This window comes from Dipteris shenzhenensis, chromosome 7, assembly GCF_047967505.1.
Source record: "Dipteris shenzhenensis isolate YYH24624 ecotype China chromosome 7, Dip_SZ_1.0, whole genome shotgun sequence".
Taxonomy (NCBI): domain Eukaryota; kingdom Viridiplantae; phylum Streptophyta; class Polypodiopsida; order Gleicheniales; family Dipteridaceae; genus Dipteris; species Dipteris shenzhenensis.
The window spans coordinates 17700894-17772982 of record NC_141602.1 but is presented as its reverse complement, the minus strand read 5'-3'; the positions used below and the strand labels follow the sequence as shown (position 1 = coordinate 17772982).

General features: G+C 42.6%; 1 protein-coding gene across 4 annotated transcripts; it reads right to left on the bottom strand.

The window, feature by feature from the left end:
- Positions 1 to 31015: 31015 nt before the first annotated feature.
- On the bottom strand, positions 31016 to 71765 carry LOC147900028 (uncharacterized). Of its 4 annotated transcripts, none has more exons than XM_087377290.1 (9): positions 71595 to 71765; positions 71139 to 71233; positions 61365 to 61509; positions 55760 to 55997; positions 37222 to 37350; positions 36951 to 37000; positions 36751 to 36848; positions 36341 to 36625; positions 31016 to 32258 (listed from the first exon to the last, which is right to left on the bottom strand). In XM_087377290.1, the coding sequence occupies exons 1-9, from the start codon at positions 71617 to 71619 to the stop codon at positions 31689 to 31691; spliced, it is 1635 nt and encodes a 544-aa protein (XP_087233416.1). In that variant the 5' UTR covers positions 71620 to 71765; the 3' UTR covers positions 31016 to 31688. The 4 variants fall into 4 exon arrangements, with proteins under 4 accessions (XP_087233416.1, XP_087233417.1, XP_087233418.1 ...); XM_087377291.1 differs by having other exon boundaries at positions 55760 to 55994; XM_087377292.1 differs by having other exon boundaries at positions 55760 to 55991.
- Between the last annotated feature and the right edge of the window lie 324 nt (positions 71766 to 72089).

Sequence of the window (72089 nt, the reverse complement as noted above, 5' to 3'; positions counted from 1 at the left end):
ATGTGTGTTCATTGCCCTAGCATGAGTCCCTCCAACTCCCAAACCTTTGGATGCCATATGAGTGGTTGCCTCTCAAACTCCTTAAGGAACATCAAACTGGCCTAAATGAGTCCTCTTGACAAATGAACTAGGAACAAAGCTACAAATGCTTTCTCTTGGTCTTGCAAGTTGCAACAAGCACAATAGTTAGCAAGATCTTTAGGCATTGGCATTTGGCATTGGCTCATCACCCTCAAACTTCTTTGAATCGTCTGGTGAAATATGGGCCTCTAAGAAATCCATATTGATGGCTCTCTCTCTCTCTCTCAGTAATCACGAAGAGGCTGATTGAGAGCAGCTTGAGCGGAGGGATTCAAATTGGAGCAGAGAAGTAGAAATAGCTAGAGAACAGAGATTTAAGATGGAGTGGAAAGACTTGAGCGAATAGGCTTAAGCTAGAGGATGTGTGCTATCCTTGATGGTTTGGCTACAAGCATGGCCATAGCCTTGTGCTCCTTTTCCCCACCCCCCCTTCTTGGCTGCCCCCCGCCCCCTCTCTCTCTCTCTCTTCAGTTTCATCTGAAGGTCTTGCATTGGGAGTGGCCTAAAGGTTAGGATAATCTCGTTTGGTTGGCATTTCTTAAGTGGAGTATGATTGAATTGTAATGGGTCTTATCAGAAGGAGCTTGTGGTCATTAGTAGATTTGAGGTCATCAGATTGACAGTGAAGCATGAGTTGTACCTGAGTGCTTGGAGTGCGAGCTTTTATCATGTTTGAGCCTTTTGGGACAAGTGGAAAACGAAATCCAGTTGATGCTAAAGCATGAAAGGATCAGTGATATAGAAACAAAGTGTGAAGGAACCACGAATGGAGGTGATGCTAATTGTGAGGTGGGCGATTGAAATTCTTACTCTAAGGGGACGAATTGCACAAAGTGCATAGGTTTTGAAGGCGAATGGTGATTCTTGTGAATTTCCAAGATATTTATTATTTGGGTTATGTTTAGACAAAAGGAAAAGGGCCAAAGGCCAAATCTTGTTGATGCTTCCCTAGAACTCTTGCCATGGATGCAAGCAACGTCTACCTTTCTATTGCCATGCCCATCTCCTTGATTGCTCTAGTAATTCTTAGCCTTTGCGTCCTCCATAACAAGCTCCAACGTCGCTTCTCCAACCCTTCACCCACCTTCACTCCCCCCCCCCCTTTGGGTCTCGATGACTCCATTAAAGCCATGATCCCTTTAGTCACCTATCGCTCCCCTTCTCGACCTGCTTTTGAGAATACCGACTGCCCCATCTGCTTGACCTCCTTCCAGGAGAATGACTCTACCAGATTTCTGCCTCGCTGTAGACACTCATTCCACACGGTTTGCATCGACAGGTGGCTCGACTCTCATTCGAATTGTCCGGTTTGCCGGAAGGAGATAGTTATTTTGGACGCCTTGCTGTTTATGGGCGAGCCCAGGACACTACCTGATCAGTTGCGATTCGGGGATGACTCAGAGGCCTCTGCCAGCGGGGGTGATGGTGCCATGATGCCTCTAGATCGCGAACCGAGTTTGAACGGACGAGAGCAATGGCGAGATGAGCGACATGCGTATATTAATAGTCGGTTGTCCCGAATATTAATATGAAGGTATACTCGATGTGAACAGACATTTTGTGGTACTAGATGGTGCCAGGCATGAGGAAGCACAGGGGCAAGCGCCTTTGCATTGGAAGGGACGACAGATTGGAAACTAGGCAGGTTACAGTCGTTTAGAATGAAGAATAACGGAAGAGTGCTTCAGATTAGAGTCGTCTGAGAATGCATGCATTCTTGAACGAGGAAAGAGATCTTGCTAAATGCTCCATACTCTTTTCTTTCTGGTATCTAGGCAATAAGTTTTTTCCTTGAAGAGTGTCTTAAGCTTTCGAGGTCTGGGCAACATTTTGCAAATCCTCTCTCCAAGCATATAGCACCCTCAAGTGAATAGCTCAATTGGTTCAAGGTTGTTTGTAAAGTTACTCTCCTTATGCCTCTTGATTCGCCATGAGGTGAATCTTTTCTCTCACTCCTCAAGTGGATATACCTTGATGTACATATTTTCTACCCAGCACAAAGACATGCAAGATTTAAGAGTGTTGCTTCTTCAACTCTATACGAACATATCATGATCTACTATATTCATGTGGTAGATTTGTGTTACTTGGTGGAATTCTCTCCATCTAGTCAATGCACTCTCAAGATGAGATCAAATTTGGAGCAATCCATCAAACTATAAGGAATAGTAGTATCCTTGCACATGGTACCTATGTACATCAAGTTTCTGATCAAGGGCCAGCTTGGATCTCTTTAATGGCACACTTTGTCATTGCTCCAGAGGAAAGCTCATCATTCACCTACCACTATATGGTACCTATGTACATCAAGGTTCAGATCAAGGGCAACCTTGCATCTCTTTAATGGCACACTTTATAATTGCTCCAGAGGACAGCTAATCATTCACCTAATACTATGTCCTTGCACATAGTACCTACGTATATTAAGTTTTGGATCAAGGGCGAGCTTGCATCTCTATAATGGCACACTTTGTAATTGCTCCAGAGGAAAGCTAATCATTCACCTACTACTATATATAGGCTTGAAGTGAAAATTTTACGACAGTAAAGGGAAAAGTTGCCTGCTTTCAAAAAATTCATGCAATTATGTTGTGTAGGGTATAATTTATATGGAGGGGATATTTTTAAAGATCTAAGGCCTCTTTTATTAAGATATAAATGCATACTTGACTTGGATGATAAGAAATGCCAGACCTTCAATGTTGACAAGTGGATCTTTCTAGAATATTCCACGGGTTAGGTAAAGAATAATAATATTATATTTAAGGAAAAACAAATACATTCACAATGTGCATGCGTCCTCCGGTCATAATTTGAAGAGAGGTTGTGTGAAGTGTGAATGAGCGAAGTTCAACAAGGGGACTAATCACAAAAAGGGGTAAAAAATAACCATTCCACTAGGTGTTAGGGATAGAAGGAAGTCATAGAGTTTAGAAATGGCTTGAAGGTTTAGGAAAGGGTGGAGTTAAAAAAGGATTAGAATGGGAAGTGCTTCTTCATTCACTACTTGATGGGGGTTAAAGGGTTTAGAAATGCTAATCTATGAGTTTGGGCAGCTGATACTTCACTTGTCATGCATGGATTCACTGATAGTGATTGGGTTGGTTCTGATACTCATGTGTCACATAGTGGCAACTGTTTTATGCTTGGTACTTCATGTGTTTCTTGGTTCAGCAAAGAAGTGGAGTACAATTGCTACTTCTAGCTGTGAAGCTGAGTACATAGTAGCTTTTACAGCTATAGTGGAGGACCAAGGGTACAGAGCACCATCATTTAAGGGCTCAACAAAGAGTTGAGGATTGAGTTTGAGAGAAGAGGAATAAGGGTATGAAGACATGGAGGTGCTTGGATTGGAGTGGAGATGTGTAATATGGGTAGAAAGAGATGGGAGTTCTTGGATTAGAGTGGGAAAATGGAAGGAAGAGAGGGAGAGATTGCAAGGTTAAGGATAGGAGGAGGAGGTCTGCAACTCGTTGCAAGAGGAGGAGGGACATTGCAAGGTTGAGGGCAAGAGGAGGAGGTTTACAAGGTTGAGGGTAGGAGTAGGAGGATTGCAACTACTTATTCATATAACATCGAAAACAATTATCAAACTTGGCATAATTTTCTATCTTAATGCATGAGGTAGGTAGTGGGTCACACACACACTTGGGTTTAATTTTCTATCTCAATGCATGAGGTAGGTAGTGGGTCACACACACACACGCCGTGCGCACACACACACACATGCATGCATGCACACACATTATCCCTTGTGCACAAACTCTTATGTTCTAATCCCCCCCTTATTTTTTTTCCTTCCTATGGAATCTTTGTGCCGATGGGTCCCTTTGATGGATTTACCATTTCAATAAAGACTCTAATTTTGGTACATTTTTTGTGTCCTATTGGCCCTATGAATTCTTAAGTTAATTCCTTATATCATTGGAATTTTTTTGATTATTATTGGATGAGCCTCTGACTTAGATTATAGGAATTTTCTATGAGAATTATCAGAGATGCATAGGGTTTTTTCCCCCTATTAAGGGACTTTTGAATACAAAATATTAGGCTATATGCCCCCAAGGATATATAGTTACCCCTATAACAAGTATCACCTAAAGGAGGACGAGCTAAGGCAACAGCTTTTTAAGGGACATATAGTGTATTTAGGGTAATTATGAGACACCACGATATGCACTGCACCTGGCACATAAGGAGCTTCACATGTACAGTGGTCCCCAACACTAACTGGACATGGGAGTACCATTGGACAGCGTACAAATAGGGAAGTAATGGGGACTAATGCCAATGATTAATATGGAAGGCATGCACATAGTTAGAGATACGTTGGTGCCAAGAACGAAGGAGAGGAAGGATTCGGTGCTCCAAATCCCATTTTTAAATTATACTCTATAAACTCTGAAGCACGAGACCTGATGGAGCATGGGATACCTTGTGAGAGCTCACACATTGATTATGAGGCATTTGGAATGTAGTGCCAGAGAAGATCTGAGTTGTGGCGGCCAATACGTTGTTAGCCGCGGGCCTAATGTCTTGGGAAGGAGATCCTTGACAAGGGAGGAGGAAGGTGGATGAAACGACAACCTGTGAAGATCCAATCCACCCTGCTAGTCATGGATGAGACCCAAGTGAGTCTCTCACATTAAAGGGCTTCCCCTTACACCCGAAAGATGGGTTGCGAGTAGGAGCAAGCCCAGATATCAGTTACCTCCTACCATGGCAAAAGCTGAGTCTCCAAATGCCTAGAAGGAGAGGTAGGGAGCATATCGCACTCCCAGCAGAGTGCATGCACAGCAAGCACGAGGACGCGATGATCAATTCCCTTAGAGCCGCTCTTGGTGCCCAGCCTTTGACTGAAAGCACGTTCAAGGAGGAATCCCCTTAGATAAGAATTCTTACGGGATGAACTTGTCTGGTAGTAAATGTAGACCACGCGAGTAATATCTTTCGTTTACGTTTACAAGAGGTCTCTCCCAACGTTTTGTTTTTAGTAAACACTCGAAATGCGATGCATGGCCTCCCTACACTCACATGCACACGCCTAGGAGTCATAAAACTGTTTCGCATGTTGAAATCTAGCCTGGCGCATCATGCTTGGACGTTTATCTGATAGAGTTGACATCTCTATGCATCTCTGATAATTCTCATAGAAAATTCCTATCCCTTTTCCTTCAATCTAAGTCAAAGGCTCACATTTAATTGTCAATGTGATCATATTAACCATCAGTCTCTTGGTCCAAGCTGGAGGGTCCTCGAACCACCGGAGGGCTAAAGGTTAATTAATTCTCCTATGCCAATAGGTGGGGGATAACTCTTTCCCTCCCATAACTATATTAATCCCATATTTCCCCAATCCATGAGGTAAGTCTCATCATATGGGTTGGCAATTTTAACACTCCCATTGTCGGGAGGTATTATCCCAAATCCCTCATCATTATCATCCTATCAAGGGAAGGGGAAGTGTGTGTGTGTGCGTGTATGTGTGTGTGTGTCCCCTCCAACCACAAACCCGTAGGTCCAACACACATTCCTTAGTGGGGGCAGTAGTCCGCCCCTCACTTAGGAGTGGGTCGGACAACTGCCCATGAATGCTTAGTTTATGTAAGGAGTAATTCCTTATTATCAATGAGTGTTATGCATACTGATCCAGGTTTTGATGTTATCGAGGTTGAGGTCACATCTCGAGAAAGTCTAGTCCAAGAATCTACTCACTATTGTGCGGCTCCTTTTCATGTCAAATCCCTTCTTATTGAAGATGTGAATCAGATGTTTGAGTTGTATAAAAGCATTGAAGTCTTCTTTCTCTGATATTAAGGAAGTTTACTCTTACCTGATCATTTGGCCCTGAGGTCATGGGGTTTTGAGATCCGTTGTTTCTTTAATTTCCAGGAATTGTAGAGGGTATATCCACCAAGGGTCATGTTTCCCTTCCTGTATTGGGTTAAAGAACAACAAAGGTGTCTCAACATTTACCATCAGTATGTCGTCCATATACCGATATATGTTTTGGAGGTTTAGGAGTGTCTCCCATTGGTCCAATTTCCAGATTCTGAGTACCACTTTATATTCAAACCAAAACAAATACAAATTGCACCATAGTGGAGAGCACACGAAACCCATTGGAATACCAGTTACTTGTTCTCTAAGAGCCAATTATTGATCTCAATGCATTTCTTATTTGTAAGATAAGTGCTTTGTCCATTCTTCTTGTCCTTCCAAATACACCTCTTTTTATTTAAGTGTAAGCAAATGTATTTAGCATCCATCTTCCCAAATGCCCTATTAAAAATTTCTGTCATAATTGCCTTAAGTCCCCATTCTCTGGCCAAGGGGATACTTTCATAGCATTTTCAAGATTGAGCTTTACTTTGTATGATGAGTTTACAATCCAATATGCACTTAGTGCTATCCCTGTACTATTCCAAATCTCATCCTGGAGATCTTTTGCTGTCCTCATTATAGGGTCTAGGCAAGCTTGCAATATCATTGTCATTATTTCTACTAATTCTGAGAAAACACAAGAATGAGCATTTGTAATCCATCTAAATGATTCTTTATGGGTCTTGTTGTTGAGATATCAAGCTCTACCCCCGATATATCTCCTGGTGGATGACTATCATTTATGTCACCGCCTATGTTAGTTGTACTCGTGGTGTAGTTAGACTACCACGTATGTTTTTGGTTTGGGTTCACATATGAACCACGTATTCTAGGTTTCGACATATAGGGTATTTCCCTCTTCTATTGTATTGTTGTTGTGTGCAAAAGTGAAGAAAGGCTTCACCCTCCAACCTTGTGTCCTCTCTCTTTTGTGTGTTGTGAAGAAAGCTGAACTTGAGTCTCCTATCTCTCTCCCTTATTCTTTACATGGTATCAGAGCCTTGTTCGTGGTAAGGAGCTCAAGAAAGCAAGCCAAATTTGTGGTGTCCTGGTAAGAGGACCAGTGTTGCTTTCCTATTTCGAGTTTGGGAGCAAATCTTTGCAGGTAGCACAGCCAGAAGTGCAGGAGTGCACTGTTTCAAATTGAGAGGCCCTTCGCAGTGTGGCGAGAGCGCAGTATATGCTGCGGGAAAGGGCGAAGCCCTTGGTGACTTTATTTTTTTGATTTCAGGCCGTTTCGGGGAAGGCGCAAGTTCTTCGCAGGCACTCAGAAAAAGGCCCTGTTTTTCGCTGTGCAACCACTGCGCGGCTAGTCGGTGGAAAGGTGCCACAGAAATTGCTTCGTATGCCTGTGTGCAGAGATATTGGGAGTTGCAGATTCATGCCTGTTGCCTGTTGATGCAAAATCGTCACTAGGAAGTGACTGTGTGGTGAAATACCACTTTCGTCAGTGTTGCAGATCTGCCCCTGTGAGGTTTTTTGCAGAAGTTTTGCTATTTGCCCTTGTGAGGCATTTGCTGTGTTTACAGGTTGCTGTTGCAATTCGTGATTTGTAAAATGTCTGAGAATCTGTCTACCATTGTCAGTGAGAAGCTTGACAAGAACAACTTCCAAGCATGGAAGTTCAGGATGACAAACTTCCTTATGGGAAAGGGAGTTTGGGATTACATCAGTGGTGAAACTGCAGAACCAGTTTTGGGTACTGCTCCCACTCCTGCTGAATTGAAGGCCTTTAAAGAATGGCATGAAAAAGCTAGAAAATGCCTGTATTGGCTGTCTGTTAGCATTTCAGATTCTATGATTGTGCATATACAGGATGTAGAGACGCCTAAGGAGGCATGGGATACATTGGTGAAGCTGTATAGCACAAATACCAAAGCACGAAAGATGCAGCTAAAGCAGGAGTTGCACAATGTGCAAAGGAAAAATCTGAATATAAATGAGTATTCCTTGAAGGTGAAAGGCCTTGTAGATTCTCTTGCCTCCATTGGAGCACCTGTTGATGATGAGGACTTAGTGTCCGTGACCTTGAATGGTCTTGGGAAAGATTATGCACAGTTTCGGACATCCATTGGAGTCCGTGAAACATTTCCTGATTTTCAGGAACTTATTGCTCTCTTGCTGAGTGAAGAGCAAAGGAATGGTGGTTCAGCCACCTCAACTTCTCAAGAGACTGCTTTCTACTCGAATACAGGTAGAGGCAGGGGTAGAGGAAGAGGCCGTTTTGGTGGCCGTGCAGGAAATCAGAACCAACAGCAACAACAGGAAAACCAGTCCTATGGAGGAGGACGTGGTAGTTCTAGAGGCAAGGGGAGCCAAAGAGGCCGTGGTTCATGGCAAAGGAACCAGCAAGTAAATAGCAGCACAGAATGCTATTATTGTGGAAAGCCTGGACACAAGGAGAATACATGCTATAAAAAACAAAATGACATCAAAAGTGGGAAGTTGCAGCAAAGCAACTATGCATCATCAAGTGGGCATGGTGACGACAGAAATGAGCACCTTTTTGTGATGCAGCATATGGTTAACTCCATGTCAGGAGATGCTGCAGCTTGCAATGATGTTTGGTATGTTGATTCAGGTGCCTCTAACCACATGACCAGTCATGGTGAGTGGTTTCATGATGTTAGAAATTTGGATAAGCCAGGTTATGTTGAAACAGGTGATGATACTGCGCACCCAATTACACAGGTTGGTAAAGTGCCATTGGCTATGCAGGATGGCAAAACGAAGTACTTGGCAGATGTACTTCATGTTCCAAAAATCACTAAGAACCTGGTTTCAGTTGGCCAGATGGTTGAGCAAGGTCTGCAGGTTAGATTTAATCCTGATGGATGCTTTGTTGAGGACTTGAAAAATAAGTGCCGCTTGGTTGCGAAAGGCAACAAAAATGGCAGAATGTTCACCTTGGATGTTGATATGCCTGAGGTGAAAGCTGCTATGTTTGCGCATGGGAGAGGTGTCATTGCAGATATTGAGATATGGCACAAGCGCATTGGGCACGTGAATATACAAAGGCTGAAATCTATGCAAATGAAAAACATTGTTGCAGGTTTGCCTAAATTCAGAGTTGAGGGAATGCAAAAGGTATGTGAAGCATGCCAAATGGGTAAGCAGGCCAGACATGCATTTCCCAAAAATGCTAAGGTGAGCAGAAGACCTTTGGAAGTGATCCATTCAGATGTTTGGACAACCAAAGCTGCTTCTATTGGTGGATGCCATTATTATGTGACGTTTATTGATGACTACACTAGGGAGGTTTGGATTTATTTTATGAAGCACAAAAGTGAAGTGTTCAGCCATTTCAAGGCTTTTAAGGCCATGGTTGAAAAAGAGAAAGGTGTGCATATTAAAGTGCTAAGATCTGATGGAGGGGGAGAGTACTTTTTAGAAGAATTTTGTGAATATCTGAAAGAACAGGGAATTCAAAGGAAGTACTCATGCAGGTCTACCCCTTAGCAGAATGGGGTTGCAGAAAGGAAGAACAGGCATATTGCAGAAGTAGGACGGGCGATCCTAAATGAGAAAAACATGCCTGATTATTTTTGGGCTGAAGCAGTAGCAACTGCCGTTTATATTATGAACAGAACCCCCACTGCAGCTGTCCATGGCATGACGCCTGAAGAAATGTATACAGGCCAAAAACCAGATATTTCTCACTTGAAGGTATTTGGTTGCATAGCTTATGTTCATGTTCCTGATGAGAAGAGAACAAAGCTGGATCCAAAGGCAGAAAAATGCATCTTTATTGGATATGCTCTGCACCAGAAAGGGTATCGCTGTTATAACCCTTCCACCCGCAAAATGCAAGTGAGCAGAGATGTTTTTGATGAAATGAGCAGCTGGTATGCACCAACTGTTATGGTAGGAGATGCAGATGCAGGAAATGGGAATGCTGCAATAAATGCAGAGCAGCAATCTCAAGCCTTGAGTGGACCCAGAGAGTCCTCTACTAATGGATAATGCATGGACAGGGAGATTGAGATCTAGTGAATCGTCACATGGCAGCCCTGATAGTGTTGTGTAGGTATCACATAAGGGAAAAGAAAAAGTAGACCATGCTCCAGTGTTTGATGTGTCTGCTGGTAGCTCTCATGTTGATGGAGAGTCAAGCGGCTCTGAAATGAGCCTTGATGAGGAACTTGGGATTCCTTCTGTTGTTACACCTGGTGCAAGGAAAAGCAGGCATGATTTAAAGACTCCTGCAACTGATCCAGTTGTACGGAGGTCCACTCGTATTAAGTATCCAGTTGACAGGCTGAGATATGATGGGTATACAGCACATCACTATGCTTATATGGTCAAGGTTCTAGAGGAGCCAGAGCCCACATGTTTTGAGGAGGTAGCAGGGCATAAAAATTGGGAAGCAGCTATGGATGAAGAGATGGCTGCCTTGGATGCAAACCACACTTGGGATTTGATGCCTTTGCCTCATGATAAGAAGGCTATTGGCTGCAAGTGGGTTTACAAAGTAAAGCACAATGCTGATGGGTCTGTTAGCAGGTACAAGGCAAGATTGGTTGCCAAAGGTTTTGCGCAGACATATGGAATTGACTATGAGGAAACTTTCAGCCCAGTTGCAAGGATGGCAACCGTGAGAGCAGTAATTGCTATGGCTGCTGCAAAGGGATGGTCTTTGCATCAGATGGATGTGAAAAATGCCTTCTTGCATGGTGATTTGCAGGAAGAGGTTTATATGATGCAGCTAGAAGGTTATGAGGATAATTCACACCCCGATTTTGTATGCAGGTTGCGCAAAGCCTTGTATGGCTTAAAACAGGCGCCGAGGGCATGGTCAGACAAGATAGGGCAATATCTTGTCACTATTGGATTTCAGATTTCCAATTCAGATTTTTCACTTTATGTGAAAAGGACAAACAGAGGGATTGTGCTTATAGTCATCTATGTTGATGACTTGATTATTACAGGTGATAGTGATGCAGACATTAATGAAGTGAAGCTGCTGTTGAAGCAGAAATTTGAGATGAAGGATTTGGGAGAGCTGCGTTACTTCTTGGGCATTGAGGTTATTAGATCCCCGAGTGGGATATGGCTGTTGCAAAGGCAATACGGTTTGGACATGCTGTCCAAATATGGGATGACAGGCTGTAAGCCTATTTCTGTTCCATTGGAGCAGAATGTGAAGCTCAATGCAGAGACAGGTGAGCTTCTTGAAGATATTACTATGTACAGGCGCATAGTAGGTAGCTTGATTTACATGACTATAACCAGACCAAATTTGAGCTATGCTGTGGGGCTGGTGAGTCAGTTTATGCAGGCACCGAGGAAGCCACATTTGGATGCAGCTAGGTGCATACTGCGGTATGTGAAGTCCACATTGCATTATGGACTGTTTTATGAAGCTGGGTGTGCATTACAGGTACATGGATACACAGATGCTGACTGGGCTGGTAGTGTCTCAGACAGGAGATCTACTAGTGGTTTTATGTTTTCCCTTGGGAGTGGTGCCATCAGTTGGAGCAGCAAGAAGTAGCCAAGAGTTGCCTTGTCAAGCACAGAGGCTGAGTACAGGGGTGCAGCAATGGCTGCATGTGAGGTAGCTTGGTTACGGAAGCTACTTGCAGATATGGGACAGTCAGTTCATGCAGCAGTTGTCATTCATTGTGACAACATTAGCAGCATCATGCTTGCTAATAACCCAGTTTATCATGCTAGAACGAAGCACATTGAGGTGCATTATCACTTTGTGAGAGAGAAGGTTCTAGCTGGTGAGATTGATCTTGTCTATGTCAGCACTGAGGAGCAGGTGGCTGATATTTTTACGAAGGCATTGGGTACCGAGAAGCTTCGCAGATTTAGGAGCTTGCTTGGTGTACGTGAGATGGATTTGAGCTTGAGGGGGAGTGTTGAGATATCAAGCTCTACCCCCGATATATCTCCTGGATGACTATCATTTATGTCACCGCCTATGTTAGTTGTACTCGTGGTGTAGTTAGACTACCATGTATGTTTTTGGTTTGGGTTCACATATGAACCACGTATTCTAGGTTTCGACATATAGGGTATTTCCCTCTTCTATTGTATTGTTGTTGTGTGCAAAAGTGAAGAAAGGCTTCACCCTCCAACCTTGTGTCCTCTCTCTTTTGTGTATTGTGAAGAAAGCTGAACTTGAGTCTCCTATCTCTCTCCCTTATTCTTTACACTTGTATGTGGCCATCAAGTATGGGAGTGACATTGAATGTAGTGACAAGTGTAGATCAAAGTGTTTGATCTCTTCAACTATTTGGTCGAGGATCGAAGGATTCGTAACCTTAATAAAGTCTTTGCTTCCCAATCTCTCCTTTGCTTTATAGAAAATAAATGCTTTGCATATAAAGGTAGGTGTGTTAGATGACTTGTCCGTAGATGTTATTAGAAAATAATTCATTAAGCGCTCAATTTCTATTTTCATCTCTGTTTACTCCATACGGTAGGGTGTTTCCTTGAATTTTATTCTTTTTCTTGTCATGTTTCTTAGCTTGTCTCCACAAATTTCCAAAAAGAAACGTTCCATTATGTGAAAAGTTGTGCCTATGTCACATCCCAATGCTTCTATTCTTGTCCATGTTTGATGTAGTAATAGTATGGTACCACTAATGCTGTAGTTTTCCTTCACTATATGTCCTAAACCTTTTTGTAATTCAATTTTCAGTGTTTCATTTTCCACAATATTTAAATCAAGAGTTACCACGTCCCCACTCCTTATGTATAAACATGGAGTCCTCTAACCTTCTGCATTTACAGACAATATAAAACAATCCCTAAAGGTATCCTTGGGTCTACAAAGAATTGCAACCAAGGGTTTCTTGGACTACCCAAATGATAACCCATCGATTAATTCACAGCCAAGTTCACAATTCCGCTGAAGAGAGCACATTATCACGAGAGTGACACATGATATTGATAATATTTTCTTTGTTTGTGGAGAAACAGAGCAAGAAGAGAGCATACTCTTAAACTAAGTATTTCAAAATAATTTGATGTTGTTTGTGTGAGGGTACCTTGGAAGACAGACTGAGAGAGAGAGAGAAGTATTCTATGTTTTTTGAAATTATTTTTTGTTTGTTTTTGTGAGAGGTTTAGTTAAAGGAGGGTGGGACATAAATTTTGAGGGTCTATGGAAGTAATAAAGAGGTAAAAAGAGCTAATTTTAATCATATGGTACAAGGGCAGAAACTATGGAAGTAGAAAATCATATAGAAGTAGTTTATAGTCTATTGTATTGAAAAATGTTAAAGATGAGCATGGGGAATGGATTCCTCAGCTCTACAAGAAATATTCTTAGATCACAATGAAACCCACTAATCGTGGGTGCTACAAAGTGGGTATGAAGGATGCAATGGACATCTCCAAACATTGGAAGGGAAGGATCTTAGATTTTGAAATTTCTCCTAGCAGCAACATAGTGATACAGATATACCTCCAGCATGTATTTACCCATGCAAACATATACGTGCATCCGAATGCAGGACTTCCATATTGTAGGCCCAATTGTAAGTTTTTAAAAGTGGTACTTCATTTGCACTTTAGAGTATTTGCATTTATTTGGGGACTTTGACACAACTTCCTTATGCCTTGCAAGCTTCCACAACAAACATCGATTACCTCCAACAGCTCACAAGCCAACTTTAAAGCTCTGCCTGCCTAGCAAAACTTTGCGTGACCAACTCTCCTTAGCGGCTGTACCATCCCATCGGCCCTATAGTAAGGCTCCATCAACCAAGATTTAGTGCCCATGGTGCTCCAAAGCATCCCGACAACCTACGAAGATACTCAATTAATGAGCCAGTGAGCCATGCCAATGACCTTCTATAGTCGTCGCACCTTCATCAATCTTGAGCTCACGACCTAGAGCTCAAAGCTACTCTACCAACTGACCTTTAATAGCGCAACGTCAAACGCCTTCTCCAATAGGCTTCCCCTACATCAAACGCCTTCTCCAATGATAGCCCTAGCCTACTACCTGCATGGTGACTCCACGTCTGCAGACCTCCAGCAAGTGATGAGATGCAATGCTTGCTCCATCGAATAGAGCTCTATAGCCAATAGACCTCCAAGCTCCAAATGAACGCTGCTCCAAATGTGCACTCCACAACGGCCGCTTAGATGCCCACAACTCCATTTCCCTAGATAGCCCAATCATGCCACCGAACGGGGCTCCAACCGCATCAAGAGGCTCATTTATAGCTCCACCGGCCATGGGCAGGGCAGCTCCATGGGCAACCCTCTGACCAGCTTCCATAGCCTTACCGCCAAGCTCGTCCTCCTTCAACATCCTTGCCTCAAAGCCCCAGCCGCAGGCTGCTCATGATGGCTGTCTCAAGCCTTCACCAACAAAAGTGCCACCTCCTTCAATAAATCCACACAATGGATCTACAACACCATAGCTCGTGACTCTCTCCTGAGAGCCATTTGAGGGAGATGATGCCATGTGGCAGATAAGGCCACGTGGCTACCATAGACTATGGTTAGTAACTGCTTGGTTAGCCACACCCAGGGGTCAGCATTGGACACATGGCATATTAATTTCAACCATAGTCAGGTTAACAAACGATTGGTCATGCATGTGACACATGGTACCACTATAGATTGACACGTGGAACCGCTTGGAGAGATAAGCCACCTCACACCATGCCACATCAGCATTATCTTAACACATGTTAGCCTCTTAGCACTCTTATCCTACCACATCAACACTATGCTGCGACATCACCATTGACACATCATCTACCAATTGTGAGTGCCACATCACCCATGCCACATCATCAGTTGACTCATCACTACCATGTTAACTTTGACCAAGTCAAAGGTCCACATCATCAGTGCCACCTTAGCTGTATAGTCAACACTGCCCCCTACAAGCACACTATACCCTTGCTAGGCACACTGCATGTGCACCTACCTGCCACATCATCACATAGTTCCCCATAGGCACTATTTTTGCATGTGACCCCCTAATTGCCACATCATCATTGAGCACATTTGCACTCCTTTTGCCCCTCCACCTTCAAGTCGTATCTCTTGATCCAGGAAGAATTTGAGGGCGCTCCAGAAAGGAAAGTCACTTGATTTTTCATGCTCTATGTGCACATTTAGGTGCAAGTTACAATCACTTTTAAGCTTCGTTGGACAAATCCACTTCTTACATGCACATCAGCCTCTACATCGATGCATCTAACCCAACACTTAAAAAGAACAAAAGAAAAGAAATTGTTTGTTGTTCTTTCATCGATCAATGGTTGGTATGGATCTAGATCAGAGTAGACTAGATCACCATAGAGGGGACACTTTGAATCTCCCCAAGTTACCAATCTAAGCCATGCCTGAAATTCTTGACTAGTACCTACTCAGAGTCAGTCCATACACTCACATATGGTTTCACATCATCACATTACCTGAAACCTGAGGTTCATCAGTTCAATGAATAGACTTCAGAGTGTTCAGAGGCATTTTCGATTATTCAATGGTGTGCAGATAGCACAAGATTTGATTTCGCACGCACATGCCACCATTGTAAAGCCTATTTGGCTCTTTCACAGCATTGTGCACATCATTTCGGACTTGTAAAGCCTCTTGACTATTTCGACATCATTTGCCACAAGCCTTGTTATTCAGATTGGATTTTATCTATTGCAGTTCTATCTTCACCGATAGTTCAAATTTCACTTGCATTAGTCGGTGTTTTGCAGTTGATTCAGAGATTATCACAGCACTTTGAGTACATTTCTTGCACCATGTCTATGACTAGCAACCTCAATCTAGAGGCATCTGCTAAGCTAGATAACTCCAATTATGACACATGGAAAGACTGAATGGAGACCATTCTTGTACTTCAGGACAAATGGGAGTATGCCGATGGATCTACACCTAGACCATTGGACGATCCAACCACTAGTAGTAGCTCTACTCCACCTATTGTCATAGCACCAGTAGCGGGATCTACAGCTACACAAACAATTTTTGCACCTGTAGCAGATCCTACCATTGCTTGAGCTCAGGCAGAATGGGATAAGAAAGACAAGTACACATATCATCTGATCAAGTAGAATGTGCAAGATGTCATGCTAGGATAGCTCAACATAGTCAATACATCGAAAGAAGCATGGGATATGTTCGCAGCTCTCTATGAGTCCAAGAACACATCCAAGATTCTCACATTGAGAAACCAAATCAACCAAAGTTTTCACAACAGCAGTGAAACCGGTCATTCTTACGTACTCTGGATAAAAGACTACACCAATCAACTTGTAGCAGTAGGAGAGACCATGAATCTAGTAGATATGGTTCAAGTCATCCTAAATGGACTAGGAGAGGGATACAAGAATCTAGTCCAAAGTATTGCCATCCAACGGCAAATACCGACACTGGAAGAACTTCAGTTAGTCTTACTTGGTGAAGAACTTAGATGCAAGCCATTCAAGCACGCAAAGGTCATTCTAATGATTAGGCATTCACATCTTTAGACAGAAGCAGAGGCAGACGCAGAGGCAGAGGTAGATCATTCCAGAGAAGTGGTAATCATAAGCAAAGTCAGCATCAGCATCAGCATCATCCTTAGCAACATCAGAATCAACAAAGAGGAAATCATTCCAACCGAGGAAGATTCCAAGGACGAGGGAATGCATCCACCAACGTGTTAAACATCCAGTGCAACTACTATCACAAGTTTGGACACTATAAAAGAGATTGTTGCAAGAAGCAATACAACCAAGGCGGTCAATCGAGTAGTAATTGAAGGAATTTCCACGGAAGAGGAAATCATCATGGTGGACATTCTAGTCACAGTCATTTTGCAAATGAACATGGGAATATGTTTCTTGCAAACGAGGAAATGCAACAAACTGATATAGTGTACCTAGACAAAGATTGCAATCCCAAAGAGGATTTCAGCTATCAAGTCAACCAAGTAGATCAAGATCTTTGGTATATCAATAGCAGTGCATCATCTCACATGACAAATCATCAGGAATGGTTCACAAAGATGAAACCATTAGAAGGTCAAAAGAAGGGATAGGTGTTATCCCTATGAATAATTTCATTGGTACGAGTGGATTGATGAAAGATGTACTCTATGTTCCAAAGCTCAGCAAGAACCTTTTGTCAATAGGTCAAATGACAGAACACAACTACAGAGTCATCTTCGACGGAGATAAATGCACTATCATAGATAAATCCAGAAGATGTCAACTAGTAGTAAAAGGTGTCGAGGAAGGACGCTTGTACAGAATGCTAGCTATAGTACCAGATAAGCATGCCATGTCAGCTCAACCACAACAGATGTCACTATCTACAAAATGGCACAAGAGATATGGTCATGTTAATTTCAAGTACTTGTTAGATCTCAGGAATCAGAATATGGCAATCAGGATTCCAAAGCTACGGTTTCTTGGAAAAGTTTGCGAAGCATGCTGCTTCGGCAAACAAAAGCAAACCAACTTCGATAGAAGTACCTCTCGAGCACAAGGTGAGAGTGCTCTCAACAGAAGCAAGAATGGAAGAGGGAGAGAGAGAGACATAGAGAGCCACACAAGTTTTGGTGGGTGCAGAACCACCCTAATCTTCTTTTTCATTCATTTATATATGTGTTTGAGTATTGTACATAACCGGGGTTAAGGCACAGTGACCTTTAGCCCCCACAACCTCCCACTTAAAGGACAATGTGCCTTTAAGGGAGAACAACCAGTGAGCATACTATCCAATGCCCATCAATACACGACAATACTCAAACCGCTGACTAGGTAGACTCTTCGTCAGCATATCTACAGGGTTATCATCTGTATGAACCTTGACAAGCTCTATGTGCTTGTCCTCAAGTACCTCCCTGATGAAATGGTACCTGACCTCAATGTGTTTGGTCTTTGCATGAAAGACCGGATTCCGTGCTAGCTGAATAGCACTCATGGAATCACTATGCAATGTCGGTACACCTGTATGAATCCCCAAATCTCCCACTAGCCGATCAAGCCATATAGCCTCCTTGCAACCCTCTGTGGCTGCAACATACTCAGCCTCTGTGGTAGACAAAGCAATGCACTTCTGTGCGCGAGACATCCACGACACTGCACCACTTGCAAAGGTGAACACATAACCAGAAGTGGATCTCCTACTATCCACATGCCCTACATAGTCTGAATCTGTGTACCCAAGTACACGCATGTCTCCTTTACCAAAGTAGATGCACATCTCCTTGGTACCCTTCATGTCCCTCATGATGCACTTAACTGCCTCCCAATGCATCTTTCCTGGATTAGCCATATACTGGCTAACAACTCCCACTGCAAATGCAATGTCTGGTCTAGTAGCTATCATAGCATACATAAGACTCCCAACTGCTGATGCATAAGGAACCTTGGCCATCATGGCCCTCTCCTCTTCTGATTTGGGACTATCTGTATGACTCAGTTTCACATATGGAGGCAATGGAGTACTCATTGCCTTCCCCCCCTCCATATTGAAACGCTGCAATACCTTTGTAACATACTCTTTTTGTGAAAGCCAAAGGAGTTTCCTACTCCGATCACGTGTGATGCGCATACCAAGAATATGACCTGCAAGTCCCAAATCCTTCATATCAAAGGCCTCATGCAACTTGGCCTTTAATGCATCTAGCTCATAAGTATTCTTGCTAGCCAATAGCATATCATCCACATATAGTGCCAGGATTATCAGGCTATTATCCTTAGCCCTTTTAGTGTAGAGGCAATGATCAATTTCACTCCTAAAACCCTGGGACCGAATGAAGGCGTCAAACTTCTGATACCATTCTCTAGGTGCTTGCTTAAGACCGTAGAGACTCTTCTTCAGCTTGCAAACTAAATGCTCTTTGCCCTTTTCTTCAAAGCCTTCTGGCTGAACCATGTAAATTTCCTCATGCAAATCCCCATGCAAGAAAGCTGTCTTGACATCCATCTGCATAAGCTCCATATCCTCTATTGCCACTAGTCCAAGCATGCATCTAAGTGTGGTCATCTTCACAACCGGAGAGAATATCTCATCAAAGTCCACACCCTTCTCTTGCTTGAACCCTTTAGCAACCAAACGGGCCTTGTACCTAGGCACATCATCACCTGTGACCTTCATTTTGTAGACCCATTTACATGGCAATGCTTTCTTTCCATGTAGCAAAGAAACCAAGTCCCAAGTCTTATTCTTCATAAGTGAACTCATCTCTGATTGCATAGCATACTCCCACTTGCGTTGATCCTCACGCATCATAGCCTCTCTATAGCAAGAAGGCTCCCCGCAATCAGTAAGCATCACATAGTCTACCCCTGGAACAAACCTATCAAGTGGTCTAGACACTCTAGATGATCTTCTCAAGGGCATTTCAGCTTGCTGTCCCATTTGCATATCAGCCACATTTGGCTCATCATTTCCACCAATAGATGATCCATCATCTACCCTTGATTGTATACCTGTGGGAGTACTTGGTGGTACCATTTCTTGCACATTTGGTGCATGGACAGCTTGCTGTCTATCAACATATGCAGGTGGATTCACATCCTGGAAAGTGATTCTCCTCATTTCCACATCCCTCATGGGTGCCTTATGCATCTTCTTCTCATTGAAGACCACATCATGGCTGCGTATGATCTTCTTTGCTTCTGGATCCCAGAGACGATAGCCCATCTCTCCACTTTCACCATAACCTAGAAAGATGCATTTCCTAGACTTAGGATCTAGCTTCTTTCGAAGCTCTTTTGGCACATGTGCATATGCCTCACACCCAAATATACGCAAATGAGAGTAAGAGGGATTCTTGCCACTCCATGCCTCTTCAAGAATACCACCATCCAAACTCTTACTAGGTGATCTATTGATCACATGCACTGCAGTCTTCATTGCCTCAGCCCAAAAACCACCAGAAAGACTTGCATTGGAAAGCATGCATTACAACCTTTCTTGAATGGTATGGTTCATCTTTTCTGCAATTGGATTTTGCTCTGGAGTACGAGGGGATGTGAGCTCCCTCTTAATCCCACGTGTATCACAGAAATGCTGAAAGTCATGAGAGAGATACTCTCCACCATTGTCAGTCCGTAGGCATTTAAGCGTTCTACCTGACTGATTCTCAACCAAGGCCAGCCATTTCTGAAATACCTGGAACACATCACTCTTTCAAGCTATAGCATAAGCCCACACTTTCCTAGTTGCATCATCAATGAATGTCACATAGTATTCAGCCCCGCCTAATGACCGTGTAGGCATGGGACCACATACATCTGAATGCACCAAATTAAGCTTTTCAAACTCTTTCTTTCCCCTTCTTTTATGGGCTGATTTAGTCTGCTTCCCATAGAGACAATGCTCACAAAATTCAAAATCAGAGAAACTCAAATGCGGTACATAACCCAAACGGCATAAGAGTTTCATTCCATTCTGGCTCATGTGCCCCAACCTGCAATGCCACAAAGAAGTGCTTGGCTGCTCGGTTATTGCAACAACATGATCAAATACCCCTGATACATGTAAGGGATACAAAGTCCCACACTTAGCACCCCTGGCCAAAAGCATAGAGCCCTTTTGAATTTTCCAACTTTGAAAGCCAAAAGTGGTGTGAAAACCAGCATCATCTAGCTGACCCACTGAAATAAGACTCTTGGTCAACTTAGGCACATGTCTCACATGTTTCAAAACAAATGCAGACCCATTTGCAAAAGAAAACTTTATGTCACCTGCTCCCACTATGTCACATGCATAGTCATTTCCAAGATGCACACAACCTGTCTTTCCACTATCATAAGTGGAGAACCATTCCCTATGGGGAGTAACATGGAATGAAGCACCAGAATCCAAAATCCAATCCTGGGAATATGCATCATCTGAAGTGGTAAGCAACTCTGCAGATAAACTAGACATGAAGAGAACATCATTGTCACTATCATGTGTGACTACATTGATCTCCTCGATCTTCACTTTTCCTTTGTCCTCCCTTGGACTCTCTTCCTTTTGATTTGCACCCCAATTTGCATTCTTTTTCTTATCCTTTTGCTCTCTTTTCAGCTTGTAGCAATCCTTTTTCATATGGCCCTTCTTGCCACAATGGTAACACTCAATGTTCCGTGCCCTGGATTTACTACGAGACTTCCCTCTTTCTTGGGACTTCCCCCTGAACTGTGATCTACCCCTTTGCACATTTAAGGCTGCATCCTGCTTGTTGCCATCCATAGACTTCCGTCTAATCTCCTCGGCCAACAAGCTACCCACAACATCATCAAATTTCAGTACTCCACCATGTGCAGAGTTACTGACAGCTGTACGGAAGGTATCCCATGAGGATGGCAATGAACATAAGAGAAATATTGCCTTAGTCTCCGCATCAAAATTCATTTTCTGAGCCTGAAGCTGGCTGAAAATAATATTGAATTCATTCAAGTGAGAAGCAATGGAGACCCCTTCCTTCATTTGCAGCTCAAACAACCTCTTCATGAGGTAAACTTTATTAGAGGCAGTTTCCTTTTCATAAGTGGCACATAGTTTCTTCCACAAATCTTCCGTAGTCTGTTCATTTACTACTGTGAAATAAACTGACTCTGCAAGATGAAGTCTAATAGTATACTTTGCTAATGCATCCAACTCATTCCAATCATCCTCAGACATATTTGCAGGCTTAGCTTCAATCCCTGCCAAGGGTTTAACCTGCTTCTTTTGAATAAGCACATCCCTTATCTGTTCTTTCCACAAAGAAAAGTTTGTCCCATCAAACTTTTTAATGCTGAAAAACTCCTTTTCAGGCATGGAAGAGGATGCCATGATGCAAATAAAGCAAAATCCCAAATGTTAGTGCCTGCAAGAGAGAATCACACCAAATACCAAGTGCACCCAAATGTGTATGCCACAATAGAGTGAAATATCACCAAAACTCAAAGCTCAAAGCATCAAAAGATGCATCTGACTCATGTGCATATACTATGCATCCATATGAGCAAATCTGGCCCAAAAGGAAATGCCAATAAGTGCCAAATGACTCAAGCATAAACACCGTCCACTGGCATATGCATCAATAATATCTCATCCAAGAGAGCATAGCACTATCAGTGCATCACTTGCAATGTGTCAAAGCTGTCCCTCAGCATAAAATAGCATCTATGTGCAAAGCGTCCATAAAAAATAGCATCCCACAAGGCAATTTGGGCCTATCAGCGCATCCAACAAGGACCGCAATGCATCCAAATGGCCTATAAATCATCCACTACAACCCAATGCATACCATGAATGAGCGCACACTGCTCAAACTGCAACCAGAGTGATCTGCATAAGGTATGCTCAAGAAATCATAGTCCCACGGTAATGAGCGCTACTGAAAATAGAACATGAGATGCCTCAAAACATGGGCGCCATCGCATAATTGGACTCAGCAAGAAAATCTGCAAATATCTCTCTTCTGCCAGAACTCCAAAATCCCAACCGATGAGTGAGAAATGGGAGTCAATACTTATCCACTGCCATGTGGCATAAATCTAAGGTTTCAAAACCTTAGTATGAAAAATGCATAACAGAGAGACGAAATCGAATACACAGAGATTTATAACTTTGAAAATCCTCCACCGAATCATGCAAGAACTAATAGGTAGGGGTTTTTGGGCGTCCGGAACGCAATGGGATAGACGGTTTTGGAAACCGTGGCCTCAATCACTGGGTCCAACACACGGACTGAAAAATGTTTTTTGAAACAGAGCTGTTTGTAAACTCCACCGGAGTGTGAATGATGAGCAACATAGAAGTTTTAGGATCTCTTGAGTCCACCGGAACTGACAGATCTGCAAATGGTTGCACCAAACTTGAGTTCCAACACTCGGACAAAAAACGCAGGAACTGACACAGTGACTTAGAAATCCAATGAAATGATCCCAGATTCAGGAATGAAGGTCTTTCCAGGCTCCTGAAGTAATGTGGATACCAAAAGCAAGCAATAGTTGCCTCTACAAGTCAATACGGAGTCTCTGTCATCGAACGGAACAGGGAAAAGCTCAAAAAACGACTTTTTCTTTGAAAGCTCTTAGCAGGCTCTCAAAATCACTTCGCAAAGCCAAAGTGACTTTTCCAAAGGTTCCTCCAAGGTCTCTGCACACTCGGATGCAAGTAAAGTCGCCCACAAAGCTTCCCACAGAGCTTCTCCTTCCTCCCACAGAGCTGCTGAGCTTCAAAGCATTCACGCACGCTCAGCTAGATCACCCGGGCTCTGATACCAGTTGAGAGTGCTCTCAACGGAAGCAAGAATGGAAGAGGGAGAGAGAGAGAGATAGAGAGCCACACATGTTTTGGTGGGTGTAGAACCACCCTAATCTTCTTTTTCATTCATTTATATATGTGTTTGAGTATTGTACATAACCGGGGTTAAGGCACAGTGACCTTTAGCCCCCACACAAGGTATTCTTGATTTGATACATACAAATGTATGGGGTTATGCCCAGACCCGCAACATCAATGCTTCACTTTACTACTTCACTTTCATTGATGACTACAACAGATATTGTTGGGTTTACTTTCTCAAAGAGAAATCTAAAGTGTTTTTCAGATTTCAAGAATTTAAAGCCATGGTAGAAAACTAGATAGGCAAAAAGATCAAAGACATGAGATCAGATAGAGGAGGTGAATACATGTCTTCAGCATTCATGAACTTTTGCAAAAGTCATGGCATTCGAAGACAATTCACATGTGTAGATACTCCTCATCAAAATGCAAGAGTTGAAAGGAAGAATGGTACTTTAGCAGACAGTGCTAGAGTGCAATGCTTAGTGAGAAGCATCTTCCGAATCAGCATTGGGCAGAAGCAATAGCCATTGCAAACTATTTGCTTAATTAGAACCGATATAGGGTATGACACCTTATGAAGCATTCACTGGACATAAGCCACACATTGGGCATCTCCGCATATTTGGTTGCATAGCATATGCCCACATACATGATGATCATTGTCGCAGGAAATTGGATGCGAAGTCACGCAAATGCATCATGGTTGGCTACAGTGAAGAAAGCATATGATCCCATCAACTGTAAGGTCATTATCTCCAGAGATGTAATCTTTGATGAGGAATCAGAATGGAAAACCTCAAATACACAGGAGATGGAAGCATCGACTTCACAGTTATCTATAGAAAAGGTTGATGAAAAAGAGCAAGAATTGCTAGAAACACCCCAAGCAGAGCCATAGCAACTCAAGCAGTCTACTAGGGAAAGGAGACCACCAGCAAGATTGACATATGCTCAGAAAGGAAAAGTAATCACTCTCATGGTTGATCCACTTCCATGACAAATTCTAAATTGGGATCTATCTAAACGAGATGCGATGACATAGAGAGACACTATTGCAAAGGATCAGAGAACAGCAAGAGGTGACCGCCCATCAAGATGTTGTGATAGAATGAGCACAATAACATGTCATGGAATTCTATGCATTTGAGTTAGCTCCAGCACATGGTGGGGTGGAAGAGGAGGAGCTAGTTGACATGAGGGTATTATAGATCATCAGGGAGAGATGACACGATGCTGTCGTGCGAGGGATGCAGAGACCACACACGACATGGAGAGTGACTAGAGTATCCACGATCAAGGTCTGATCAATCTCAGCTCTTCTTAGAGGAGATCGCTAGAAACAAGGCGTCACTCTTCACATAGCCCATTGGATACAAAGGTTGAGGAGAACATGTCCTCCGCCATAGTGAGAGATAGCTTGACAGACACAATCCGAGAATCTTGGTAGCCCATGGGAGAGCCACCATAGTTTTAGTTCTCAACTTTTAGATTTGTATAAGTTTTGTTTTGAGCTCTTTAGCCTAGCATAGTACTTAGCAAGGGCCCTAGTGTGCCCTTTGCTTCAGCCACTAAGACTTGTATGAGTTCTTTCTCTTGGTGTACTTTGTCCCAAAGGCCCTCAAGGCCTCCTGATGAAATTAATCTCTCTCTCTCTCTCTCTCTCTCTCTCTCTCTCTCTCTCTCTCTCTCTCTCTCTCTCTCTCTCTCTCTCCCCTGCTAGCCCCCCCTCTGCTCATCCTCTCTCCCTAGCCTCTCTCTCTCCATCCGTACCTCGTCCGTACCTCCGCAATACCTCCACATTCTCTCTCTCTCTCCTCTCCAATAGGAAGATTGTAGTAGTTGACTTAGAAGCATGCCTTAGCATTCTCTTTATGGGAATGTAGCAGTAGGTATTAGGTCTTTGTTTTTGTGTTGGGGAAGGGGCCGGGGGGGGGGGGGGGGAGTGACTGGTTATCCAATAGAGGTATCTCTTTATCATTTTCTCTCTCTTTGATTGCAAAAGGTAACTATTTTGAATTAAACAAATTATAAACATTACTCCTTTCCTTTGATAGATCTATTTAATCCCCTTTTTTTATTATTTATTATCTATTATTTTTCTTAAAAGGAAGAGTTGCCATGTGGCAAGAGGAGGTGGAGTGAAAGCTAGGAGAAAACCACGTGGCAAGAGGAGGTCGAATGGAGAGGGGGCTTCGGGTAGACGAGTTACAATTGGAACAATGTGACGCACAGACTGTAAGGCTACAAGATTGTCATGGTGATAGATGGAGGGGGAGCTAAGAGATGTGCCATGTGAACTCAAGGGTTAGTGCCACATGGCACCCCTCTTTGCTTTGTGAGACTGATTATGCAATAGAGGCATCTCTTTATCATTTACTTTCTATTTGAGTGCAAAAGGTAGCTCTATTTTGAATTAAACAAATTATAAGTAGCACTCCCTTCCTTTGATAGATCTATTTTGAATTAAACAAATTATAAACAACACTCCGTTCCTTTGATAGATCTATTTTAAATTAAACAAATTATAAACAGCACTCCCTTCCTTTGATAGATCTATTTAAGCCCCTACATCTATTATCCATTATCTATTATATTTCTTAAGGAAGAGTTGCCATGTGGAAAGAGGAGGTGGAGTGAGGGGAAGCTAGGAGACAACCACGCATAGGAGGAGGTAGAATGGAGAGGGGATGCGAGAAAAACATATCGAAGGAGGCGGTCGAGTGGAGAGGGGGATCAGGGTAGATGAGTCACAATTGGAACAATCTGAAGCACCGACTACAAGGCTACAAGAGTTGTCATGTGGTAGGAGGGGGAGCTAAGAGATGTGCCATGTGAAATCAAGGGTTAGTGCCACATGGCACCCCTCTTTGCTTTGCTTACTAGCCACCTTCCCCTCACGAACGAGCCAGCAAGCCGCCTCCCTAGCTATAAATCTACCATGGTTTGCCGCTTCCCCTCCACTTGGCATTCACCGCCTCGCTTTCCCTCCAAAAAATCACCCATCACGGAAGCACCTACCTTTTCCTTTCATGGCAATCTTTAGCTCTGTTCCTTTGTCTAAGCTCTCTTCTTTGAATTGTGGCTCCCCACACATCCACCCATCTTTCCTCCCTCATTTAACCCATAGAATCCTTTCAATGGCTTTCATTTGGACATGTCCAGCCTTGGAATGGATTATGTTCCTAACTTGATAGCTGGTAGATCCAAATCATCTACTGCTTTGTAATATTCCTATTGAATGTGGTCAGAATGGCAATCTTAAAGATCCAGATCTTGAAGGCCAGAGATTAAGCAAGGCACACGCATGACCATGCACGAATACAAACTCATGCGCATCAAACACATTCTTTTATAACTGTAGCATCCAAGGGAAAGATAAGTTTGTTGGCTGTGATCCTCTTATTGTTAGAATGTAGGAGAAAATATAATACTTGCTATACTTAAATGATCCAAAGAAATTTGTGGGTTTTAAAAAAGTAGGGCTTGGATTGTTGGAATGTGCATATACCAAAGGGTGGGGGGAAGTAATAGTTGGTTGAGCTAAATGGAATCCATTGTGCCCTAAAACTAGCAAAGATTGCCAAGTAGTATATCATTATTTAGTTGCGTGAGTCAATACTCTGGGCCTATTGGGTTTGGTTTTTTGCTCCAGCCGCCGACAATACCAGTGGATGCTATATGGATTTCAGCTCAGAATTGCCCTTCCCCAAGGAGTAAGCCAAACATTAATAGGCTAGGTAAGGGAAAATACAAGTGAAAGTTATGGAACAAGTGGAGGGGCAAAAGGAGTGCAAATGGTGCTCAATGATGATGTGTCACTGTGGGTCACATGCAATGATAATGTGGCACTATGCCTAGCAAGAGGTGTGCCAGTGGAGCCCTGTGCTGAGGTGGCAGGAGTGGTCACATGAAGTGATTGTGGAGCACTGTGTGTGCCTGCAGAGGTCAATGCTGACTGGATAGCTAAGGTGGCACTACTAGGTGGCACAGATGATGATGTTAGTAGATGATATGGTAGTGATGACATGGCAGATGACATGGTAGGTGACATGATAGGTGACATGTCCCTGATGACATGGTAGATGATGTGGCACTATGGATAAGGTGATGACATGGCAAGTAAAGAGGATAAGACTACCACGTGGAGAGAGCCAATTGTGCCATGTGTCACTAGGTTTGACCGACCCTTGGTAATAAGGTTGGGCTACCTTGGATAAGGCTAAGGCCACGTGTCTGGCTGTAGTGTACCAAAATCTAGGAAAGATTTCGATGGAATCTTGAAGATTCTGTCATCGTTGTGGCCTGTGGCAATCATTGTGGGTGAGCAGTCTAGTTGGTTGAAGGAGCGTGGCTCGTGGAGCGGTCGCTTGCGCTGGACCTTTGGAGATCCGTTGACTGGTTGGAGCTTTGGACCTGGCTGAGGCAGTGCTGCAACGAGTCTATAGTCTCGTGGGTGCAGAAGACGGTGGCAAGGTGCTAGAGAAGCTGCAGTCGCGCGTGTGGTTGATGGAGCCTTCGTCGCCAGGAGATCTCTGGGGCAAGGTCAATGAGCTCGTTGAGGGCTGACCCATTTGGAGCGCGTTGCAGTGCTGGTTGCCGGTGGAGTAGCCCATGGGCTGTTGGAGGCTGGTCGTGAGCCTCAAGGTAATTGTGTGTAGCTACTGAAGGCGTCAAAGATTCGTATAGCTGTGAGGAGCTCGGAGTCTTTGGTAGCCAGGCTGTCGTTGGAGAGGCGTTGCTTTGGTTGTTGGAGAGCGTTGAGGATAGCCGATTGGCAGTCTGGAGTAGCTGAAGCGCTAGAGATGGTGGCCTTAGGAGTAGTCGATGGAGCAGGGACCTCCGATTGCTTTGGCTGTTGGTGAAGCTTCCGTTGATGGCGGCTGGAGCTTCGGTTGGAGAAAACTGAAGAAGGTCGACTGGCTGTAGAAGGAGCCGCTGCTCGGTTGAGAGGCTTGGAGAGGCCTTGGTGCAATGAGCTATTTGTTGGAGCCGCCTTAACTGTGCTTGCAAGGATGGAGCAGCCCGTCGCTACTGCTGAAGTCGATGGAGAGCGCTAGATGGAGGCAGCCGCTGCTTCTACGATTATATGTTGGTCGTTGTGGCCAGTGGAGTTGCCAAGAGCTGAGTCGCTTGCTGGAGTGTAGGCTTGTTGTAGAGGCATCGTAGGATATCTTTAGAGTCGCTATAGGACTGCTAGGTAGAAGAAGTGTTGCCTCGGCTAGCTGTAGATAGAGTAGGCTATAGAGACGCAGGCGGTTGAGGTCTTAGAGGCTTTGGAGCCTAGCTTTGTGCTTGCGGAGCACTCAGGTAGAATAGAGTGGAATAGGAACTCAATTTCGCTCTCAATACTAGCAAATGTCTTTGAGATGAAAGCTCTTGACCCTTGCAATGAAACTCTTTCAAAAAACTCTCAATGAAACCTCTTCTCTCACAAGAAGCAATGAACCAAGGGGCACACACAAAGTGTCTATATGTGGGAGTAGAGAAAGAGAAAAATCTGGGAATTCAACCCAGATGGGTGTCTTGGAAGAAGGGTCCCATGTCTAGAAAGATAATAGTTGGTGTGGGACTTTAGATATTGCAACAATTGGAGGCGGCTCGTCACTCTATCAATCTTATTAGTGAAAACTATAGTTGAAGAGATAGCAGGAACTAGGAATATATACATGAACCCTTAGAATTAGGGTCAGGGTTTATCCCATGAACCCTTTAGGGTTAGGGTTAGGGTTAGGGTTTGTCAGTGAAAATTGTCAATTCATGGTCGTGGTTGCCTTTTCTCCACCATCACTAGAGGAGGCCATCTCCCCAACCTTTGTTAATTCATGTTAATGCATAATCATTTTCATGCTAACATTTACTGGTTATTTGGATTTGTGTTTTTGTTATAGTGTTATCAATTTCTGTTAGGTTTATGCAACTATTGCATATAGATCAAGTATGAATTGTGCATTTGTATTGGCTTCCCATAATGATGCAATTGTTTTTGCAAAAGCGTGTGTCTAGACATCACATGGATTTTTTGCTAAGAACAAAATTGGTCTTTTTAAGTTTGATTAGATAGACATAATGCATTGTTTTTTTGTGATCTATAACTCATTTATGAAATTATGGAATGCATATGTATCATCATTAATATTTTCATTTAAAAATTTGTAGATTTTAGTAAATGTGTTCAAAGTTTGTGCTTTGTCCAAAAGGTTCAAGTATAGTCATTTGTTCCTTTGGGGTAGTGAGAATTGAAAGCTACAAATTATGTTTTGTTTTAAAAAAAAATATGTCCATATATTTTTGTGTTGTTGAGCTACTTTCATTGTTTAAGAAAGTAATGAGCTATGACAAGAAAGATATAAATTAGTAAATTTTGTAATGTCTTTGATTGTTTCTTTCCGATAAATTGGTGCATCTTTAGTCCATAAGAGACCATGGATATGTTCATTGCTACATTATTAAAATTCTATTATGATACAAAGATTGAGCATTTTGCCAAAAATATTAGTATTTTTAGATAATAATTTCATTAATATTAGAGCTTTAACTCAATGGTCAAAGTATCGTGCACAAGTAACTTGATCATCACGTATGTACTTGTGAATTGGAGTATCGGTGTTGTTTTGATTTGATTCACAAGCATTTAAGAGCATTTATTAGTGTCTCCACTTGCAAATGTTCCAAAAAAAGTTGGTGATCCCAATTGACGAATCATTAAAAAATGATGCTCTTAAAAAAGTATTTAAGAGCATTTATTAATGATGTGTAATTAGTGTCTCCACTTGTGAATGTTTTCCAATGGACAATGATAAAACTGAAGTGAGGAGAGAGGAGTGGACACACGATTACTAATTGTACACTATGCCATATTCCAAAGAACTAGGAGTATATACATGAACCCTTAGGGTTAGGGTAAGGTTGAGGTTTGTCCCACGAAGCCCTTAGGGTTAGGGTTAGGGTTGGAGTTTGTCCCATGCACCCCTTATGTATATATACATGAACCCCTTAGGGTTAGGGTTACGGTTAGGATTTGTCCCATGAACCATATCTAGATAGTGCAATTTACACTATCCTCAACACCCTCTCTTAAATTGTATGCGTAAGTAGAGGGTGCAATGTGGAGGAGAGAAGGACCTACATAGACTAATCATGTTGAGCATCAGTTCAAAAGGAGTGAGAGGCAAGGACAAACTGTGCATCAACAACGATCCATCATTGATTTTCTTTGCCAATAATGCCAACCCTCCTCAGATCCAGAACAACTGTCAAATGAGCTCATCTTCTCTATCCTCAATTGCTTGGTGGAGCTGATGTCATAGACAACATACACAAGTCTGATCTCCGGATGGATAGCAGACCCTTATTTGTCATCCCTTATTTTTATCTTGCCAATAGCAATGACAACATGATGCATTTATTTTCTCATCACAAACACCAACCTTAGGTATGAGTGCCAATTTAAACTTTAGTGGCCCCACCCACTAGCTCTCATTGTGTCTGGTTTTTCTAATCTCATAAACCCTTACGTCTTTCGTAGATGAGAAATGATGTATTTCTCCAATGAGCTTTGCTCTCGGAGGTTCTTTACTAGAAGTCTCTTTGCACGCCCCCCCCCCCCCTCTTTTTTTAATATCATACCCCACACTTTTTGTTTGCTGAGTAATTCCACTAAAAACATTATTCGGGGAAAAAAATGGATATGTTTCTCGACAATTTCAAGGACAATAGGCAATTGTATGACTTATTGTTATTGAATATGTGATAGAGACAACTTTCATCAAACAAAGTATGAAATACGAGTGACCAGCTCTACGTGATATATTGTGATCATGAACCCTATTTTCCTGTTGAGCTACAAATAAGGCTCCTGAGACAGAACTGTAGAACCCAAACAAGAAATAACATATGATGTGCATGATGTCTTAATTGCTTCAAAAATTATTTTAAAACCTTACATGCTGCATCAAGGCCTGTCTAAGTCATAGCTTCAATAGAGTGGTAATTACATCTTCAGGTTAATGGCCTTGCCAGACTGCAGCTGCTCAATGTGTGAAATTTCCACCAACCATAACTTGAAGTGCACGAACAATGTCTTGCACCAGTTTTCTCATCTAGTATTAAACTGTGTAAATTCCAGATTTAGCTTTCTCTGGCTTAAAAGAAATAAGCCTTTAAAAGTCGTCTGTCAAACTAATGGCCATAACCTAGAACAAACAGCCTTTACTCTTTGTTAGTATAATAATGCATTGTCAATGCTAACTGCTTTCCCTTGTTTTCCTTTTCCTGTCATCTATAGCGCAGTAGCCTGACAGGCCCAGTCTTAAAATTCTGTGTGATATGTACAGCCCCTTAAAAATGGGGCTGGGCTTCCACACTAAAACCCATTCCCTGTTAGCTGTTTATGCATATGGTATGCTCTCAACATCAGTAATAGTACTATGCATGCATATTTATCCACAGAACAACATCATTATATTTCATCAGCCAGTTATTCTGCCTCTATATCTGCCTCCAAAAGCCTCATAAGGAGCTTCATTATCATTTGCATTCATTCGATTACGACAATGGATGACCCTTGATTTTTCACAAACCTCTAACAGCAATGTCAGAAGCGATTCACACATCTGTGCTGGATCGGGCTCATTGCCATCTTTGTGAGGAGGGGAATAAACCATCCAAGCATGATCAAGTTTCCGTTCAGGCCTCACTATGACAGATCCTGGAACCTCTGCATCCTGTCGTACCACTAGGCCATCACTTTTCTGGTCATATCTAAGTTCAATATGCTTTGCACAAATAGCCATGACAGCTGGGAGGGGAATTATTACAGGTATCTTGGCACCTGTCAGCTCTTCAGATGCTGTTCCTGGACTGGGCACATGCCATGGAAGCTGGGCATGTGCTACATGTGACATTGATGACAGTATACTTGGAGCAATGGACACTTCGGTATGAAATGATACAACTGGAAGATCACGAGGCAAAGGGTGTTTTTCCAGGAATTCCCGCCTCTTATCATATGTTAAGTCTTCCAACGATCGAATATCTCCCTGTCACAGATGTTAGCAAACAGCTTTGAGCTTATATACTTCAAAAGAACAGAAAAAAATAACATGATTGAAGAGATTACATTCCTCACACAATCAATAACGTGTCCACTACTACTTCAGTAACCCCTAGCATTAATGACGCTGCAGTAACACTATGAATACAACACATGCAATAATACATGGGCATTCTATAAAACAAGCAAAATATTATTTGACTAAAAATTGATCCGTAGAGAAGCCTGAACAAATGTGCCAGCAATGTTTCTAGGTAGCAACCTAGAAACATGTTTCAAAGTTGCATTTACAGAAATGTTGTTAGAAATGGCCATAACAGAGGATACCTTACGCAGCAGAAGACTGATAGATAGCCCAGGAATTTACACACAAGTGGTCCTACGAAATCCAAAACTTCTTTACTTTGTGTAGTTCAACATACATGTGTGCAAGCCAGCAAATAGACAATGCTCCAGCAGATATATAGCACCAACAAAATATATTTCCGAGCTTTCTCCTCCAGCAATTATTTTCCAACCCTATTTCAGCATGACTAGGCCTCAAAGCAGATGAAAATGCGTTTTCGTGCCCTCAAAATAGGACTAAACGTTTCGTGCCGAAACGGTTTCAAAACAATACGAACCGCTGTCAATGACATGTGTGTTTTGCCAAATCACAATAGTCGTTTTTGCCCATTTTTTAATTTTTGGACTTTGCAAATCGTGTTCACCCCGTCACCTACTCCCACGCCCGTGGTTTCGTGTCTTTGCCTGCACCCTCCATCCTCTCCAGCCTGTACGCTCATCCTTCCTGCCAGCATTTGGGCTGAGGCACGTACGTAGTGCTGCTGTTGTGGTCACCATCTGCATGCAATTTGCTGTTACTAGCCACCACCGACGACCAGCATGAGACCACCGCCACTAGCACAGCCCTTGCTGCCGCCGACAATCTGCAGGATGCCCACCAATGGCACTTTCAATTCAAGGCTTTCTGCCATCAAGGATGTTCCCCTTTGTAATTTTCTTTCACCTTCTCAAAGAGGGGCCTCTACTTCAATCAGAAATTCACTTCAATATTGGCCCTTCTCCCCAAGTTCTTACCACCCTGGAGTCTTCCAACATTGGTGAGTCTTACCCAATGTCAATACATATGAAGTTCCCTCCCATGGTGTGCCTTCTCCACATTCATCAAGCTTTGTTAGTGTTGCTATGGGCCATGAGAGGATCCCAAGATACTCCCAAATTCATCTCAAAGCTACAACAAAACAAGAAAGATGGGAAAGAGAGCTTCCAAAATGCAAAATCACCCTTCATGCTAGCTTTTCTCTAAAGTTGAAGCAAGAGGCTTAAATAGCTAAGCATCATTTCTTCTATACACAGCTCGATGTCCAGTTGTGAAGCCATCTAAGACAAGATTCAGCCATCTCTTTCTTGTTCTTCAAAGGTAAGTCAACATCCTTCTTTAGCTAGGTAATTGAGAGTGGATTTCAATTCTTAATACTTATTATTCAAAATTTGATCCTTGACTTATGCTAAACTTTAGAATGACACAAACAAAAGAAGCACTTAGGCCTCTCGTTTGTAGTGAAGAGTGGCAGCTTGGATGGGAAGCCGCAAAGGGGAAGCACGTGCCATTACTTCCTACATCTTGGACAATAATTTTTGGGAAGAAGCTGCAGCCATAACAGCCACCATCACACCTTTGTACTTCATTTTAAGATTATTTAACCATGAGGGAAGTACAATGAGTCATCTTTATCACTACATGCAAAAGCTTAAAGAGAGTACGCTTAATTGTAGATGTCTCTCAAGTGATAGGTATGCAAACTCTCTGTTAGTCTATTATGAGGTGCTACATTGTATTTAGAGAGAGTTGTCACAGACTATTGAAATTTCATACGTTGCAATTATAGGGTGGATTATCTGACAAAAAGATGGAATAGGTTTCATAAACCAATCCATATTATTTCCTACACGTAGCATCCTTTTTGGTACAAGGAGGAAAGTTACTAGTTCGACAATATTCTTATGGCTCGATGGATGTCCGATGTGGATAGAGTTTTTTCCTCTGAAGAGCAAGGAATGTGAGTACTAAGCATTTTGACTCTTGGTTCTAGGATACTGTATGATCAATTAGCTTATGCTTGCACGTTACAACCTTTCTACCATTAAAGTCATATCCATATTCCATTATCCAATCTAACACTAAAGCATTTCCATGACTCATCTTACAGGATTGAGAGAGTCTGTGATCTATGCTCATGACTATAGCTAGTTCAGGTGAGATATGGCTATGAGTCTAGAGCAAAGAAGATTTTCCATATCATGGTGGAAGATAAATGGGCGACTTACTCCCACGTTACAAAGACTAGCTCTTCGAGTTTTATTGTAAGAGTGCACTAGTGGATCAACTGAGTGCATATGGAGCATATGTGCGGACATTCATGCTAAAAAAAGAAATAGGTAAATCAAATTTATTGCTTGGATGCATTTTCAATCGTCTCTTGAGTCTGAGTCTTATCCAATTTTATGAATCATGACTAATTAGAATCTAGATGCATTTTCAATCTTGTTTTATTTACGTTTTATGTGATATATCATGGTACAGATTGAATACATCACAGCTTGATAGGTTGGTCTATGTAAATGCCAACCTTCGTCTCTTAAAGAGGTTCAAAGACACAAAGAGTACGAAAGGGACGAATGTGTTGAATTGGAAAGTCAAAGAGGTTGATCCAGAGGTTTTAAAGAAGCTTGAGCAAGGTATGGCTCGAGTGGAGAATATTGATATATCATTCATCCAAAGGCACAACGATGAGGATATAGCTTATGATTTTCTTCAAGAGGATGAGGCAAGCTTTCAATGCGTCACACGTGCGCAATCAAGGATCATTGCACAAGTATCTACTACTGCATCACCCTTGATTGCAAACATTGACCCTTCATCTCCACCACAATGTTATACACAATGGCGAGATCGTGGTCGTACCATTGCTACTAGCTTGTATTTCTCTTCGTTCACTCTAAACTTGAATATAACATATCTCGTTTGCCCCTATCCTTGTATATATGAAGTATCATTTCGAAACCTATCCGTTTCGTCTGAAAGACAAAACGAAACGAAACGAAACGTGCTAAATCCGAAACGACAAAACAGACAAAACGTTTCTTGTGACTATGCCTCAAAGTCAATCAAACAAGATGCACTATATAGATACTAGACCAGCTCAGGTGCAACCTAGACAGGTTTATGTTGAAGGAGGTCATATACCCTATGTTATATGCTTGCAAGGTCCTACCTTCTGAGGTAGGGCAGATTTGTCTTTCTTAGATTTTGGCAAGGACATGGTTGGGCAAGTACTAGACAGAGACTTAAAATTCCCGCAACAAACTTTGATTTTTAAAATAACCCCAAAATTGGATGAATAGAAATCATCCACATAAGGGAAAGTTCTTCCTGGTATTTTATTAATTCAAATCGATAGAGATCCAAGACCATCCACAATTGTAGGGGAGTCGTGACCCAAAATGACAGTGTCTGAAAACCCGATTCCACATCTTCATATGAGCTTCTCAAACTTATTTGTACTAATGGGTTGCCATAACTCAATATGCAGCGATATACAGCCTTCAAAAATTTGATCAACACCTTAATAAATTCTGAAGCTTCATTAGTTGATGTCCCAATCAGCTAGGGGTAAACTGTATATGTCAAATATAGTTAGAATATACCTAACAGCTGATTTTTTCATAGGGACTTAGTGCTAGAGGAAGATGGGGTTGGCCAGACCCTAACTCCTCACGACCCTATAAAGGCATGACCTAAGCATACGAGCAGTTGTGCAAAGCCAAACAGTGCCTATAAGTGAAGACATCTTTGTGAGGGATATACTTGCCTACGGCATCGTTGAGTTCCATAGGTCTAGAGTTTATGGTGATTTCAGGACAGGACTTACAATCCTCTCAATGGCTAAAAATGAGAACCTATAGGAACAACTGTTGCAATTATTAATGTTTTAGGGAGAACACTTGAAATGAAGAGTATAAAGCTGACAATCATATGAACAGATAAACCTCGTGTACGGTTACCTTCACCATTTTATGCATCAACAATTCAATGAGTTGCCTGGTTTGCATATCTGCTATCTGGCCTTCTCGAAGAATATCAGAAGCAATGGGACTCCCACCATAAGGACTCTGCACCAAAACAAGTCCAGCGATTTTGCTTTTCAAAGTGGGCCAGTTCATAGCAACAGCTGCCGCTGCATCCACCCCTCCCTTACTGTGTCCAAGAAGGGCAACCTGCTTCCCTGAGCCCCAGTACAGCTCTTCAATATAGTTTGTCAACACTGAAGCATTTGTTTCCACAGCAGCCTGTATAAGGAGTACGATTGGAATCTCAAACTGTGAAGGACAGCAAGAACATGCAGAATACAGCAGAATATCCTCCAAAAATGCTCCTAAAAATGCCCATTAAAAGTTGGACAAAATTCTGTTACCTCACTGTGAATTTTGGCAATATGGCAAGTAAGTCCCAGCTTTGAAAAATATTTTTGTGTATCAACAAAATAAAGTGGACCATAGTTGCTGAACAGGCCTAGTCAACAATCCAAAGCAAGTACCATCTGTTGAACATGCATAAAGTGCTTTGATGGTACGTATCCTTGACAACAAAAGTGGGATTGATTTCAATGGATACCTGGGATGAGGAGGTAAATCAAATTGTCTGGAAGTTTGTGCACTCCATTGCTGCACAACATATCAACCAGGCATACTAGTTTTTTAATGATTTCTGCACTAATTCCTACCAAAAGAGCTTCTTGTAATTTTTAAATCTGGACTTAGTGCTGGTCATTAAGTCCCAAAAGAAGGAATGAAAACAAATGCTCATTCAATTGAGTAACCAATCTAACCAGTAAGATAGATACATAACATACCAACGTAACCAGAAAGATAGATACATAACATACCAAACTGGCCCAAGAAGTTGCTCAAATCTCTGTGTCTGATCTTCAACAGGTGGCAATCCAGGCATTCGTTTGAGCCACCCAATATCATCTGCAGAACCCCGCCAAGTTGTTTGCACACGAGCGATCATCCTACATGAGCCAATTTATTGGTACGCGATACAGTTGTACATTTTGGCAGCCAAAAAAAAGAGGATAAAATATAGTACACCAAGTGATTTTTATAGAAGTCAATTTACAACAAACAAGTATTCTGTAAAGACACCGGTGAGTAACAGAAAAGGTATACCTGGCTAGGGCAAGCAAAATGGAAGCTCAAAAATGATTGGAGAAGGAAAAAAAACGAGCTGCTGTAATGAAAATGCTGCTATAATGAATGGAGGCTCAAGAGAGAGCCACCATGACAAAACCCTAGGGCTAAGTGCCCTAACTGGACTAAGTGTCCTAACTGTCCTAAGTGGTACATGTACTAACTATACCAACTAACCTAACTGACTGTAACTAGGCCTACAAGGCACATACCAAGGAATGAGTGGCACCTATGGATAGCCCATAGAATGGCCAACAAACCCCCCTCCATGGTATGGGCTGAAGTATCTTGGACATGGCTCAGGATACCTAAATATCTAATGTCATGGTTGCACATGTTCATCCTGTAGGGATATAGCAACCTATGACTGTACAGAGTACAACAGATCAAGTCACAAAAGGTACTAAGTTTAAACCTTGCGCAAAAGCTTCAAACTTACATCGAGGTAGAGCCTTCGTAAAAAGATCTGCCAAGTTGTCTTCAGTGGGAACATAAGACAACTAAATATCACCTACTAATAATGAACCTCAATATGCTTTGTGCGAGCATTGAAAACAGGATTCTATGCAACAGCCAAAGCACTTTGACTATCAATGAAGATGACAATAGGAGTGGTCTAACATGTATAAAGATCTGCAAGTAACTTCTAGAGCCAAACACACTCCACTATAACTGTAAAAGCTGCTCTGTACTCAGCTTCACAGCTAGAAATAGCAACTGTACTCTGCTTCTTGCTGAACCAAGAAATGTATGAAGTACCAAGCATGAAACAGTTGCCACTATGTGACACACGTGTCCAAACAGCCAATCACTATCAGTGAATCCATGCATAACAAGTGAAGAATCAGCCTCATAAAGGAGGGCCAAATGCTTAGTGCCTTTGAGATATCTGAAGACACGTTTCACAACATGCCAATGGTGCACAGAGGGACTGTGCATATATCTGCTCAACTATGAGACAAGTAAGACCTAGGTTAGGTTGAATTAGTGGATTTAGGTTAGGTTAGTGTTGTACTAACTCACCTAGGTGACTTAGGGAACCCCTCCCAAAAAAAAAAAAACTGAAAAAAGAGAAAAGGGAGCTTTTTTTTTTCCAACCTCTTTCAAGGCCTTCCACGACCTCATTCGGGCTCCATTTCGAAGCCTCTTCATCATCACATTTCAAGCTGTAAGACAAGTATTTACTGACAACAATCCAGCACACCTGCATGCATTTGACAAAGTGCAACAGTAGCAAGGTTTATTACACACCATGGGACAGTCAAGTGCCCACTGCCTACAGAGGGGAGCATGGGGCAACATGCCTCTAGCTTTGCGCAGCTTATGCAGGGCTTTGAGCAGCTTGCAAAAGGCTTAAGGCACCTTCAACGTGAGGAAGATTCACAGCCGAATGGAATCCCTTTGATTACCATCCAAAATATGATGTACCCCATTACATTAGATGTGTTGCATCATGTATTTTCGCCTTTTGGGCTTATTGAGAAGATTGTTATGCACCAAGTTTCAGGTGGACTTTGCTGAAATTCATTTTGACTCACAGGATAGTGCATTGCAAGTACAAAACATCTTGCATGGTCGGGATATAAATAATGGTGCTTGTACCTTACATATTCAGCTGTTAGATTTGACAGCGTTGTCCTATGCTAAATGTTGAGATACCAACCAACTGCCTGCTCATAGAGAGTGGCATCAATGTCATCCACATAGAGCACTAAAATCAGCAAATATGTCCCACTCTTGCGGATGTAAAGGATAGCCTCTGTAGGGCTGTTCTGAAGCCAAGTGTGAGTAAATGAGCATGAATCTTGGAATACCAAGCCCGAGGTGCCTGCTTCAATCCATAGAGGAATTTTTAAAGGCAGCGTACCTTGCTTTCAGAACCTTCAACCTCAAAGCCAGAAGGTTGGTTAACATAGACCTCTTCCTACAAATGCCCATGAAGGAAAGCTATCTTGATATCAAGCTGATGTACCTCCCAATGAAAGTGGGCAGCAAAGGCAATAACAAAGCGAATAGTAGTGATCTTGGAAGTGGGAGCAAAAGTCTCCTCAAAGTCAATGCCTTGCTGCTAAGCATAACCCTTGGCAACAAGACGGGCTTTGTAACGGTCCACTAAACCATCAGCTTTCCGTTTAATCTTAGAAACCCACTTAGTTCCAATGGAATTCTTGCCAGGAGGCAAGTCACAGAACTCCCAAGTGTTATTCTGATAGATAGAATCCAATCCAGCTTGCATAGCCTTCAACCAACAATCATTCTGAAAGGCATCTTGATGGCATAATGGCTCTTCATTGCATGCTGTAGGAACCAATGCACAACCAACCAAACTAGCATGCTCTTTCCGGACAGTTGCTCTAGTACGGGCTGGCAGAGGAGTATCCTGTTTGCTGTCTTTTGATGTGTCAATGAACCGACGGGGGACCTTTCCTCGTCAAGAGCCATGTGCACAATGTCCTGATCAAGACGAGGCATATTAGGCTGTAAATGAGGCTGAATATCATGCTGCACAAGTGGCTGCAAATGACCAATAGATGGAGAGGGTACAACCTCAGATGTGACATCATCAAGAGCATCTGACGGAAACAAAGGCATCAAGTTGTCAAAGAGATCTGGGGCATCAACAACGGGCTGTTTTTGACAGTTCAGCAAAGGCATAGTGGAGGATTCATCAAATACAACATCCCTACTCACAAAACACTTGCTCGTGCGGGCCAGGTAGAGCTTATAGCCCTTGCTCTCTGAGGTATACCTCACCTGATGAGCCGAAGCAGTGCCTGTAGCACGAGAGGCAGTAGCTGTAGCACCAAAAGTTGCATTGCGATGGCCCAGAGACACGTATTAGCGACTAATAGGGTTTTAAAACCAGTACATGACGACATTTAATAGAGTCTTGCTCTCTAGATGATGTTTACCATTCTCTTTATAGACCTGCAAATGCCTCGGTGGATACTTTTAGGGAGATATTAGTGAGCATTTCAGCATGGCGCATATGGAGATCAAGATGCACATAGGCACTTGATGGCTCCCACGTTTCACAGTTTGGCCAATATTTGGACAGACACTATACACACTCTGATGGCCATTTGGTTAAGCATGCAGGAGTCTTCCAGCAACCCTCTACTAGGAAGAGTATATTCCTCGGGGAGTGGAGAGGCTCCCCTTTTTTCTCGGAGTCCACCACAAGTTTGAGGTGGCATTTTCAGCCCTCTCAGCTCGGGAATTTTATTGGCTCTTCTGTTTTGACCCACTTAGGGTATCCCCAAAATAGTGGGGAAAAACACTTGCCAAAAGCACAAAACGAGTTTTAATCTCGCTAAATTCTTTAAAGAACACATCTCTAAAGTCCAACTGTAGTGTGGACAACTACAGATATCGTCAAGCATGGTCTCAAATTCCAAATCAGTAGCCACATAACTCTCCCTAATAGAGGAGCAATAGAGGGTGCAAGCCCTTATATAGTGGGAAGGGAAGCCCCCACACTTGCTTGGCCATATAGGGCCAACCTGAAGTGGACTAGGGTGGCCCCTTGACCTGCTATGTGGCACTCTTCATGCCCAACCCAAGTGGATCTAAGTGGGCCAACTGACGGCTGACCATTACCAAATTCTAGCTACTTGACATGTCTGGCACACTAGCATTCAACCATGTGCCTTTTTGTAAAGTTTTTGTTAGAATTATTGCCATAACTCCAGGCAGTGACCAATGTAATCCATAAGTGAGTTAGGGGGCACTTTTCCCTCACTACAGGTTTTCCCCCCTACCATAGTTAGTGGGTTAGTGTGGTTTTGTCACTTAGACAAAACCACCTCCACACTACTTTGTATCTATCTTATCTATTGCAGCTTTCACGTTTTGGCTCTCCAGCTCTTGCTCCCGTGCACCCTGCTTGCTCCTTTCTTACATTTAGTATCAGAGCCACAAGCTCCTGTTCTTGCTTATTGCTCACACCCGGACCAACTCCTTCGTGGTCACGCAGCCCGAAGCTCTAGCCGTACAGCTCACACATGTGATGCCCGGATCTATCAGTCGTACGGATTCAAGTACATGCCCTGCCGCCATCCATATTGCCAGCGTCGTACAGTGTATGGCATCCCTACACTGCTTTGTGCTTGCACCGTACGGTCACTAACGTCCGTACATAGTACGGATTTCCGTACCAATCTATAGGCGCCGTCCGTACTTTGTCAATACCTAGTTCGTACATTTCGTACTATGTCTGCTGCACATCCGTACTCTGTTAGCTACATCCGTACTTGTCCGTACATCGTACAGTCGACCAACTGCCTGGCCTGCGCGTACATTCCCGTTCATGTGACCTGTTGGGCATTTCTGTACAGTCCGTACCTGCTCCGTCGTACAGTCCATACCACACGTGTACTCCATACAGCTGTCCTACACCATATTGATGTCCTATGCTAGTTGCCGTATTTGGGAGATTTCCAGATTCTTGGCAGTTGTGAATGCTTTTGGGCACTCGTTGATCTTCCTTTTTCAGATTGGGAGTGCATTCCAGTGATTGGTTGATGCCATTTTTGCAGTGATTACAGAGAGCAATCATTGGCATTTCAGAGCAGCCAGTTACATTTTGCATTTGCAGCCAGTGTTTGGCTGAGATTCAAGTAGATTTGTGGGCAAATTTGAGCACATTTTGTGAATTGGGCATTTTGCAAAATTTGGGGTTTTTCATGGATCTGCCCCAATTTCAACTCAATTTTACCCTAAAATTTGGGGCTTTCGGTTTTGGACTGCAATTTCTTGCATAATTAGGGTTTTCAGTTAATTTGTATGCAATTTCCCTGAAGAAATTGGGGCTTTTGGCATTCGGATGCAATTTGGTAGTGTACAAACAGTTTGGGACTGTTGCAGGCAGTTTTGAACTCATTTTGAGTGACATTGCAAACATTGGCAATTTTTGCAGTGTTATTTTGGTATTTGTAGAGCATTCTGGTGCATTTTACGCCTTTGATAGGTTGTGACAGCAAGTTGTCATTTTGGGCATATTTTTTTGCAAACTTTAATTGTGAATCTTTGATCCCAAGAAGGGATTTCACTTGTCAAATTTGCTGCATTTTTGTTTTATCTAGCAGATATGGCTCACAACAACCCCAATGAGGTTTTTAGTGTCCTCACACAAGAGGATAAGTTGGATGGCACCAACTACTCGTTATGGAGCTTTATGGTTCGCAATATCTTAGTTGGCAAACATCTATGAGATTATGTCGACGGAGATGAGACAAGGCCAGAGACCGTGGTTGCACCTGTCACGCCTCAACAAGGTGAAGGCAGGGGTAGAGGTCAAGGTGCAGGACAAGTATTAGGTGCAGCAGCTACTGCTTTGGTACCTCCCACACACGAACAGAAAAGGTGGGATTCACGTGATGCACAAGCTCTTTCAATTATTTCTCTTTCTGTCAAAAGGTTTATCATTCCTCACATTCGGTCATGTAAGACCTCGAAGGCAACTTGGGATATTTTAGAGAGCATGTTTGCAGCCAAAAATGATGCCCGGGTCTCTTTCCTGAAGAGAGAGCTATCTCACACACATATGGATGAGGGTGATTCCATGAATGCTTACCTCACCAAGCTTCAGGATTTGAGGGAACAATTGTTGAATATAGATGAGATCATTCCTGATTCAGAGATGATTACCACCACTCTGAATTCTCTTCCTGAGTCGTATCTCGGTTTTCATACCTCATTGAATTTGTCATTGAGGGGGGGTGCCAATCCTCTCTCTTTTCACAAGTTGGTAGGACTCTTGTTGCAGGAGGAGCAAACCAGGAAGAACATGGCCACACGGGCTGGCGAGCATGCCATGCTTTCAAAATTCAGGCCCAAAGGGAAAGGGCAACAAAAGCAACATTCAAATCAGCCTACACATCAGCATAAAGCTGATTCCGGACAGCCCTCTCACAAGGCTAAAGGTGATGCAGAGAAGCCAAAGAGGAAGGGTATTTGTCACTACTGCAAAGAAGCCGGGTCACTATATTAGTGAATGCAAGAAGTGAATACCAAAGGAGAAGAAAAAGGATTCAGGTATGGCTGTCTCAGATGCATCAGCCCCTAGTGCACATGAAGAAGCGGATGCTACAACCAACTTTGTGGAAGAGGAGTATGCCTTTTTGTCTTGCATTTTAGATTTTCAAGTGGCTGGTCCAGATACTACAGCCACTCTTGAGGATGACTCTTAAGCTTTCCTAACTTGCAACTATGACTCTTCGAAGGATGCATGCACTTTCAGTGTCAATGAGACATTGAACACACAGTATTTTGATAGTGGTGCATCCCAGCACACCACTTCCAGGAAGAGTCTTTTTGTATCTCTGCATGCACCGCCCGCTGGAAAGAGGGTGACTTGTGCAAACAATTCTTCTTATCCAGTATGTGGAGTGGGTGACATTATACTTACCTCCACGGATGGCATAGATTTCAGAATTTTCGATGTTCTTTATGTACCTGGTATCAAGAAGAATTTACTTTCAGTGTCCTCACTCAATCGAGGAGCATTTCAGGTTATCTTTGATGATGCTAAGTGTGCAGTACGAGACAAAGAAAATGATTATGCTTTGATGTTGTCTGGCGCTTTGTATCGGGGTCTTTTTCAGCTTGATGTTTATGAGAAAAGATCTGATCTTGCACTAGCAGCAAACACTCCCACTGCTGCCATGCAAAATGCGGAGTTATGGCAGCTTGATGACACTTCAGAAGCATGCTATGGTTGATGCATTGCCTCCTTCCTCCTCATGCCGGTGAAGGATGGATCCTCGGTAAGATGCATAGATTTCCCTTTAAAAAGGATGGTGCAATACGACCTGTCCAAAAATTACACCTCATACATAGTGATGTATGTGGTTCCACGAAGACACCTGCTTTGGGTGGTTATCTGTATTATGTCACATTTATAGATGTAGTCACAAATTACACCTGGGTCTATGGCTTGAAGAAAAAATCAGATGTGTTTATACATTTCAAACACTTTTTTGTGGCCAAGGTTGAAAGAGAGGCAGGACTCAAGGTGCAGACACTGCGCACTAACAGAGAGGGAGAGTAATTTGAGGCATTTTTAAAGGAGAAAGGCATCACACATCGGCTTACAGTGAGGCTTACCCCTCAGCAAAATGGCAAAGCTGAGCGGAAAAATAGAACTCTCATGGAGATGGATAGATGCATGCTCACTAGTAAGAAGTTGCCTCATAGATTTTGGCTCGAAGGGCTCATGTGTGCCAATTATGTTTTGAATCGGGCTCCCACAAGGGCTTTAAAGACAATCACTCCCTACGAAGCTTGGCATGGAAGAAAGCCTTCAGTGGATCATTTTCATGTCTTTGGATGTGTTGCATATGCCCAGGTGCCTGTGGAGTTTCGACATGAGTTGTCAGATAAGGCACTAAAGTGTATCTTTGTTGGGTATAGTGAAGAAAGCAAAGGCTATCGTCTCTACAATCCTACCACAGGCAAGATTTTTGAGAGTAGAGATGTAAATTTTTCAAAGAATTCAGCTCATACGCATGTTGAAGTCACTATTCCAACTTCTTCAAATGATGTTTTTGAGGGGTTCCTTCCTATTGCTGTTCATTTCCTAGTTGATACTCATGCTGAAAATCAGCATTTACAGCAGCCTCCACCTGCTCCACATGCCTCGATTCAGCCACCTGCTAATTTTGTTCCTCCACAGGCAGTGGATGATGTTGTCAAGCAAGAGATTCAAGAGATACATGCAGCAAAAACAATTCCGAACTAGTTCCTACAGAGTCTCAGGAAGAGTAGACTTGAGGCACCTTTGCCTGGCAAGACTCGTAGTGCAGCAAGGCACGCAGGGGGGGCTCTTTCCGTTGAATCAGCTTATGCAAGTACTCTTCTTGACGAAGAAGAACCTGATACTTTCGAAGAAGCCAAGGACAATGTGCATTGGATGAATGCCATGCACTATGAATTGCAGTCCATTGAGAAAAATCAGACTTGGGATGCTGTGGATTTACCACCAGGAAAACATGTCATTGGTACTAAATGGATTTTCAAAGTGAAAAGGAAACCAGATGGGTCCATTCATAGGTACAAGGCATGGCTGGTTGCCAAAGGATATGCTCAAAAAAAGATCATAGTTTATGAGCTCCTAATCCCGGATGACAACTATCATATCAGTTATTGCCATGGCTGCAACTTTTGTTTGGAATGTCCATCAATTGGACATAAAAACAACTTTCCTTAATGGGGACTTGCAAGAAGAGGTTTATGTCAAACAACCTCCTGGCTTTGAACTTTTGGGCAATGCACTTCAAGTTTGCAAGCTGAATAAAGCTTTATATGGGCTGAAACAAGCCCCACGTGCATGGTATGCCAAGATTGATGCCTTCCTGGCAAGCAAGGGGCTACACAATAGTCCCAATGAATGCACCCTCTACATCAAGAAGGATGGGGGGGATATTTTGGTCATCATTCTTTATGTAGATGACATGCTACTCACAGGGTCAAATGAGGAAATAATTGCAGATTTCAAGGCTGAATTGAAAGCTGAATTTGACATGATATATTTGGGCATGTTAAATTTCTATTTGGGGATCCAGTTCATACAAGACAAGCGTGGCATTGTTATGTCTCAATCCAAGTATGTGCAAAAGCTCTTGGATAGATTCAACATGCAAGATTGTAAGCCTATAACCACTCGCATGGAGCCATAGCTGAAGCTTACTATGTATGATGCAGGTGAATCAGTGGATGCCACACTTTACAGCCCAGCTGTTGGATGCCTCATTTATTTGTGCAATACACAGCCCGATATTCAGTATGCGGTATCTCACATGAGCAAGTATATGCCCAGCCCAAAGACAACACATTGGTAGGCTGTAAAATGCATCTTTCGTTACTTGCAAGGCACAAAGTCCTATGGCTTGATGTTTGGGTGCCTTGCAGATGCATGCTTGCAGTGACTCGGATTGGGCTGGAGACTATGACACTAGGTAGTCCACAAGTGGTAATTGTTTCTTTTTAGGTAAAGCTTGCATTTCTTGGCTGAGCAAGAAACAATCTACTATGGCTACTTCCTCATGTGAAGCTAAGTACAGGGCAGCTTTCACAGCGACAGTTGAATGTGTTTGGCTGCGTCGTTTGTTTGTTAATCTTTATCTCTCATTGGAGGGTCTTTCTCCGATTCTCACTAATAGTCAAAGTGCTATAGCAGTGGCAAAGAACCCTGTGTTTCATGCTCGCATGAAGCACATTGAGATTCGTTATCATTATGTCAGAGAGAAGTTGCATGCAGGGGAGTCAGAATGATCTATGTGTCAACACATGACAATATTGCAGACATCTTCACCAAAGCACTTCCACATGAAAAGTTTGAGGCATTTCAGTGTCCCCTGAACTTATCTTCTTTTGGTGATTGATCACTTCCTTGTACATAATCACATTGGCACTGCAGGGGGGTGTTGCCATAACTTTAGGCAGTGACCAATGTAATCCATAAGTGAGTTAGGGGCACTTTTCCCTCACTAGAGGTTTTTCCCCCTAACCATAGTTAGTGGGTTAGTGTGGTTTTGTCACTTAGACAAAACCACCTCCACACTACTTTGTATCTATCTTATCTATTGCAACTTTCACGTTTTGGCTCTCCAGTTCTTGCTTCCTTGCATCCTGCTTACTCCTTTCTTACACTTTTGGTCCAGTAAATCTGTTCCAAGCCTGATCACTACAACCTCCGGCAGTGCACCTGCAGTATGGCTGATTGATCACCTAGGTTCCCTCCGATCTCATCCTAAGATACTCACTTAACTTCTCCTCACATATGACCCTTATAAATTGAGCACGATTAACCTAGAACCCAGAGGTCCATTTCCAATCCTGGTCTAAGGTGCTCCAATGGAAAGGAACTTGAGCATTGCTCGTGAGGCTCTGATGGTGATCTTCTCTAACGATATCATACAGACCCTCAATGAGCCTTGTATGAGCAGTTTTTTTGCTATGGCTATGTCACCCTTGCTCTTGCGTCTAAAGACGGTCAATTCATCCTAAGAAAACCCTCTCCCTCCTTGTACCCTTGCCTCGCTTTGCTGAGACTCGACCAAATTGCGAGTGGTCGGGTGTTTTGCTGGAGTGGCCGGGTCACAAGAGCAACCTTCCTAACTTCCCTGTAGGTCGTGTGTCCCTGAGGACAGCTATTCGATGGTCGCGCATCCTATGGTGGTGTTCCACGCAGTAGGGAGCATTTGGTGCGCCCCCCCTTAGCTCACATTTCGCTCAAGAGTCCTCTTGCATTTGGTGCTCCCCCCCTTAGCTCACATTTCACTCAAGTCCTCTTGCTCGTCACGTTTCTGCAGCCCACCTTCAGAACTGTGCCAGCCCTTTGGACAGCCAAAGGGAGAAGGCTCTTTAGAGGCCCTCTCAAGCATGGATATCTTGCAAAAGTTCTTCCCAAGCGCTCAAAGTGAGCAGATTTTCATGGTTGGTGGGCTGAGGCTTTCCTTTTGAGGAATCTTGGCAAAGGTTTTTCGAAGGTCCGTGCCTTCAATCTTTGGGAGCCCTTTGTTCTATTGGCTTTTTCTAGACAGCCTTTCAGAGGATCCCAATCCTCTTTCTCTCTTCCCTTTCTTTCGTGGAAGTGTAGTGCTCGTGCTTGTTCCTTTCAGGGGATTGTACCTTGCTGGTGACCCTTGGACTAGCAAGAGGGGCTCTCATGATAGCTCCCTTGACTCCCAATGCTGTTAAGGCCTGTCTTTCCCCAACAGACAAGTAGTAGGTTCAGAATGCAGTTCATTCAATCAAGGACAAAGCAGTAGTGGAAAAGATAGTTGGACGCACACCCTGGAGGACCAAGATTCATGATAGGTTACAGGCCAGCTTACTGCTAGAGGGGGACCACTTCCAAGAGGTCCCCCTTATGTTCTCTCTAGCCTCCTCCCCATGAGCTGGACCATAGTAAGTTGGAAAGTACATGGGCTTCACGACCGTGTGTAGCAACAGCCACAGCATTTGATACAGGTCAGGAGTTGCAAAGGGCGGTGGTAGGATGGACAGTAGACTTTCTTTTGATCCAGGAACATATGCTCTCAACGGCAGATGTCAGACGCCGACACCGCCTTCTCCCACGGAGAGGCCTCGAGGTGTGGTCCCTTGCAATAGGCCGAAGCGGAGGGATTTGCATTTTAGTCTCGCAAGCAGTAATCGTGGATGTTTATGATCAGGATGAGCTGATAATAGGGAACCATTGATTATAATTATTTAATTGAATAAGACATAGATTGACGATGTCAAGATGGCCTACTTTAAGGCCATAAGTGTTACGCTCAAGTCGAGTAACATGACCTCGGAAGGGTCAGTCGGCATTTTGCTTTAAAGGATCGATGTTTGTATTATATTTGTTTGGGCTTCATGTAAATGATCAAAAAGGAATAAAGGTCAAGGTCCTTGGTGTCGGTGACATGGCACTAGACTAGGTGGATCTAAGGCTAAGGGACTTTAATGCATTAAATGTGCCTAGGGGCAAATGTTTTAAAGATATCCCAAGAGGGGTAATTAATGCATTAAGGAAGGACCCTACATTTATGACATCAAACCTTGTACAAATTCCCTAACTTCTTAGCATGTATTTCATGTAGGGATCCCTTTAAGATGATTCGGCATGTATTGCCTTCAAGTAACAGCAAAATGACCGTGCTGTGTGATTTTCCTGACCAACAAAAGATAACCCTAGAAGATACAGCAGACTTGTCAAGTTTCTAGATCGATTTGAATCAAAAACTTACCCTGAAAATACCGATTGTGATGCCCTTTCTTGCCCATCCTCACATTCTGTGGGACTTGCGATTAGGTGTATTCGTAGAAAATACATTTGAAGGGAGTCACATGGCTGGTTGCTCCCGAATCAAGGTACCAATCAATGGGGTCTACAGAAATTTTATCATATCTTTGCCCAATCCTACTTCCTTTCTCCTAAAGTGTCACCCTTAGTGCTTGCCAGCTTGGCCACCTTTGATTTTCTACTCTAGCTAGTTCTTGTTTTGGACTTTGTTGCTTTGCCATCACCTTTGCTAATGAGAGCTGAGTCAGAGGGTGCCTCCTCTTGAGTGACGAAGTCCAGCTGCTACATCACCAAAGTCCATCTTGTCCATTCAATTGTCGATGGTTATCACTAGGTTCTCGCCATTGCCGTTGCCTCTTTTACTTATCAAGAAACAAATCCCATAAGACTTTCTCCTTCAAAGAATCTCGACTTTTCATCTCTATACGTGGTACTCCTTGCTATTCAAACATTCGATGTGTTGGGCATATGAGACTAAGGTGGCCATAATACATGCTCTCTCTCTCAAGGTGCGTCTAAACTAAGGGAAGGAGAGTGAACGAATTGTGAACTCCTCTCAACATATGTGTTGGCTCTTAACTTGTCAAAAAAGTGATAAAGTATGCACAATGAACATAAGAGTCACAAGAGCAAGTTTATTGAACAGGGATGTACATTAATCCATGCCCTAATGAGCCATAATAAATTATGAGAAACACCAAAATCTAGCAACGGATGCAAAGCTATGTATGCAAGTACACTATAATAAAACAACCTAATCCCATACGATTTTGACTACATTACATAGCTAGCTTTTTGTTTTAAACCAAGGATTCCTGCCTATATCTACATTTGATCAATAGCAGCCGCTCAAGAAAATTAGTTGGCTGATTTCTTTGATTCTAGAAGATATTCTTGGGTGCTCAGGTCATGGGTTGCACTATGCCATTTCAACATTGTTTGAATAATCTTTTAAAGTTCATAGGGATACAAGGCATCATGTGTCATGACAGTCCCAGCCGGAGATACAAAGAACTTTGGATCAAGTCAAAAGGACTTTCTTTTTGTCTAAGCTTAAGGTTGATGCTTAACTATACGTACGAAACTGTCACAATGCCAAGTCAATAAAGCTGAGTGCTTAGACAAGGTGGCTTTAACAATGCCTGACAATAAATGGCACAGTATTTCCATGGATTTTGTGGTACATTTCTCATGAACTGCTTGTGGGCATGATGCAATTTAGGTAATCGTTGACCGACTCACAAAATCGGCTAGATTCATATCTACAAAAGCGCCTATTACAATCAATTAGCTTGCTCATTTGTTTGTTGAGAAGCTGTTTAGCCTATATGGCTTGCTAGCTGAAATAGTCAGTGACAAAGATGCTAAGTTTAGTGGGCACTTCTGGTCAGCTGTGTTTGAGAAATTGGATACTCAACTCAGCATGAGTTCGACTCATCATCCAGAATCAAATGGACAAACTGAGCGGGTCAATCAAACTTTGGAAGACATGCTACGAGTTTATGTCTCCCTAAGGCAGTTTGATTGGGAAGATTACCTTCCTTTGCTTGAATTTGCTTACAACAGTGCTAAGCATTTAGCCCCCCTAAACAGTCCATTCATGCTGATGTATGAATACTAGCCTAGAGCCCCTTTGGTAGTTGGCTTACAAAATGTCAAGGTGAACTTTGCTGCTGATTGGCTGCAACAACAACAATATATCTTGTAGTTGGCTAGGGAAAACATGAAAAAGTGATCAAGATAAGAGCACGGTTTTATGCTAATTAGAAGCGGACACCTCGAGTTTTCTTAGAAGGTCAGCGGGTTTACTTTAGGATCCCGAAATATTATTAGGTAATGCGTACTAGCAAAGTTAACAAGGTATCTCATCGCTATCGTGGTCCATTCTTGATCAATGACGCTTGCAATTACCTGATAGAGTTCGAGTACATCCGGTCTTTCATGTCAGAAGACTTAAAGAAGCATTGAGTGCTAGAGATAACTTGGTCTTTGAGGATGAACTCATAAGACTCAAATATTAACATCCAATACATATTCTATCATCTAGAAGGTCGTGATTTTTCCAAGCCGTATTGGATGGAGCTGTAGGGCACGAGTCGTGACACACATGTCATACATAATTTTAAAAATTGGCATGTTAGAGACTACCATTGGTTTTTTAATCCCCCTTGACATACATGATACATCTTACGTAACATAACACACTTTCTATCTATGCTTAGCCTCTCATCCATACACCAACATTTTCATGATTGTCCAAAAATCTTCATACCATATGTAATATGAAACTGTTAAAGTTATATTTGGAACACTGAAACCAATTAAATATTGGGAAAAACATATTGGGGTTTGAGGATTTTTTATTTTTTAAATTCAGCACGCCTAGCATATAAGTTCCATACATGCAGAGCATTTTATATAGATCTGGGATACCAGATACCATAGATGTGCTATAATGCCACCCTACACATGCATCACTCGAAAGACATCGGCTTGCTCGTAATCAATCAAATATATTAACTGAAAGCAGGTTTCCTTCTTCCTATGGATAATCCACATAAGTGAGTAAAAGGTTATATGGACAAGCAATCCTTAGGTGATGATTTGTGGGGTTCCACAACCCAACACACATTAACCATTGAAGTGGGGCTCCTAGATTCCACATTTTCAAACACATCACCGTAGACCACCTACTATATATACAAGTATATATAGAGCAGAGACTTGCATCTTCTTTCGGTGGCATGAGGTGGCATTACTTTCTTCCCAGTTGCTGCTTGATAATGCTCAAGATCTAGGCTCCACTTGTTGGAATGGTCACCTCCCCATCTGTCAGCCCCCAAATGAGGAGAGCGTGGGGGAGGGAGACCTAGGGCAGGATGTGCCCAAGAGAGAAGGAAGAGAGAAGGGGCTGCCACATGGGCAGCACCTCACAAGAGAAGAAGGCTGCAAAGGACGGAACTTGTGGAAGGAGCAGAAGGCGGGGACAGCAAGCCCTAGATCTGACCTGTCAGGACACGATGACGTCAGCAGCAGTACGGTTCAGTACAGCGCTGCACACGTGGCTGGAGAAGAGCCTAGCAGAGGGCAGAACCAGCAGCAGCAGGGTGAACAAGCGCTGACATGGCTGGGGCCTGGGGGAGCAGCACATGGGGCTGCCAGTGGGCAGAGGCATGCCTTACATAGGCTGGACCCTTGCCTAGATTGGAGGGCCAAAAGCCCTAGAAGTGTGGGCCAAAGGGCCCTAGTTTTTGGAGCCCTTAAAGGGCTGGTTATGGGGCAGACTGGTCAGCCCAAACAGACCAGCCAGTCGGCCCATTTAGGGCTAGCTGGTCGGTTACTTCAAGGGGCCCTTGGGGCCTATAAAAGCAGAGGCCACTTGCCTCATTTCATATCCAGCAACCAGCAGTTCCAGGGCAGAAAGGAGCAGCAGGAAGCCTACTCTCTGGGCCTATCTACAGGAGGTGAGAGAATGCAACAAAGGCTGCAGACTTAGCCAGGAAGGGCTGGACCTTGGCTGTCTTCTAGGGCAGCAAGGTGCTGAGATCATCATCTTCTGGAGCAGCCATTCACAAGCAGGTTGGAGCAGTGGAACAGTTATCTTGGAGCCTCCATTTCGGAGGACCAAGGGGACCCGTGCGCAGCAGACAAAGCTTGGCAGGGGCTGCCCACCTAGGCTGATTCACAAGCAGTAAGGTGGAGAAGAACACACTGGACGGAAAGTCTACAGACGCTCGAGGTGGAGCACGCGAGCTCAAGTCTAGAGATAGCCAGCAGATAGGAGGAGGACCTTGTGGTTAGATCAGAGGACCACACTATTGGTGGGACTCTGGATCTATCTCTTTTGTATTGTGTCCATAGTTTTGGATGGAAATATATATTTTGGTGGTTTCTCTATCTGGCTGGTTCATTGTCTATTGATGAGTCTGCACATCTATGTGATGCACATTAAGTAAAGAAGTTTGTGATCCCACATCCACACTACACTGTGTGAGCTCCTAGGCATTAGTATAAGTCTTCTGCTGTGTGTACCCTTGGTTGGGTTATTTCTAACATGGTATCACAGCCCAAGTAGGAGGCTCACAGGTGTGGGAGCCTGAAGGCAGGGACCTTGCTGAAGGATGACCCTGATTCAAAAGCTCTTGGGGATCGACTTCCACGATTGGAGGATTGTGCCCTTGCGAGAAGGAGGGTGACTCACGTTCAGTCAGGTGCGTTTAAAGTTCGCGGTCCAGGTTATCTGGAGGTGTACTTTTGATACAGACATTGCCAAAGGAAGGACGGGAATGGATTGCTCGAGTTCAAAGGCAAGAATGTGACAGAAGATGGTGGTGCCAGGAGGTGCTACCAAAGATGGACCTGTGTACCAAGATGGTGTGCAAAAGTGGAACCAGACCTGGTGGAGCAGGAGCCACTGGATGAAAAGCCAGGAAAAGATTTCAACATCGAAAAGTTCCAGAGGACTACGACCATGGAGTTATTGGAGCATCTTCATCGACGTGTTGGCATTGGGCCTGGATGTGTCGGTGAGAGGGGGTGTTGGAATGGTCACCTCCCCATCTGTAAGCCCCCAAATGAGGAGAGCGTGGGGGAGGGAGACCTAGGGCAGGATGTGCCCAAGAGAGAAGGAAGAGAGAGGGGGCTGCCACATGGGCAGCACCTCACAAGAGAAGAAGGCTGCAAAGGACGGAACCTATGGAAGGAGCAGAAGGCGGGGACAACAAGCCCTAGATCTGACCTGGCAGGGCACGATGATGTCAGCAGCAGTACGGTTCAGTACAGCGCTGCACACGTGGCTGGAGAAGAGCCTGGCAGAGGGCAGAACCAGCAGCAGCAGGGTGAACAGGCGCTGACATGGCTGGGGCTTGGGGGAGCAGCAAATGGGGCTGCCAGTGGGCAGAGGCATGCCTTATATAGGCTGGGCCCTTGCCTAGATTGGAGGGCCAAAAGCCCCATAAGTGTGGGCCAAAGGGCCCTAGTTTTTGGAGCCCTTAAAAGAGCTGGTTTTGGGGCAGACTGGTCAGCCCAAACAGACCAGCCAGTCGGCCCATTTAGGGCTAGCTGGTCGGTTACTTCAAGGGGCCCTTGGGGCCTATAAAAGCAGAGGCCACTTGCCTCATTTCATATCCAGCAACCAGCAGTTCCAGGGCAGAAAGGAGCAGCAGGAAGCCTACTCTCTGGGCCTATCCACAGGAGGTGAGAGAGTGCAACAAGGGCTGCAGACTTAGCCAGGAAGGGCTGGATCTTGGCTGTCTTCTAGGGCAGCAAGGTACTGAGATCATCATCTTCTGGAGCAGCCATTCACAAGCAAGTTGGAGCAGTGGAACAGTTATCTTGGAGCCTACATTCAGGAGGACCAAGGGGACCTGTGTGCTGCAGACAAAGCTTGGCAGGGGTTGCCCACCTAAGCTGATTCACAGGCAGTAAGGTGGAGAAGAACACACTGGACGGAAAGTCTACAGACGCTCGAGGTGGAGCACGCGGGCTCGAGTCTAGAGATAGCCAGCAGATAGGAGAAGGACCTTGTGGTTAGATCAGAGGACCACACTATTGGTGGGACTCTGGATCTATCTCTTTTGTATTGTGTCCATAGTTTTGGACAGAAATATATATTTTGGTGGTTTCTCTATCTGGCTGGTTCATTGTCTATTGTGAGTCTGCACATCTATGTGATGCACATTAAGTAAAGAAGTTTGTGATTCCACACCCACACTACACTGTGTGAGCTCCTGGGCATTACTATAAGTCTTCCGCTGTGTGTACCCTCTGTTGGGTTATTTCTAACACCACCTGTCTTCTCTCTCTTCAAATGTATCTTATTGATTTCTTAATCATCAAGTTGACTATTGCCTCCCCCATAATATATATATATATATATATATAATGAATTTTGAGACAATCTATCTGCGAATTTCACCTGTTTCTAATTTTTGACATAATATATTTTCATTATTATTTAAGACTAGAATATACCCACTCTCTCAAATATATATATTCTTATACATATACATACAAGAATATATATATACATGGGTATACAAACATGCACATAAAAATATATACATACATACATTTGAATACATGTACACACGCACGCACACACGAGTGTATGCATACATGTATACATACATATTATGCGTCTGTGTGCGCGCACGCACACACGCACATGTATCTATGTACATTGTGTGTGTGTGTGTGCCTGAACACACATATATAGAGACTGAAAATGGAAAAACATGTTCTGAAAGCTGACAATAAAAATCTAAGAGCCTTGCAATAACAAACTAAGAGCTTCATGGGTGGAACAAAAACATATATATCCCAAACAAGTCCAATGCAAGCAGCTTTGCTTTACACCATCATACCAAACTGGCTTACTCTTTTCAGTTTCTAGATTGCTTCTAATGAAAAAACTCATGAACCTCAAAGAGACTCACCCTTGCCAGATGGTTGGTGACAAACTTAAAAAACGTTGTCCAAATTCTGCCATTGCTGATCCTGTGGAGCTGAGCATTGATGCAGCTGTTTCAATTGAAAAACTTTGTTCAATAGACAGACCAGAAGAGCTCGCAGTAGGCGAGGCGATGCCTAATTGACCACCGTTTGAAGAAGATAAACTTCCTGATGTAGCACCCGATATCGGACTTGATGGTTCTCTTGAGTTCACAGCTGCTTCTGAGTATAAAACAAGATGAAATATTCTGAAGTTGCATTTGAAAAAATAAAAAGTACCACTACAAAAAGGTCCGCAATACAAAATAGTTTAGAAAGCACCTCCTCCTCTAAGCAACAACTATTCTCGCTTATAAAAAAACCCTCCAGTTGTGGGAAAACAAGCTGCAAAGGTGTTAACCCTGTGGCAACAAGGGCCAAAGAAGTGCAATCTAGAGCAACAACGATGAGATCATTGTGTGTGTAGAGTAGCGGCAAAGCTCCGATTGTAATATCTTGAGCTTGAAAGATGTTATGATGAATCTTAAAGGATGAGGATAGCCAGAATCCTCTCTAGAAAAGATCCAATCATACTATATATACCTTTGTAAGACTAGAATAAGTCCAATCATACAAATTTAGAATTTTTGTTGTTCTAAAGATCAAAAATCTACAAAGAAAATAAAAGAGAAAATGAAAGAGAAGAAAAAAGAGGTAAACAAAAACTTTTATGAAAAACAAAAGAAAGACATACTTAGCAAGCAAAGCAACACTTATGTCGTCATCAGTGCCCAAGCATAAGCAGCTATATTGGGTTTCTAAAGACCCGCAGAGTCTCTTGGGCAAACCTAGTGCTTACTAAAATACGTCAAATAAACAAAAGAGAATGAAAACAAGAAATAAAGAAGAGACAAAGCAGGTGACTAAGCAAAAATAAACAAGCAAGTCAAGAAACAAAAACTTTCAAAAAACTAGAAACTCTCTCTCTCTCTCTCTCTTATTTAAAACATAAAAAGCTAAATGGCCCTTTACACTTATGTATCGTTTCTACAAAGAGGCAAAAATACATTTCTAACTTAGAAAGCACAAGTATACTCAAACAAACTCTCTTTTGAAACTAAAAAAAAAACGCGCTATTCAGCTCCCCGCTTTTTGTTTTCAGCTTATGTTCAATCATTCTAAACAAACCTAAGGCCGAAACACCATAGATAAAAGACTTCATATCTAAGAATGTGCGAACTTTTTTCATTATTTTCCTTGGATTATACCTCTTGTGTAAATAGTAAAGTGATCAAACTACATTGAGTGATAAAAGACTCCTTAGTTGTACAAAGGCAGGAAAATCTATGGAATTGGAAAGAAATGACTCCATATTTTGCCAAATCAGAAATGTTTGAGTCAATGTGAGGCATTTTTATAATGTGTAAACCACTATATTCAGGTTGTTCACGTTTATCATATATATCAACCTCTAATCCTATGGTAGATTGAGAAAGTCTAAGATCTAAGAAAACACAAGAATCCCCTCTTGAAGTGCAGTTCAGTTCACAAGAGTCACGAGGATAGATTCCTTCTCTAAAAGCTCTAACATCTTTGTACATAAAGTCTTGAAAGTTAGGAACATTTGGTACAAATAAATCATCTATAAAACGCCTAACTTGACTAAGCTTATGTAAAATGATAGGGCAGGTATTGATAGAAATAAGACGTTGCATAAACTCAAATTCATAAGTGAAAAGATAAAAGTTTGCTAAAAAGACGGCACAATTAGTGTCCATGGGGATTCCTATAACTTGTTGAAACAAAGAATCACCTATTGTGATGTAAAGATCATCTAAAAGAAAATCTATCCAAGAGCAAACATCTTCTACACTTACTACCTTTGTGTATCTTTTCTTTTTAGAACCTATGTCATGATCTTTATTTTTTAGCCACAAAAAGTCAAAGCATAAGGCTGTTTTAGCACTTTGCATCTATCTTTGTCAAATCTCAGCTTGAAAACTTCAGCCACTAGCTTTTTAATTCTAAACTTTCAAAAGACTCAAGACAAGTACAACACTATATAGTGTGACACTAGACTCTAGAAAGCCAGTGTATATGGAATAACTCCCAATATGACATGTGGCATGTCTAAGACTCACAAGACTATAAAACACTCCCTAGACACCTAGTACACTCATTTTTTACTAACTTTGGCTTCATATTCCAACACTCCCCCATGAAGGCAAGGTGAGAGACTACTGGAATGGAACCAAGAACAAAACATGACAATGACGGTCATCAGAACTGTGCATGCCGGTCAGAACTAGACATGGTTCCCACACAATCTCAGAGGCAAGTGAGCATGGCTCAAAGGCTAGTGAGCATAACATAGAAATCTCATCTAGCATGGCTCAGAGGCTCATCATGCATGGATGCATGACCAACTCAGAGGTCTAGGAGACCAATGCACCAACATCCTGGAACTCTCAAGCCAGGCCTAATAAACAAACAGACCTATCAAAGCCAATACATATGGCTCCCACAATACATCCCCCCTTGGCTCATAACAGGACATGTTAGGAAGCCACACACCAAAAAAATAGGAAAACCAATACATCTTTTTAGGAGGACTATCCAAGGTAGAGGACCTTTAGACTCATTGAAAACCAAACACTCAATACATATCATTTTAGGAGACTACCCAGGGCAGAGGACCCCAAAATACATCAAGCGTGTAGTAATAAATAAAAATTTCTCTTTGTGAAAGAGATGTCCTCCAAGTAGCTAATGCAAATGTGTGTACATCCTTGCGAGTCAATGACGATGTCAATGAAGCACTAGGCAGGAATACCCCAAAATATGTGTCGGTGAAGTCCATGGGTAGCTACATGGAGCAATTACATGATGACTCTCAAAACGCAGGAAGGAGAGTCACCAATGTCAAAGTAGAAGCCTCAAGTACCACGACCAATCGGAAAGTCAATCAATGCTAAGTACCTCAGGCACCAATCGAATAAGCAATGTTGAAGAAGTCACTTGTTGATGTAGAGTGGTCTACATCAAGCTCGATGTAATACACTAATTAGAGAGATCACTGTAGTGGAGTGTGTCGGAGTAGTATCAGAGAACTCACATTTAGCTCGGGAAGTCTTCACCAAAGTTTGGAGTAGTCACGTGAAGGAGTCACCACAATGTGATGTCAAGAGCTCACATCAAGTGACGGGCAGAGAAGATAGAGGCAGCGTGGACAGCAGCTCTAAGAGAATGACGGGCAGAATGCGGACACGAACTTGCGGGCAGCAGCTCCAAGAGAATGTCGGGCAGAAGGAGCAAATGGCGGGCTGGAGCAAAGGTCAACAATGAAGAGGATGGACAGCTCCCCTTTGCATCATGCTTGGGCTGTCAAATCATTGAGCTCCAGAACCAAATTCGCGCGCAGAAACAAATTTCGTCACTTCTTGCAAGGCTGTAACTTTTCACAAAAAACTCGGATTGCAATGATGTAAAAACGAAATTTGTAGTACTCAAGGTTCTCTACAACTTTTCTGAAGTCACAAAGCCGTGATTCTGCTTCTAGCTCCGGATAGAAGCAGAACATCGTTCGCAGGTCATAGAAAGATGTAGTTGAAGGAAGGAGAAAAGAGGTAGCAAATCAGGGCGTGGAGAAGAGAGCTCAAGGAAGGAGAGAAGAGGGCAGCCTTCCAAGGAGAAGGAGTTAGAGTAGCTTCATTGGCCTCCCTCACCTCAACCTCTTGGAAGAGAAATGGAAAGAGAGAGCAGGGCTAGGAACATGGCTCTGATACCATATGAAGAGATCTAGTAGCTAGCTAGGAATGGAATGGAAATGTGGAAAGCATAATGAAAAGCAAAATGGAAAGGAAAATGAAAGAATAAGTACTAGGCAATGATACCCAAAATACTCACATGTAGATAGCTTGATGTTGATTGGGATAACTCCCAATATGACACGTGGCATGTCTAGGACTCACTAGACTATAAAACACCCCCTAGACACCTACTACACTCATTTTTTACTCACTTTGGCTTCATATTCCAACAAGCCTTGCAACGGGGCTTAACACCTACAGGATGTTGAGACATGGGCACATGTAGGGGGATTGAAAGAGGCTTCCACATGTGTGAGGCATGCAAAGGGCTCGACACCTACAGGATGTTGAGACATGGGCACACTTAGGGGGATTGAAAGAGGCTGCCACATGTGCAGACACGCTGCCATGTGAGCAAAGATAAAGTTATTCTAGAGTGAGCTGGAATATAAGGGTCAATGCCCCACCTGTTAGGCCCTAAATGAGGCATGCAATGGGGCTTGATACCTACAAGATGTGGAGACATGGACACATGTAGGGGGATTGAAAGAGGCTGCCACATGAGAAGCACTCATACATCCTTCTAGATTTCGTTTTAGGGCAGCCACATGGGCCACCAAACCCTCCAAAGTTGATTGTCCTACATTCCTGATATTTGACATCTCAAAGCATGTTCTCCAGTCCCATGGAGGAGGACCTGCCCAGTTGATGTCAGCAGACCACAATGAGCAGACACACCATTTTGTATCATGACACTTAATCTTGGTCCAAGATACTCCGTGCTTAACACAATAATACTAGAGCAAAAGAAAGTCACAACTAGAAAAGTATTTTCTTAGCATGAAAGAAAAGACACCTGCTTAGGCCTCTCCAACTATAAGCCCCACTAAACTTTCACTCCATTTGCATATCGAACCATGTTCTTCAATCCAATTGAGGGGACCTGCTGAATGTAGAAAACAGACTCTATACATTTGCTCTCTCCTCTCATTCTACTAAGAAACCACTATAACAAGGACGACATCTGCTCCAAGCAACTCCAAGTTGAGGTTGGCAAATGATGTTGACATGACCCAGCTGCTTAAATTCTTGAATGCTATATAACATCAATGTTAATAAAATATATCCAATTGGGCTTATCCACTATGTAGCAGGACAAATTAGAATTTTTGAAAAAGAAACAAGTGAGTACAAGTACTTGTGAGCACTGCCTTCAAGTTGGTTCTGTCAAAGGAAAACAATTGTCAAGATGAATAAATGATTAATTTGCAACATATGTGATGGAAGCCGTGTATAGGAAAGTTCGAATGACTTGCAAACTCCGTGTGTGTGTGTGTGTGTGTGTGTGTGAGAGAGAGAGAGAGAGAGAGAGAGAGAAGGGGGGGGGGGGGGGATGAGAGGGGAGAGAGAGAGAGAGAGAGAGAGAGAGAGAGAGGGGAGAGAGGAGAGAGGAGAGGAGGGGAGGGGAGAGGAGAGGAGAGGAGAGGAGAGAGAGAGAGAGAGAGAACCAAAAATAGAAGGGGCCACGTGGCAACAAAGTGTGGGACACTTTCTTAAGAAAAGTGTACCTAGAGTGCTGCCTGAAGGCAGTGCTAACAAAGTAACAATGAGAGAAAGAAAGAGAAAGATAGATATGAGGGAGAAAGAAGGGAGTTCATGAATTCTCCCAAATCAAAGAGGCACTTAAAATGTAGAGCTGCTTTCATCCGTTGGAACTTTAAGACAGAGCGACATGCATCACACCCCCGGAAGGTTCTGGCATACAGATATCAATAACTATATGCATTATCAAGGAACTCACCGAGCAGGGCTGATAGTCCCTGACCAGCATAAGATGCAGTTTGTGCAAATCGCATGGACGCATCACTGATAGCCGGCAATTTATTTATCATTTGCAGCACATTCCATGATTCTTGTGTGGATCCATTCTGCGATTGTACAGTCATCTGTGGAAACAATTGTACCAAGAAATTTTTAATTATATCTTACGGCACATTAGCTGTGAGATCAGCACTTACAAAGTCTTTACAGATTCTCAAAAGCAATTTCAGACCCAACAGAACGAATATAAGCACAAACTAAAGAAGGTACACACATGCAGAAGTCTTTTTTGTATGGATGGCAAGCTGTAAATGTACATTACAGCCCTAGGCGATCAAATTCAAAAAATGTAAAAGATATGATGCTCATTCCATCAATAGCTTCTCAGATGATCTCATCACGCTCCTTTAAATGCCTCTAGCAAGCCCCCTGCTCTGAGTTTATGACATACATGAGCAGCACCTACTCAATCACCATCTATAACCTATAACACATTTTTTTGTTAGATTACAATCGTCATCTAACCATAGTTCGGTTCGATATTAGAAAAAATTACTTATGCCGGTAAACAAGATAGCATGCATCAATAGAGAATCCAGCCATGCCATCATATACTAAATGCGTGTTAGCCCCCGCTTTGTCTACTTCATTTCCAAGGTAGTGATCCAAAAATCTACCTCCCATAACTATGTCATACCATAGGATGCAAATAGTATTTTGACCTATAGGACTGACTGGATTAACATAGCATCCCCATTCATAAGTTTGGTTTCTAAGCCTTTTCTTAAAAATATTCAAAGTTTTTCCCATCTTTTGATATTTAAAAGCCACCTGTCATAATCAACATCGCTCTTATCTTTGTAGTTTCCTCCCTTTCTACGCACCTCTGCGAATCAAACTCTTCTCTCTCCATCCGTGTCAATGGAGAGCCTTCTTGAATTCTTGCATCTCTCCTTGCTGCTTGGTCAGCAATCCATTCCTTTAGACTACTAATTACAAACTCCACATTTCCTACAATATTGTAAACATCCATTGTGGGGAGATGATAAAGAAAGAGAGATGGAAGATGACAAGACTTTGTAGAACGGACTCGGATGGGAGAAAAAATGGCTACAAGTGAGGAGTGGGATGGAAGGAAAAAGAAGGTGTTCATGCTGATGGCGAGGATAGGGGAATTAAATAGAGTCAGGATCAGAGAAGAGCTTTGGGAATAGATACTTGGAAGTGAAAGATTACAAATATTGTTGGGACCTGCCTCTAGTTAGTGTTCTAGGTTTGGTTTAGGTTAGTTGGGTTGATGCATGAGGGAGCCAACACGTGATGCACGATATGCATGGAATTAGGAGGGATTAGTACTGAAGGATACTCTACATGCAATAGGATCTTAGTTTAGTTTGGAATTCTGCAACTCTGCATGTACTATGTGTCCACAAGTCCCCGAATGGTGCGAAAAGTTGAGCCGGAATGTAAACGCAAATGTGCCCTGTAGGCAACCCCTGAAGTTCTCCACATAAAATATCCCTCTGCATGTGCAATGTGTAGGTGCTTTCTTTGCAAGCGGTTTAAGAACAGATAAGAATATGTGGAAAGAAACGTGGATCTTCTAGCATCTAGCAAAATTTAACAAAGTCTCTCCCTATCTAATGATACCTAAAAGCCACCTCATCATAATCAACATCATAATACCCTTCCCCACAATTCAGCCCTAGGTAATCTTGGGACAGCAACAAGACGTGGAAATCCCTTAGCACCATCACCCTTTCTCTTCTTATGTGGATAGATGCATACATACATAGATGAATCCAATAACATGCCCAAACACGTCCTCAAAAAACAGTTTATATTGGTATCAGAGGAGTGCAAAAACGACACCATGAGTGTCTTCTAGCAAGGGTAGACGATTTCTCTCTCCTCTCATCTCAATGGAAGATTCTGCAGATCCGATAGACCCAAACATTGCATGGTGTCAACACACCCCGGCAAGACAACCATGGATTCGTCAGAGATTTCAGGAACCAACAGGCCTAGGAGGCGCTGTCTTTCCCACTGGAGGGTCAGCTCCAACACATAGAGGCATCATTCCAATTCAGTATGATGGCGATGATACAAGCCATGATGCAGATTCAAGCCCAACAGTTGAGGAACCTTACGAAACATGTCATCCAACTCTAGCTAGAGCAAGAGAACCAACATGATGCCCATGCTGCAGCACCGCAGAGGCCAAAAAGGAAAGAATGTGCCGAAGACAAGCACAGGGACAAAGAGGCCAGAGAGAACAGGGCAGGAAGGCAAGAGAGGAGAGAGAGATAGCCTCGATAGGGAGGCTAGAGAAGACAGACTGCCGCCAGCAGGAAGCCAAAGAAGAAAGAGCGCCAGTACCTTTGCCAAATGCTTCATTTCTAGGGAACGTCTCATTTGAAACACATGATAGAATCCCTCAATTCCCATGTAATGGCTCAATTGAGTTTGAGAATTATACAATCAGAGGACAACGAGATAGATTCCATGAATGTACAAAGTGAACCAGTCACATGGTGGCACAAGTGGTGCATCGACCATTATGACACTGATTGGGAGCAGCCAAGATATGTTAGAGGGTTTCATTACTGACATTAGTGCCAAAGGCTTGCAGTACGTGGACTGGGTAAAGGCTAAGTTCTACGAGCCTGTTAACCACAACACAAGACAGCCTCAGATCAGAGTTCCAGTGGTACATCCAATGTTCCATGCCAAAGGACTGTGCACAACACATGGGCAAGTCGGCTCAAAATTTTGAGCCATGAGCAAGGGTCAATCCCCTCTATATAAGAAGTACCAGGGCTCAACATGGCCAGGGGACACTACTTCTGGCACCTCAAATAGCAAGGTGGCAGTAGATGCCAAATATAATTGCTTACTGGATTTGAAACAAAAGTAGAGACATGAGAGGAGAATCTTTGTTATACTGCTATGGACATGGCCATGACAAGAGGCATTGTGCTCACACACATCTGCCAGTAAGCACAGCCATGCCATAGGGATGCATTTTCTTCATTTGCAGGCACTGCCACAACATTGCCAGGCAAACATCACATGGAGCATAGTGGCAGCAGATGCCAAATATGGTTGTTTTCTCGATTTGGGCAGTGCATCGATGTGGAGGAAGTGCGTGAGGAGTTTATCTTTGGTTTCTAAGGTTGGTTGGCTGTCTACATTCTCTAGGAGCGGATAGGTAGTATGATAAATATGATCCAGTAAGTGGTCAAAGTCATAGCGATGTACTATGAGGACAGGTGACTAGGGGATGGTCTGAAAATTTGGATTTTCACCTCTCAGAACAAAAACAAAACGTTGTTAGGATTTCACAAAATTTATTTAAAAAAACTCATTCCTAGACTAGCACAGTTAAATGGGTTTGGAACATGAGAAAACCCATGCTGAAAACAGAAATGAAATCAGAAAAGTATTGAACAATTAAAAACAGTTCAAAGCCTCTTTCATTTTTGATAACTTAAAGGGGCTGAGAACCATAGTCCATCTGTTTAAGCCAATGGCAGGCAATTGCAAGAGCGCTTTGGAGTGGAAGGGTGTCATGACACCTTGCCAATGTCCTAAAGAGGAGAGGCAAACAAATAGGAGGTAGCTGAGAGTAAGGAGAGAAATGCTGGGTGCCCTATCGGCTATCTTTTCCAAGTTTTTGTGCTTACAAAAGCTTGTTTGGGAGAAACTAAGATGAAATAATCCTGGCTTCAGGCTTGGATGAAGAGAATGTGGATGGATTTTTTATTAGACCCTCCTTTAGTGCTAGCCTCTGTCAAGGCTGATTTTGCACTCCCCCTCTAGAGTACCTAGTACAAAGGCCTTTGTATAAATGGATGCTCAAGTGTGTGCAAAGTCACTGAAAAATGCTTTTTGGGCATCTGAAATGTTTAGAAACGATTTGGCCTGAAATGTTTCTTAGAAATGGGCTAAAAGTGGCACATGTAATCGAAACATCCAACTTAGGGCAGATCCCCAAAAACCTTGTACAGGCATCAGCTTCCTGCAAGGAAGCAGTTTTTAGATTGCAAGGTCGATGAGCTTCCAATCCAGATTCAAGACTACAAGGATGTTTTGACACGCTATGTCATGCACTTGAATCACATAGACTTGTTACTAGAGATAAAGTGGTTTAAAACCCATAATGTCCAGATTGGTTGGAAGTCTCATACACTTTCTTTTTTGAATAAGGGCACCCAAGCATGTATACAGTGTGATGATGTTAATCCATCTCAGGGACCTATTGTAAAAGTGATACAACTGCGTAATATAATGACAACATCTTCACTAATTTCACTTTCTTCATTTGTTATTCTATTCATGACAAGAATGACTTAAGTGTCTTTGAACACAATGAATTAAAAGACTTGCTGAGTGAATTTAATGATGCATTTCCAGACTAACTGCCGGCACGTTTACCCACAAACTATGAAACAACTTTGTCCTTCCAAGGATTTATTGTCTTCTTAAGGACACCTCTACGTGATTATTCTAAAATTGACAAACGTATTGAAAGGTTGTGGATGTAGGTCCAATCAGCCTATCACTTGGAAGAAGATTTGAACAAGGCTGTTGACACGTTGAAAATTGTGTCAAGGAAGCAGCAAAAGGCTAGATGAAACTCAATACCATTGGCCAACACTAGAAAAAGATGTTTATGCAGCAGTATATGCCCTCAACGTCTGCAGACATTATTTCTATGGTTCCAGATTAGAAGTATTGACTGATCATTAGTCAATAAAAAATATGTGTGTGATGGGACTGATTTAAGGGGGAGAAAGGCTAGACGAGCAGAGTTGATGCAAGATATTGATTTGAAACACGGTATTGGAAAGGTTCCTTGAATAGTGTGGTTGATGTTCTAAGTTGAATTAAGATGGTGAATGCTATATCAGTTATTGAGATATCCCCTAATCTATTTCAATCCTTGAAAGCACATTGCACAACTGATAGATATTTAGTTTATGTTGGTAGAGGGTCCAAGATGGATGCAACATGATTAGTCAAGATGCAAGGATTGTGCCACCCAAGATATAGGCGGCAGGAGGTGCATGCGTGATTCAGAATGGTTTTCTGTTCCGAAATGAAAATATATGTGTACCGGATGTGTCGGATCTTAGACCCAAGATTCTTCAAGAGTGTCATGATGCACATAGTGCCAGACACCCCCACGTGTACACAAGACTCTCTCTGGTGAAGAATACTTTATATTGGCCTAAGATGTGGGAATTCATTGAGAACTAATTAGTAGGTTGCCGGATTTGTCAAGCGACGAAGGATGAACGACTAAGGAGCACAGGTCTATTACAGCCATTGCAAATCCTAAGTAATAAATGAGAAAGTATTTCCATGGATTTTATTACAGCTTTGCCAAGAACGCGCAAGGGGCATGATGTAAAATGACAAAGATGGCTAGATTTTTACCTACTCGATCAACCGTTATAGCAAGTCAATTTGCTCCAGTTTGTTGACCAATTATTTCGTTTGTATGGTTTGCCAGTAGACATAGTAAGTGACAGGGACTCTAAGTTCATAAGTAGCTTATGGACACTTGTGTTTAAGAAGTTAGATACCACTCTCAAATTGAGTTCCTCAGAGCATCTGCAATCTGATGGCCAGATAAAAGAAGTATACTAAGTTTTGGAAGGTATGCTGTGTGCATATGTTTCCAAGAGACAATCTTCATGGGAAGAGTATTTACCCATGATAATAATAGTGCAAAGCATTCAAGTACAATTTTTAATCCTTTTATGCTTATGTACGGATTCCAATCACCGGTAAGAACCAAGAATGATGCTGCAAGAACATTTTCCACAAGACATGCAAGAGATGTTGCAGTTTGCCAAAGAGTCTATTAGAAATTCCCAAGATCGAGACAGAGTAAATTCTAATAGACATCGTTCAGAGTTCTCTAAAGGAACGATGGTATATTACGAGAGCCCAAGGAATCCAAGAGCTCAGTACTGGTGAGGTTAAGAAATTATACCCAAATTACTATGGTCCATTCAAGATCCAAAGAAGAATTGGACAACTTGCCTCCCTCCTAAGACATAATAGAGGTTGAAGATTTAACCTTTATACCATGTAAACCTAATGAAATCCTTGGAACGGGACAATCACGAAATACAAGATCAAGTGGAAGGATTGTGTAGAGGAGGATTCTACATGGGAGACATAGAGGAGGATTCTACATGAGCTCAGGGGCGAGTTCTTAGAAGAGGGGGAGTATGTCATGAGCATGAACCATATCTCACATGTGTTATGGTCACACAAGCCTAGCTCACGAAGCCGAGGGACACTTATGCTAGGCATATGATTATCAAGTTGGGTTGTAAGGGCATTGATGAATTAGGGTTTCTTGCTAATTCAGGCATACTGGACTGTTAGGGAACAAGGGAAGTGAGTCAGGTTCCTCCTCGCTAGTCTAACCCTAGATCATGTACGAACACGTATCTGGTATCTTAGCCTAGCCCAGGATCCTAGCAACATTTCTATGCTCTTGGGTGCCACCTGTTGGTATGGGACGCTAGGCTGGTTGGGAACTGGTTGGATGATGTGCCGAACAGCTCAGCTCGTGGCTCGGAGGGGACGTCCCAGATTCACGAGTCCTTCACTCGCATACATCACAATTGGGTGGTGAGCAAGCCTACCCTTTTCTAGACGTTTCTACGATTGTTTCTTTTTGTATGTTTGCAAGTCCGCATTTTCAGGAGCTTCGGGTCCTTGTCATTTGGCACATGCACATGCACATGCACCCTTTCAATTGAGGCACAAGTTGGAGGATAAGGCAGTGAAGTTTATCTTTATTGGCTACAGCTCACAAAGGCTACAGATTGTGCCAGCCTAGCATTGGAAAAATTATTATCAGAAAAATGTTATTTTTGCTGGACTGTCAAAAACAGCCTTCTGCTAAGCCTTAGATGTCTTTGATACACTTCTGCCCCTTTTTAAGCCCGGTACAGCTTCAGATCAGCCACTGGAGAGTTTACCTTTCCCTGCTGTTAGCAGTTCTCACCCTCAGCCTGATGCACATGCTACAGCTTGATTTGCCTACGCAAGATGACAATGCTAATGAGCAAGCAGTTAAGGGTTCATGGTTGTTAAGACACTCGTGTCTTATGATAAGACACTTAAGGCACTTAAAACACGTGTCTTACCTTTAGACACTCTGTTTTTTTTTTTAAAATTTTGGGTGGGTAGGGTGTAACAACAAACATTGAGTTTGACTTAACCATGCTATCATTGATGGTGACTTTGGATCCAGTAGTGGGAGACCTCATTAGGATGAACCTTGAGAGCTTTGACTCTTGAGAGTCGAAAGTTTCCTTTCAATTATATGTATTGAGATGCGGATTTCATTCATGTCACATGTGACTGACAGACTGTTGCCATGATATTTACGTTTATTGATATATGATGATTGGTATATAATCTGTGTAGCCTTCTAGGCTCTTGTTAAGTTGTTTATCTGGAGTTTTCAATATCAAGATTCAATTGCCAGTTTAAACCTTTAAAATTGTGAGTTGTGACTTGCAAGCTCTTGAGTCGTGACTCTTAACTTGCAAGCTGTTGAGTCATAAGCCTTAGCTTTAACTTTTAAGACTAGAGAGAGAGTGCGCCATCTACTCAGCAAATTGCATCCTTTAAGGCTGATTTGCATAAATCAAACAATGACCCTCAATGTCAATATAGTTTTGTTAAAGGACGTAACATTGCCAATGTCCTGTTTGTTCTGGTTGATTGCACTATTATCTTCGCATCCAGTTTGCTCATTTTGAAGGGGCATTATGATGAGCCAGTTTAAGTACATTACTCAACTCTTACATCGCTTTCAGGTTGAGGATTGTTAGCCACTTTCGACACCTTTGGAGCTTGGCTTCCTTTTTTCCTCACACGATGGCAGTGATCCATCGGATGCCACTCTTTATCAGCAGGCTGTTGGTCGCCTAATTTATTTGTCACACTCAACCTGATCTGCAGTATACCATTTTCCAATTAAACAGCTTTATGAACAAAGCCAGTACATAGCATTGGCAGGTAGTGAAACGTGTCTTCTGATATTTAAAGGGCACATAACATTTAGGGCTTCTCTGTGATAATGAATATTGGGCCAGTTATTAATACTAGCGTGTCGCGTAGTGCAACAACTATTTTATGCTTGGGGCTTCATGCATAACTTGGTTCAGCAAAAAGCAGCCTGCAGTTGCTACTTCTAGTTGTGAGGCTGAGTATAGGGCAGCCTTAAAAGCTACTGCGTAGTGTGTCTGGCTTTGTCTGCTATTGCAGAACTTGGTGTCAGCTAGACATCTTCTATTACCATCTACATTGACAGCAAAAGTGCCTTGGCTACTGCGAGCAATCCTTTGTTTCATGCGTATACCAAGCACATAGAGGTTCACTATTATTATGTCAGGAAGCAACTGTAAGCTGGACACATACAGTTGTCCTACGTTCCAATGGAGGACAACTTGGCAGATCTCTTCACGAAGGCTCTACCGTGACCCAAGTTTGAAGCTGTTTGGCACACTTTACACTCGGTACCTTTTGTTACGTGATTCTGCTATCCCTATACTATCATAGGTTGCTATATCCATCACGGATGAGCATGTGCAACAATGATTTAGTTTCCAAGTATTCCTTAACGTTTCCAGGATATATCAGTATCCCATGGAGGAGGGTTTGTTGCCACATTTTCCCTGGTATAAGCCTTGTAGGCTAGATTAGGACAAGTTAGTACACTTAGTACTTGTCCTACCTAGGGTTAATACACTTAGGGCACCTAGTCCTACGTTGGACCTATATATACTTCCATTAACTATCCATTCTTGCCACTCAAAAATGTTTTAACTTTTTCCACACCTAGTTATTGTGGAGATTGTAACTGCAGCAATCCTTGGTCGTTAACAATGTATACTCTAATCACTTGTAGTTGCAACCTTCGAATTTGTTGATGAAGATCGCAATTGAATCTTATTTATGCAGTATGAGAAACACAAAAACAATATGCTGATCAAAGCAAAAGCAATTGAGAATTTGAACGACCAATTACAGGAGCTACAAAAAGTCTCAGCACTTTCACAAATCTATACAAGAGAGCGGGGTTTAGGCCTCATATATGGGTACTCCTGACCAAAACAATTCAGCTCTTTTCAGACTGCAATAATGGCCTTACAGACAACCACATTGACAAAGAAGATATAATATCTAGTTTTAGCCATGAAGCTTCATGATGTGCACACTGTTTTTCAAGAGTTTGAAGTTACCCCTTAGGTTATTTAAAACTTCTTCCTTAAGCCAGCATTGACACAACAGTACAACTTAGATCAGATGACAGGTTCCTCAGGAACGAAGCCTTCGTGGTATATCTCAGTAGTTAGAAAGGTGTCAAAGTACTGGCGGAGACACAGAATGAAGTCTGTCTTTGTAAAATGAATTTACAATCAAGTTTGATTTATTTAGGATCTTTTTCATTTCATAGTAGCCCCAATGTCGTAATGTCCTAACAGTCAGTACCTACCCATTCTATCTTGTACTATTGAGCAAGCAAGCATCTCTGTTTCTCTCCCATGCCTTGTCATCTACCAAATTTGCCCCGTGGTCCACATCGATCTCGATAAGAAGTAACGACATTTCCGATCCCCTCTGTTTCGCTAACATACAATAATAAATAGCCATAGCTATACCCCCCAAATCAGGCAAAATAACGCACAGTATTTGAGCGGGTTGAAAATGGTACCTCGGTTGATAAAGGGGACGAAGCAATGGATCTCCCCCTTGGACTAGACAAATCCTCAAGCTCGATGTCATGGGTATCAATAGAGCTTTTTAAGTCTGCAGGACATTTTTAAAACTTTTGTCAGTCTCTCTCGCATGCTCACTAGAAGAAACTTATAGAAATAACTGCAAATCCTACAGTTGCTCATTACGCTTTCGACCAGGAATTTACGTCATAAGGCTATCTACTCCGTCGCATACAACGTCTAGCTCAGGATATCATGGCACCTAGCTTTCGTATTGATAAAAGGACTACACGTGCAATAGAGTGTCAGAAAGATGATTTTCTAAACCCACAAAATGTATTTCGTGTAGTCATATGATAGTTTAGTCCCCCTGAAGATGATCGCATAATGAAGAATGCATTACATGCTGAAAACGTTGAGCAATTTTAAAGGTAAGCAGCCAAGCCTCTCACCCAGCCTCTCCGGTCGTCTTGCCATTGCGAGAATCAGATGAGCCAATTGAACGGGCTCAGCATTGAAGGCGATAAGATGTTGCTCAAACTGCGATACGAGAATGGCTAAATGGATGGAGAGATCCGAAAAAAACACCAATTTGAAGCAAATCAGGCAAGAAAGACTCAGAACAATTGGGAGAAAGGAAGAGCAAATGTAGAGAGAAAGAATCATCTCTTGTTTTTGACACGTGGACGACCCCTTCATTATTATTTCCACGTCGGCTCTCCATAAAATATCTCCAGAAAATTAGGCTGCCAACTCAGCCTCTGCCTTGCCTCCGTTCGGAAGCAGTGCACATTTTTTGCGCGAGTTTGTATGTTATTATTGGTCTGCAGCAAACTAGGTGAGGAAGGCACACCCCCATCAGAAAGGAAGCTAAGCTTGGGTTCAAAACGAGCACTCGTTCCATTGATCGATCATATAATCAGACGAAAGCAGTTCAACTATGGTAT

Bases quoted from the DNA above. Each gene is read 5' to 3' on its own strand.
- LOC147900028 (XM_087377290.1), bottom strand. From the start codon at position 71,619: ATGGCAAGACGACCGGAGAGGCTGG. The intron at 61,510-71,138 runs GTACCATTTTCA...TTGTTTCCACAG, and splicing joins CGTCCCCTTTATCAACCGAG to ATGACTGTACAATCGCAGAA. The intron at 36,849-36,950 runs GTATCCATTGAA...ATTGTTGACTAG, and splicing joins GATTTACCTCCTCATCCCAG to GCCTGTTCAGCAACTATGGT.